The following is a 72,089-nucleotide window of genomic DNA, read 5'->3' on the forward strand; positions in this document are numbered from 1 at the left end:
GCTGGACACCATGTATTTGATTTTTGAAGCACAGAAACATGTATTAAAACGCGATATCAGAACGTGATAAACTGTGTGAAAATCATGAAATAAAAACATTTTTAAAGCCAATAATGCCGTTTTATCACATTTTCTCATACTCTAATACTAGTTGTTACTCAATTCATGGAGATAATATGAAAAAAAAACAAAACTTTTTGATTAAGAAAACTGTTAATTACAGTCTAATAACAATTAGCAATTGATTTACACTAAAACATATTACTGCAGATCAGGTTTATCAAGAACAGCAAAGGTTGTTTTTCCCATTTTATTTATTTATTTAGACAAGGACAATGCAAAATATACATTAACCTTAAAAAGGACAGATGTATTGTACCAGGTTCTAACACTAGTGCTCATTTCCACCAGTAGTCCCTGAACAGGCTGACGTTCTCATTAAAAAAAACAGACATTAATAAAAACTAAAACATTAAAAAACAGTAAAAAAAAAAAAAATAATAATAATAAAAATGCATTTCTATAACTCCATCTATATAAAATACTCACTGACATCCAACCATTCACTCTTATTTGTCCCACTGCAGTCCGTCACACACATTAATGGTCTGAATGTCAGTGTATTATGGGATGGTGCTTAAGTGTCCAATGTGTCGGCTGATATGGAACTAAAACAACAAAACCCAGGAATATACAAGAGAACAGATGTAAAATTACTGTCCACTGGAGTGACCACTGTGCATGAAAGGGTTAATGTAGCCCTATCAGCCTGCCCACGGGTTGAAAAAATTATAATATTCATCTGCTATGAAAATATAATAAATCAGGACAATGGATGTTTTTTTCAACTTTTGCTCAAAGTTTAGACACTAACGTTACTAAAAGTACATCAAAAGTGTATTTTAGTGCAAACTTTAATGTTCAAACATGATTTTTAATCTTTGTGGAGTGAAATATACGCTATTAAAAATCTCCGACACAAACAATTAATTTATGCATATCATCGTCAATCCAGCCGAAAAAAAACAGGCGAGGATAAAAAATTCTAATTTCTCTTTTAGTTTGTTACAGTTTACTCAGGCATAGTAATAGATACAATATTTTAGACAATGGGAATAGATTCTGTGAGGTCTGTAAATGTCCATAGACACCAAGAACATCCATATGAACCTTATTATTGTGGAGTAATTCTTCATTTACTTTGGGTATGTCTTTTTAGGCGTTTTTCCCCTGAAAATATGGTCAGGGTTAAACAGGTTAAGGGAAAGTGAACATGCGCTAATGCTAATGGTTTTACCCCTGACAAAGATATTGAACCAGTAAATATTAAGTATGTGTTCAGCACCAACACCAGCACCATGTGAATGTGCTGCAGAAATTAAAATGTTTAAATGTGATATTTTGCTTTTTTTCCCTTTTTTTTTTTTTTTTTTTAATGGAATTACACATTTTAAAACATTTTCCTGTGGTCTACATAAACTGTAAATGCTCTGCTTGGGTCTGAATTCTTCATTAATTCAATTCCACAGGTTGTTTTTAGCTTAGTTTTAGCTGCTTTTAATTGTTTTTAGCTAACCCTATTTGATTATAGTATATGTTTTCTTTTATGTCAAGTTTGGTTGCACCGATCTGAAGAGCACCTTGAATTTCATCATGCTGATGCCTTGCGCTAACATGATGACAATAAAGCTTCTATCTAGTGTATTAAGTTGATTTTGTATGATTACAGAAGTGATATGGAGCTTTTTTTTTTTAATCAAAAATATCACTTTCACACTTAGAGGCTGATTTGACAGATAGTAGTCCACAAATAACAAGAGCATTCCATTTGTTTTACTTACTATTAACAGCTAAAATGTAAGACTGTGAAACAATGAGGATGTTTATTAAGAATTTCATTGGTTTATTTACTCGCACAAAGGTTTTATGGTTATACCACACTAACTTTTCTGCTGCCATTCCAGACATTCATTCAAAGTTGGTTGAAACACAAATGTTAGATGAAATCCTCAAAAAATGAATGTTTGAAAGTAATCTATAAGAGTATTTTCACAGTTTAAACTTTTTAAATTGAGCTAAACCTTGGCCAAAATATATCCATCATACAAAAAGGTGCTTTTAAAGGAGTGATATTTTGCTTTTTTTTTTAATGGAATTATGCATTTTAAGACATTCCCCTGTGGTCTACATAAACTAAATGCTCTGCTTGGGTCTGAATTCTTCATTAATTCAACTCCACAGGTCCATCTTCAACCCTATTTCTGAGTAATGACACCAGAAAGGTTGTTTTGAGCGCTGGCCCTTTAAATGCACATGCCCCATCCCCTCCAGACTGTTGACCGTGCTTTCTGTCCCGTTCAGCCACTTGTGTTCGTTAATACAACCAACAACTGAACATTTTAGGTAATCAGCTCGAAATTTGGGCATATTTTCAGTTTTCACTAAAACCGCTGCTGCTTATAAACAATTATGTCGTACTTGGAGAAATATTCGTCGGAAGTCTTGACCTTATACACTACGAACAAAAAGTTGAGGATAATTTTTTTTTTTTTGGTCATTTGTTTTGTTATTTTTGCCATTTGTAAATAAAACTGTCTGGTCACTGAAAAAAAAAAAAGTTTCAATTCACACACAAAAAAGTAAAACGCACTGTGCAAGAATCCCAACTGATTAATTAAAAATATCCTTTACTTTTTGATCGTGGTGTATGTGCAAATGCCGTGACATAACTGGTTATAGATGTAATAAATTTTGAAGGAATTAAAACTGGTTGTAGAAATCCACTCAGTTTTTGCCAAAGTGAATATAAAGATAACTTTGCAGCACCTGGAGGGTTCAAATTCAAACTGTATGAACTATTAGGGTTCAAATACACAAATAAATGAACCAAAGACTAATAAAAGTGGGTTTAGCAAAATATGACCCCTTTAAAGGTTAAAATCATGAGAATGAACATCAACAATTAAAAAACAAAACAAAACTGTGAGCCAATCACATGCTGTATGATAAACATTTGAAACATGAACTATAGTTGGAAGCTTGTTGCTTTATTACTGTAAATTGTTTATTATTTTGGCAAAATTATGACCAAAGTATATTTGTTATTGTTATATTTACTTTTTATATATAATAAATAAAAGTGATCAAGGATTTGGGAATTTTTATTCAGTAGTTAGGTCCTCCATTAAATGTTGGCTATAAGGCCTCCAACTACATAAGTTTTTTTGCTCCAATTCATTAAGCAATCAATATTTTGCAACAAAAATTGGCAGTCTTGTAGATAAACAGAGTATCTAAAACACCAACATCTGTTTAGAACAATAGTTTAAACAGGAACAGCACATTATCCACTTTTGCGCAAACCCTAAAAAGCAGATGTACTTTTTCAGCGGCTACGTGACTGAGCATGTTTTGCAATTTCCACATCATAAAGCCAACTCAGGCAAATTATCATACATACCATTTTAAAGCACTTTTTAATACCTACATGGAAATAGAAAATAAACATATTCATGTCATTTAGTTAAAAAAGTTACAGGTCATTCAACAGCAACATTGTTCCTACATGACCGTTTGATCTGACCCATTTATCTCCCTGTAAACACACATTTCTTCTAATTATCAGCTGTGAAACTGAATGCCAGTATAGCATTTGATCAAGTACGTTCACATCCATAAATAAAAGAGCTGATCTTGATGTGGGAAACACACCAATCAACATCACAGTCACCTAAATGGAGAGAATTTAATTGGAAAAATCTAATTCGTTATTTCATCACACCTAAAATTAAAAGTAAACAAATGAATACTCAACAGCCATGTTGGAGACTATGTAATCGCATGGATTCAGATCACGTTTTGAAAATGCTCAAATATCCAACGGTTCACTCAGCTCTTTGCGAGGTGTTGGGATATGCAATCCCAAATTCTTGTCTTGTTCTGTACCTTGGGCATTTGGAAGAATCAGTGCATAAAGAACACCGATATCTTGTCAAGATCCTTCTGGCGGCCAGAAAGAAGGCCATAACAAAGAACTGGATTAAGACTGATGCTCTGTCTTATAAACAATGGATTTCAATCATAGATGATATACTTGTCATGGAACATCTTACATATAAACTGAAGTTGAAAGAAAATCTCTGTGAAAAACTAGGGAAAATGGCTAACATTCAGAGACAAATGCGTCTATTAAGGGACCTTAATATTCTGACACCATCACAGGCTGTTCTTTTGATCGGTTTTTTTTTTCCCTACTCTCCAACCTGAGGAGACTGTTTTGTACTGTTAAAAATTGAAAAATAAAGATTGTTAAAAAAAAAAAAAAAAAAAAAAGAGCTGATCTTGAAAGAACACACTGTACACGTTTATTTACATCACTCATACATTTTCTGCAGACAGAGCAGGGTCTTGCATTCAAGGCACAGGTTAACCCTTCCAAACCATCTTCCTTTCACTTATATCGCATACATATTTAATCTGACAGTCAACTAAATCTGGAATGTAATTAAACTTTTATCAAAATGGCAGATCATGTAAACATACACCGAATAAACAAAATACTGTACAATGTCACGGTGTGGTCTATGCACTTCTGTGTTGTAAAATCTCTTTCATTTCGTTAAGCTATGTTGCACTAGTTCACTTTAACTCTACCAAGAACATGACCTAAACCAGTTCACACACTTCTTCCATATATTTTCCACTCGAATACGGTTAATGTCTCTTGTAGAAGTCTTCAAATATTGCACAAACTGTATCTGTAAATAAACACATCCAACTTCAATCCGGTAATGCTGGCAAAAAAGTGGAAATTAATAAGTTGACTAATGAAACAATACTCCACTTGACTGTTCAAATACATTAAAAAAAAAAAAAGGTTTTAGCTCCTTCCAAAACAAAGTTAAATCACAATATTTGGCAGTTACAGTATGAAGAAAATAAGCTACAGTCTAGCAAGGTAAACAAGTAAACATTTTATCTTTTAATCTCTTCACAAAAATAATTCCTATACTAAAGAGTGACTAAATTAAATTTTCCACAGATATTCAGCTAGGTCTCAAAATGGAAATAATGGGCATCAAAACATTTTTACTCCTCTTCAGCCCACCAGCACAAAAACTCAAAGCTCTTAAATTACAAAGTGCTCCAGTTGAACGGCTCATTTGTTCTAAGCTTTGGTAAAGTGGCAACGATAAAGGAAGCGCTATTATCCCCCCCCCCCCCCCCATCTCAAATGTTTGGTAGCGGATAAACATGTTAGTTACATTCATGGGGAAACTAAAGAAAATGTATTCTGACTGAAGGAAACAAAATCACAGGTGAGAATTGTGGGTAATGGTCTTCAGGCAACAAACTTGTTCTTGGTCGAGGAGCCGCTCTTTGTGGCCGTGTCTGCGTGTGACTGGTATCCGATGATTACTCTTGGCGGTACACCTAATCTCTCCTTATACACACGCCTAAAAATGGCAAAACACACACATATTGTACTGCACGTTAGGAGACAATCTGGACAAAAGGTATGGAAATATGTCGTATTCCTACAGCCATGCTAATGTTGACTGTTGTTGCAGTTTAAAGCTACGCAAGACTCTCGTCACCATTTTTTCCTAAAAATCTGTAAAACCCGAGTCATAGACTAAGTATCATGAATCCGTCAGTCTTTCCGTGATTACTCACCTGAATCTCTTCCCTCTCGAAGGACAATAACTAAGTGTACTCCACTGTAAACAAACCAATTGTTTACAGAGCCAGTAGGTCTGTTAAAGGGAAATTTCTGCCTGTTAAAGGGAAGTTTTTCCTCGCCACTGTCACCAATCACAAGTGTTTGTCCCTGGAGGATTCTGTTGGGTTTCTGTAAATTGGCTTAGTCTGGTTTTGACCAACTCTATATGTAAAGTGTCATGAGACAACTTTTGTTATGATTTGGCACAACATAAATAAAATTTCATTGATTGATAAGTCAGTCGGGCATTCTTGGAAATTTGTCGCAACATGCATTGCGGGAAGCGGAGCTTCACGCAGCCGCATTATGGCCGCAGCTAGAACAAAAATGGAAATGGCTTCATTCCCTCTTACTACTGTGGCTGCATGAAGCGCCACTTCCCACAATGCACGTCGCGACAAATTTCCAAAAATGCCTGACTGACCTACTGGCGCCATTTGTAAACAAATGGTTTGTTTATGGTGGAGTACACTTCAAAATTGTTCACCGTGACAGAAGAGATTCAGGTGAGTAATCACAGAAATACTTAGGGATTTATGAAACTTGGGCTGTGACTCGGCTTTTACAGATCTGATGAAAAATTGGTGACGAAAGTCTTACGCAGCTTTACAGGTGTGTCAGAATATATTTTCAATGCATTTAGCCCTGAAGCATTCACTGACTTCAGAGACACAGCTCTAATGTCCGACTGTCCAGGTTAACAAGCAGTTACAAACTCAGATCTGTCACATCAACTACTGGTCTTTCTCCAGTACACGTGTAAAAATGTGCTTAAACTACTAACAGAAGTTCTCATCAGTACATTAAATGAGGTGTCCCTAAACTTTGACCACCACAGCCCACCCAAATGCTCCACTGAATAACACAGGAAATCATTCCTGCCTGTGGACATCAGACTGTTTAATTCCTCATTATAACCCAAGGGTCACCTATCCTGGTCCTCGAGGGCTGGTCCCTCTTCCAACACACCCGATTCAAATCATAAGCCTGTAATCAAGTTCTGCAGAAGCCTGATAACGACCGTCAGGTTTGCTGAAGAGGGAAACATCTAAAACATGCAGGACAGTAGCTCTCAAGGACCAGGGTTGTGACCCCTGCTCTAGAGCTTTATATACACATTTATTTTTTCTTTTTTGTTTTATTAATCATTTCTTACTATTTTTCATTTCACTTAAATGAAGCAACTGTGATACAATAATTCTCCCCTGAGATTAATAAAGTATTCTGATTATGCTTTTAAAAAAAAAAAAGGGTCTTTAGCTCACCCTATGTGTGTAATGGCCTCTTTGTTCTCATAGTCTGTGGTCCATATTGCTATTTTATCTCCTTTGGCTCGGACATTAATGACGGCCCCGCACACGTCATCGCTGTAGTCGTCAAAAGCTTCGCCCACAAGACACAAGAGCTGCGGGAAAATAAGACGGATTATAACTTTGTTTTGTTCAGTTCTAAGTCTATGTAACAACTGGGAAAAGGTTCAAGGTTGAAGGCTAAAGAACCAAAACTTGGGCTGAACGTACGGTCTCTAACCAGAACCGGTCCAGGTCACATTTTCGCTGCTGCTTGGACAGAGTTATCAGCCAGCGGCCGCCTCGTCGGTTTCGTTCATCCTCCCACATGGGCTCAATGCCATCCTGGGTGGAAACACACGTCGAGCCCAACAAAATTAACAAGTTCATTCAAGATAGAAGAGAAACACATGGTTAGCAGCTGAAAATGTAAAGCAAGATTAAAAACCTCCTAACTCCTTTTTGGATTATACACCTATACTTATGAAATCATGAGCTCATCGTCTGCTCTATGTTCAGGCTTGAATGCAACACTGTAATAATCTGGGTGTGGTTATTTACTGTCTGCTCTGCAACAATGTGTTCACGCCAAACACGTCAGGTGAGTTTAGTAAAGCCAGATCCATTTGTTTTAGCAAGGAGCCAACAACTGGAGAAAGGCCCGACTCAACTCCGTCATTTTAGGAATAGTTGAATGCCAAATGGAAAAGCCTTGGCATGAAAACGGCTGCACGTCAAAAGAAAAAACACTAGTCAAGCAGGTGACTCAATGCAAGCTCCAAATGTTTCATGGCTCAGATGACGTTTCATGCAACGTCAATAGTAAAACCCAAATTGAAGCAAGAGAGAAAACTACTGAGTGAAACAGCCAACCAACAGTAGTCTCCAAAGAACTACTTCCTGTTAGTCAGAATGAAATTTCAACAAATGATGATGCATTTGGCTGTTTGGTTGCCAGTAAAGCTCAACATGCCAACAGCACTGAATACTAACTATTTTTTTCCTCACTTCTTTGCCAGGATAGCAGTTTACATGCACAAAATACTGTGGCTTTTGCGCCGATTCTGAAGCAGTCATGAACAGCTGTCTCCGTGGCAAATGGAAACAAATATCCTATTATGATTCCTTGCACGCAGCTGTGCAAGCCCTGATTAAAAAGTTGTTCCACTTGTGAACACTGTCAACACAGCCTCCATCTTTCATGCCATCAAACACGTCATTGAAAAAGGTCAGATTTTTAATGTTTGGTCATATCAAAAAAACCTAAGGAGATCCAGAATTACAAGAACATGTGATCCTCCTTCTGGACAAATATGTAGACCTTTATTTGGAGCAGAAGAGATCTTCAACTCTGCCTCAGCTGACTTAAATGTAGGCTTTTTTTTTTTTTTAAACATGGTCAGCTAATTTTTATGTTGCAGTGGGAGGAGATTTCTGTTTATGGCAGCTTTTATGTGTGATTACCACATATTGTAAGTCTGAAAAAGTACAAAAATTGTTTAAAAAAAACAAAAAAAAACAAACACACTTGTGGTTAACCCAATCCTTAGTTTTTTTTTTATTTCTTACTTTGGGTTGGGTGAAGAACACACATTACTAGTGATGTTGATGAACTAGTCAACCTAAATTGCTTGATTAATTGACGTAATGAAGAGTCAAAATGTCCATGCCTAGTCTCAACCTGTGATAAAAGCCACAATAGATACGTTTTCTGAAAGTGCTGTATACATGTCAACAGAACCTTCGCAAAACTAGAATATCAGCATATACCACGTGTCATGAGAAAATGTTCCATTTGGAACAATTCAACATATTCAAACAGATTTTTTTTTTTTTTTACATTAAACCTACAAATTCAGAATATTGTCATTCGGATACTAGTGAGGCATTAGTGTACATGTTAACATGCGACACATTACAAGAAACTTACAAATACATGTAGACTTGTGAGCAGCATGCTCCTTCCTCTGATGTTTAACTGCAGACAGTAACTCATTAAAATAAGTGTTTTTGTCTGTGAGCACAACACAGAACAGTGTAGATGTGCCGCTAGTAAGAATTAGAACAACCAATTCTGTCTCCGTAAACTCCTTCATAAACTCTTTGTGACCCCCACGTAAGATTAAAGCAGTGCAGTGAACTGAAGCAAGATTTGCCCCAAGTCAGTGGGATGAATTGTATTTTGGTTTCCTTTAAAGATCCAAGTATGACTGATCAAGCAACATAACAAATCACCAGAACTGTCCAATGAATGGATAATCAGGCCGTGGCACTGTGTAAAATGATACTGGCTTACAACATTTGTACAGATGTTTATGTGTAAACTGTGCGTTTGAAATGGACTGGCCCTATAAGGCACCAAAAATCGTGTTTTTTTTTAACCCCTTTTCATCTGAGAAATCGGATAATATGACACAGCCCTGACTGCAACTGCATTCTGGAGTTGCATCTAAGGGCTCATTTATGCTCTACTTTAAAGTCACAGGCGGATAAGGACAAAGCGTTCAGTTCGTCCCCTGCGTACATTACATACATTATTCTGTCCGTTTTCCGGGAGCTTGCAGATGCATACCTGGACAGTGAATACGGAGCGATGCCACCGGGAATTGTGGAGGTAGTCTTGAGATTTGAACAGAATAATTTCCATAAATAGCGGAACCTTTCAAAGAGCGACTGTGTGAGTTAGTGAAAAACTACCGACATATTTATGACAACTACCCTTCTGGATATCAACATTAGTAAAATTCTTTCGTTGTCACCATGTTTGTCATTATTGACTTTTTTCTTCTTAAAAAAACCTTACTCTTCTTCGTGGTATTCGGCCAGTACAGTACTTAAGAACAGCGCCCTCTGGTGAATTGATTGAGAAACGCTCATTCCAATGTACAGGACTCATGAAAGTATGAAGGCAGTGACGCATGACAATGTTAGAAATGGACGAACCTGTTTACATATATAAAGCAAATATAAATGAGCCTTTAATCCTCCTAATCAACATGAAACACCTAACAAGCAAAGCTACAACAATTCACTGACTTAGGTTTTAATGTTCAATATTGGAAGTAACAACATGGTGATGATGGAACTCTTACCTTAAACAATGAGTAGTCGCAACCGGACATCAAATTACTTGACAGCTGAATGTGATTGTATAATCTATAAGGAAGACAAAAACCACATCAACATAAATCCTTCTTTAAACATGAGATTCAGCATCAGGGAGTTTGTTATTTCAACTGCCATATGACACCGTCTTGTTGACAGAGGCTCATAAAGAAAGTGATGACTGTTCCACAATTTTACTGTGTAAGCACTGGCACAGGTGTATTTATCACAGCAGAAGATGAGGTCAGGACACCAAATTAAAAAGGTTGAGAATTAATTTCCAAACTATACATCACTTTTGAAATAATCTGTGCATATTTGTTTTTCTCTAGAACTTCTCAGGTACTAGTATTTTCAGTTTAAGAATTTAAAATTACTTTTCCACCACTGGTATCGACATGACACACTTCTTGTTGGCATGGCCTTTCTGTAGTGTCCACTGGATGAAAGCAGTGAGCATCAGATCCTATTTGAACCTCTTTCTGGTACACTTTGGCTAAGGTTCAAAGTGAGCCAAAGCCATACTACAGGAGGTGACAAAGTCATCCAAATCACAGACTGGTCGATACAGTCGTGGAAAAAATTATTAGACCACCCCTTGTTTTCTTCAACTTCTTCAATTTAATGCCTGGTACTACTAAAGGTACATGTGTTTGGACCAATATAATGACAACAACAAAAACAGGTCATATGAGTTTAAGAGCTGATATCAACCCATTTTCCATGGTTTTCTTGATAATAACCAAAATCACTTTAGTTCTAACATCAGTAGCTACGGCATTGTACTACCAAAAACAGTGCTTTTAGGCATTCCATGTTTTCTTTTCTGTCTGTTTTAGTCACATGATGCACACAAGAGTTACTGCTTGATTATATAACCATTGTTTTTGATGGCTTTTGATGGTTTAATAATTTTTTCCGCAGCTGTATTTGTATTAAGTTGCAGCATGGGATTTCTTTTTGCCCTCATTAAAAATCAACAATAGGTTTCAAGTCTACACAACTATATTTCACTTGAAGACACATCACTTGCACATCATACATTAAAGGTACTTCCTCTTCCACTGTTGCATAACTTGTAGCTGCAGTCATGCATAAAACATCACAAAAGTCACATTGTGCAGCTGTAACAAACCACAGTAAAGGAGTACTGTACCAGCAGATAAAATGCAATGTGGTCAAGGCTATCCTGAGCTAAGCTGTGCCATGATTTATGATTAGTCATGTTAATGCCAGCAGTGGAAGAGTTACAAAATTTTGCATTCTCTAGGATCAAATCATTTGGGCAACTCCTTTCTTAACTAGGTGCAGGACACAGCATGATTAAACAGCTTTGTTCCTGTCACTGTCACTGAGCTCGATAAGAAATAGTGATATTGCACTTTATTAACTTATTTTAGTTATTTATTCTATTTCTTTGCTCTATTTATTATTATTGTGACTTCAAATTGTTAAATTTTATGTTCTTATCCTGGTTTTTATCCCAGACAGTTTTCATCTTCTCTGGGTTTTTAATTGTGTTTTATTGCATCTTGTTTTGTTTTTTTTTTAATTTATTTGATATTATTTATTCATTTTATTCTTTTACTTATCCATGCAGCTATACTGATGAATGGTGGAACACTGACCACTTTTTGTCCTGTCTGGAAGCTCGATCAAGTACCTGCCTAACAGGTTCAATGTATGTCTTGCTGTAACGCCAAAAGCAATCACCTTGTCTGCAAAACAAATCTACCCACGGGTATAAATAAAGTAATTTTGAACCTTTAACTAATACATCTAGTTTCATTGAATTCTACAAAATGACACAGCAAACACCATAAAAAAAAAAAAACATGCTTACGCCCAGAAGTCTTCCACTGTGTCAAACTTGGAAATGAGACGAAGATTTGCCTGCCATGTCTTGCTTTTGTCATTCTTGAAAAACCAAAGAGCCCACCTGCAAATGAGAAAGGAGTTGTGCTTTTTCTGCGGCTCACAGACAATAACTTTGATTGGAAGGAATGCAAAAACGTTGTGATCTTACTTGTTTTGCAGTGGATGCTTGATGTATACATTGGGACTCACAACTTTCTGAGTTGCTTTTTCAGATTTTTCCTTTTCAGGATTTCCAGCAACTGCCACCTAAAAATACCACAAGAAACACAAAACAAAGCATGTCTGCCTATTTGCATTTGAAGAGAGAGACTGTCAGGCAAAAAATAAACATGTCTGCTGAGATGAGCCAACACCTCATTCCGAGAGATTTTTCCACACGAGTGAGGTTAGAGATAAAACAAAGGGAGTATTCTTAGTTAGCATCGAACACCTCATACCTCCCTTTAAATGTGCATGTCTTCATAAGTATTTTTATTGATAAGCAGTCACGTTACGCTACCTGGCGACGTTCCCACTTGCTTTAATGTCTGTAAACTTAACCAGCAGGGGTTTAAATGTCTAGTAGAGGGTTGACAGGTTATAACTTGGCACCATCTGCTTGTTCTCATTCATTCAAAGTTCATCTCAGGGCAACGTTAGCTAATGTTAGTAACTGACACACGTCCACATGCAAACCAAATACTGACCGCTACCATGTTTGAACAGACCATGCATTGACGCCAATTTAGGGACAATTTTATTAGAAGTAAAGCTCTCAAACAACCATAACATTAATGGTCAATCAGTGACTACAATGCTAAATTGTTTGCTAGCTGTTTGGCTAGCGAGTAGCATCAGTTATAGCTAGCAGTAAGTTTCATGCTAATGCTAACCGTCACTGGCTTTGGTTTTTCATCGTTTCACTGAAAATGAGTTCGCATTCTGTGGCTGAAGCTCCTACCTAGTGGTTTAGTTAACAGTGTGTTGCAGTACACTCACCACCACCACCAGAGCGGTCGCCATCTTCTGAAAATCACTTTTAGTTTTTTAACGTGTGTTTAAATAGCTGATTGAGCCATCTGGAACAAACTACCACGCATGCGCACGGCGGATAGCTATTGATCAACTGTTTTATTTATTTTCATTTTTTTTTTATTTTCAACTTTTTTTCCTCTGTTCTGTACAAAATAAATATTTTAAAAAAAACTTTAAATAATTAAAATTAAAAATAGATGTTTTTGTTTTGTTTTTTTTTTCCCCCAATGCTTTTATTCATACTTTTTCCCCCATTCATTCACGTATTTGCAAACTGCTTAACCCAGGGGTGTCAAACTCATTTTAGTTCAGGGGCCACATTCAGCTAAATTTGATCTGAAGTGGGCCGGACCAGTAAAATAATAACATAATAATATATAAATGATGTCAACTCCAAACTTTTCTCTATGTTTAAGAGCGGAAAAAGTAAATTTGCATTATGAAAAGGTTTACATCTACAAACTATCCTTTCAAAAGATGTGAATAACATGAACATACGGAAAAAATGACTGTAATTTTAACAATATTCTGCCTCAGTTGATCATTTTACGTATGTACATTATAACGTACAGATCACAGTGGATCAACAAAGACACAAAACATTTAAAATAACAGACAGAATCTTGTTAAAATTGTACTTCTCTTAAGACATTTCAGGTTGTTTGTGTTTGTTCAGGTTATTCACATTTTCTGCGAAATTATTCTTTGTTTTAGTGGAAATACATGAAAATATTTACCTTTACAAAGAGAAACATTTGGAGTTGTCATTATTTATGTTATTATGATAGTGCTTTACTGGTCCTGCTCACTTGAGATTGAAATGTTCTGAATGTGGAGCCCGAACTAAAAGGATTGTTAATATCTTCAGTGTAATTTTTGCATTTCACAAATTCATCCCAAGGGATGGACTGGACCCTTTGGCAGGCCAGATTTGGCCACATGTTTGAGACCCCGGGCTTAACCCTTCTCCAGTGGGTTGCAGGTCTTATCATGTCTTACTTGGAATTATGCTTTTTCCTCTAATCAAATCAGATCCACATGCAACTAAAACCATACATGTCAGAAAATGTGCTATGTTTATTAGATGATAGTGGCATATTTGCAGACAACATATAAGATGTGTCAGTCTCAGGTACTTGAGGTAGTACTTCTGATGCTCAATTCAGTCATCACACACTAAATTAAGGTGATTGAAGGGTCAGTTCATCTCAGGTGTGTGTAAGATGTTAATTCAGTCCTTCTCCCATTCTAACATCCAGACTCAGCCTCAGTGGGAAGGTTTAGGGGTTCCATCATAGCCCACAGATTGAGGCACTGCATTATTAAATCTGTCAGATTCAGAATTATACATATGAAGATCCTTCATAGAGTATGTATCCCTTGACCCGTCAGGATGACACAAGACTCAGGCTCCTCTGACTTCTGCTGATATGACTGTGTTGGAACTTCCTTTTATATGTTATTCCACTGTCCTGTACTTAAGTCCTTTTCCTTTCAAATTCAACAACTAGACATAGATGTTTCTCTTTGTCCTGATGTTTGTTGGGAACGGGGCTGGACAGTTGGGGTCAAAAAAAAAGGTAGGAAAACAGCCAACCTTGCATTTTTGGCAGCTAAAAATGACATTAAATTGGAATATTAGGACGCCAAAGTGTTAGAAATATAGAAATGTGAGTTTTTGGAACTTTTGTTAAGGAACATTTAACTGATATTAGTGATGAATATGATATAAGTGGTATTAACAGGGGTAAAGTTTAGAAGAGTGTTTCTATACTGTAACTTAGCAGACATAAATAAATGCAAGACTGCCCTGTGAAAGTATGCTGGGAATTAGTTTTTTTTTTTAAGGTTAAGAATTATTGAAATGAAATGCTAATGTATTTGTGTTGATAATGTGTTATATGTGCCCCTCCTCTGGGGTACTGAATTGTTGGCACATCATGTTGTAAAAAACACATTATTGCATTTGATGTTAAGTAATTTGTTGGTGCTATACTTTGTGCTTGATATCAGTTGTAGTTGTCTAGGTTGTCAGCTGATTTCCAAGGATGTATTCTAAATTCCCCAAAACATAAGACAAATTTCATCCTGTTATCGTAAATTTAACTGTAGAAAACCATTGAACTCAAGTATCATTAGCAAATATTAACCACTCTTACTGAAATATGGGCTTATTTTATTCACCAGTGTTTATGCATACAGAGTATTTTATAATCTGCAAGCTATAGATATCTGATCTGATAAAAATGCTGTTCTCGGTGATTAACAGGAAGTTGTGTCAGCGGATGATAGTGAATGTAAATGCACAGCACTGTTCTAAGGTGAGGCCTCTGATCGTATCAGGGTTTGGCGTGCTCTACGAAAGCCTGTGTCCTTATCATAATTAGATTAAAGCACAAAATAACACTATGGATTTCCATTTACTGCGAATATTCACTTCATGAGACATCCATTAAATACAAATGTAGTGAATGTCTTCGTACATTAAACTAAGCATTTGTTGCTTTGTAAAAGGAGGCTTGGAGTTGAATGTTCTTAAGTTTTCCAAATCCATAAAATCTCTCAGTATGAGCCACAAAATTAATCACACACTAACGCACACTTTGAAAAACATTTATCAGATTCTTTAGCTTCCAACATAGATTCCTGATGTTAATTACAAAATATCTAATACTGAAAGGGTGTTATCACAGAGATAAGTACTACAGCTAAAGACGAATCTTGGTTAAAGGCTGGATGTGAAGGACGGAACAGCTTTAGGCACATCAGAAAGTCAGCACTGTGCGGATACTGCAATGGAAAAAAAAAAAAAATTACATGAGAAGATGAAATCATCGAAATAGCAGCAACAGGAAAATGTAAAGATATAAATCACAAATGTCACAAACTGTTTTTCTCACCTCTTTCCTGCATGCATGAGGTCAAACCCTTCGTTAATCTTGTCAAAAGGCAGAGTGTGGGTAACAAACTCGTCCACCTTCAGCTTCTTATTCATGTAGTCTTCCACCAGTTTAGGGACACTCTCCACACTCTTCCAGCCTGAATACGAGCATCAAACACAATTCAAGACATTTCTGTGAAATGAAAAATACATAAGTAGCAAATACCAATTTCCATCTCTATAGTAGTGATTGTCTCGAATAAAACACTACATCATATTCACTGTTATTATCCAAGAGTTAAATTAACATTAGGTTTTATTTCACTCTGAAAGTTTCCAGTTTTGGGTGAATAAGTACAAAGGGTGTCGAGTTCTCAGAAACTGCATGTGGTTCACATAATAATGAGCACTGACCTCCAAAGGCTGTGCCTCTCCACACTCGGCCTGTGACCAGCTGGAATGGTCTTGTTGAGATCTCCTGCCCAGCTCCGGCTACACCGATGATAACCGACTCACCCCAACCTTTGTGGCATGCCTCCAGAGCAGCTCTCTGAAATCACACGCCGACAGTTACTTTTAATGAAGAATGTTTCCTGACCTGCTGTGTGATCTGAAAAAACCAGCAATATGAATAGAATAATCTAATATAAGAATATCTAATATAAGAATCTATATTATAGAAGGCAAGTGGACTCTATGTGTGTCTCGGTTATTCTTTCTCGGTTCATTTAACTGCTTGTGGGTAAAAACTGTATTTGAGTGTGTTTTTGATTTATGTTTCTAATACAGGGTGGGGAAGCAAAATTTACAATGAACATTTAGTTGTTTTTTCTCAGCAGGCACTACGTCAATTGTTTTGAAACCAAACATATATTGATGTCATAATCATACCTATGAGGGCCGTTCAATAAGTTCATGGCCTCACCCAGAACAGAACAACACAGACTGATAATTTATATTTTATTTTTCAACATAATCTCCATTTACAGCAATGCACTTGGTCCATCGATGTTCAAGCATCACTATCCCATCACGAAAGAATGTAACATCCTGTATTATAACAACCAGTATTTCTGGGTGAGGCCATGAACTTATTGAACAGCCCTCGTAACACTATTATCCATACCTTTTCAGAAACTTTTGCCCATATGAGTAATCAGGAAAGCAAACGTCAAAGAGTGTGTGATTTGCTGAATGCACTCGTCACACCAAAGGAGATTTCACAAATAGTTGGAGTGTCCATAAAGACTGTTTATAATGGAAAGAAGAGAACGACTATGAGCAAAACTATTACGAGAAAGTCTGGAAGTGGAGGAAGCAACAAAAAACATACCAAAGCTTTTATTAAAGCTCTCAAATCCAAAATCCTAAAGGATCCAACCAAACCCATGAGAAAAATGGCAATTGAACTTGAGGTAGACAACAAGACCGTTAGAAATGCAGTAAAATATGATTTGAAGATTTAAAATCTCATGACTTTCAATAAATTAATTGGTCATACACTGTCTTTCAATCCCTGCCTCAAAATATTGTAAATTTTGCTTCCCCACCCTGTATGTTCTTAAAATCTGCTCTGAATCCTCTCTGTGCACCAACACCCTAACCAATAAACTAAATACGAAACTAAAAGAACACTACTGACTTGTTACTTCACCTTAAAAACATGCAAAACCACAAAGTAAATCTTACCATGACATGCACATTTCCGATACACTCAAAGGAGTAATCCACTCCCCCGTCGGTCATCTCCACCAGCACTTCCTGAATGGGCTTGTTGTGCTCCTTGGAATTCACACACTCAGTGGCTCCAAACTCCTTGGCTTTCTCAAACTTCTCAGGGTTGATGTCGACACCAATAATCCTGGTTGCCCCGGCAGCTTTGCAGCCCATGATAACAGCCAAGCCAACAGCTCCAAGGCCAAATATGGCACATGTGGAGCCAGGCTCAACCTGAACAGAATTCACAATAGAAAACTTAAAATTGTTATGCACGAACCTTATTCCAAAGAATACCACAACAACAAAATCTTCCCACTAAACTGTTTCCATCCAACACTCCACTAATATTCTTATTTCCATGCAACCATGTATACACAGTTTTCCATCACGTGTGAACTTCTCTGACTGTGCAAACACATCCTATTTCTACCCATCATATCTATCCACAGCTTTAATTTTTAATTCTAATTCTTTATTTCTATAAATATTTATACAAATACCAAATTTCTTATATTTCACTTCTCACTTGTCTGTGGTTTTTTGTCTATTTCTCTGCAATTGTTTGTATGTTGCTGCTGTTAACTGAAATTTCCCCACTGTGGGATAAATAAAGTCAATGAAGTTACGTCTCTTTCAAAATGCTGGAAAGTGTGTTTCTTTTTCTTGTGCGATAGCTGGTTTGTGTACAATGCACTGAGGCTGACTACAACCATGAACTTGCACTGTATTGCAAACTGCATTAAAAACCCTGTAAAACCTGAACAATATTAGCATATCCCACATATTTAAATTGAAAATGTACCATTCAAATTCAGAGTAAACAAAACAGAATTTGCTGTGTACATAACTCACATCGAACTCTGAATATTCTGTCACATTGGGCATAACAGAATAATATTACATGCAAGTATACTTGTAGGTGCTACAATTACAGTGACTGGTTTGCAGGAAGAGATTTGCCCTGGAGTCTCCATCACCCACCTTGGCAGTGTTAATAGCAGCTCCGTAACCTGTGGAAATACCACATCCAAGAAGGCACACCTTATCCAGAGCTGCCTTATCATTCACTTTGGCCAGAGAGATGTCAGCAACGACAGTGTACTCTGAAAAAGTGCTGGTCCCCATGAAGTGAAACACTTGCTTTCCCTTGCAAGTGAAACGTGATGTCTTATCAGGGAGCAGACCTTGGCCCTGGGTTACCCTGCAGGGCGAAGCACAGGGGAAAAGGGGATTTCTTTTCATGTGTGGATGATGAAATTCAGTTGCTCAAATTAATCATGACTGAGCTTTGATTTGGATGCCCTGAAGTCTGGCTCCTGAGGCTGTGAGTTGAAGTACTGGGGCTTCGACTTCTGCCACAGAGGCATTTTAAACTTTCACTTTTAATGACAGGATCTGACATTCTCACTAATTAAACACAGCATAAAGTAATCTGACAACATTACCTAATTTTCTGGCATAGGTTGGTCTTAGGATTTTTGCAAAATTTGCATTCACCACACTGAGGCACATACAACGGGATAACGGTATCACCTTGAAGAGAATCAAAAATAGCAAAACATGGAGAGGACATTAATAGTAATGCATAGACATTGCATATTACATCTTGTATTGCATACTTCTGGCTAATCTTTACCTGGCTTGAACTTGGTGACACCCTCACCGACACTCTCCACTGTTCCAGCACCTTCGTGACCCAAGATGACTGGGAAAAGTCCCTCGGGGTCACTTCCGCTCAGGGTGTATGCATCTGTGTGACACACACCTGTAGCAAAGAGCTGAGAAAAAACAGTGTGGATTCAGAGTGACGTTCACAGCCCTAGGCCAGATTATTGTCCTCATTAACATCATGTTAGTCTACTTTTAGTTCCATGGGAAGGTGCAGAGTAAAAGGAAATGCAATGAGTGTACTGGCCTTAACCCATAAAGACCCAAACAGCCACTGGGAACCAAATTATCTACTGATCTAAAACATTTAACACCAGCTGATCCACTTATTCTATAATACATGTAAATTATTGGTATAAAATGCAGTTTGTCATCTTTTCATGTCCAACCCATGGAGTTGGACAAATGACACTGGATGGAGACACATGCTTTTATGTTCAGTTAATGATATATTTTTCTGAAAAAGTCACATTTTCTCCAGTATTCTCTGTTTTTTATATAATAACCTTTTAATTTACCCTGAGCTTTAATGAACATCTACATCAGGGGTGTCCAATCCTGGTCCTCGAGCGCTACTATCCTGCATGTTTTAGATGTTTCCCTCTCCCAGTGCACCTGACGGTCGTTATCAGGCTTATGCGGAGCTAGCTGATAGGCTTATCATTTGAATCAAGTGTGTTGAAATAGGGAGACATCTAAAAAATGCAGGGTAGTAGCTCACAAGAACCAGGATTTGGACATCTCTGATCTACATGATCAGTAAACAGGGTTCATACACATTTTTCAAGTTCAAATTCAAGTACTTTTCAAGCATTTTTAAGGGTCATTTTCAAATTTTTCCAGTACAGCACCTTATCACTGGAGTAAAACACATATCTATAGGAATACATATACTCATGATTATTTTTGTCACTTTTTTATCACATTGATGTTCATCGTATGATGCTATAAACATCTAAAATTATCCTTCATAATAGTAAGTTTAGAAATTAAAGGAGAACACAAAGGTTCATCCAAAAAAAAAGGGAGGCCACTTGGCGTTCTTCAGACACAAACGCACTGAGTCAAAAATTAAGATAAAAATGTACCTGAAGTCAACCTGTGAATTTTCTTTTTGACATAAAATTGTATTTTTCCAAATGTATCACCTCTATGTAAGTAGCTTTGGCTTGGCATCTAACCTGGCAGAGTTAATATTGTAAATAAATAAACAAATCACATCACAGAGCTATAATTGCAAGCACTTTAACTAAAATTCAAGCACTTTCCAGACCTTGAAAACAACATTGAAATGCAAGCATTTTCAAGGATTTCAAGCCCCCATATGAACCCTGAGTGAATTAAATATACAAAAATACATGATTTATACTGAAAAATGCAAAAATACAGATGATAATATTGCAATAAATGGTGATAAAGTACTTAAGAAAGGTTAAACAGACAGAAAAATTCATTGGGAACTGCTACAAAAGTAGTACTGGGTTTTTATGGGTTAAGGTGAGGTTTTACCAGCTGAAATTATCTTAGGCATTTCCTTTTTTTCCACAATATTTTTTTTATTGGTATTCAAGTTTCATAATGAAATGTAAACGAAATAAATAATAATATGCATAAAAAAGATGAATCAAAACAACACAAACACCCATACACACACCCATTCACACCAGGTAAACTTGCACTAAAATATATATATACATTTATAAATAACACACGTACATATATTCTTATAAACACATATACATAAAAACAAAATTAAAATATAGCAGTCATAATAATAAAAAATAAAACAGTAATAATTTGGATATCCAGATACCATAATGTTAATATAAGGTTCCCGTAATTGTACAAATTCCTTCATTTTTCCGTTGATAACATAAGTCAGTCTTTCCAGTACGATGATGCATTCTGATAGTTCTTTTATCCATTGCTTTATAGAAGGAGCTTATCTTAGGTATTTCTAATTTGGAGGACACTGGTTTACCTTGATGCGAACTTCATGGGCCTTCGGTGGGGCCACCTCCACCTCTTCAATGGACAGAGGTTTCCCAGGTTCCCAGGCGACAGCAGCCTTACACTTGATCACCTTCCGCAAAAAACAGTTTAATTATCAACACAATGTAAAAATGTGCTTCAACTGCAGCCACGGGTTTAATATTAAAACTCTTACTGGAGCTTGAATGGTACATTGTTCTTTGGTTCTGCTCTACTTAACATATTGCGCAGAAATATGGGGAAATGCAGGAAAAACTAGCAGGCTACAGATACATTAGTAAAATTACAAAAAAAGAGCTATCAGAATAATTAATAAAGTAGAATATTTTTAAGCAACTTATAATTTATTTATTCAACGTAAAACCTTAAAATTGCAGGAAATTGTATATATTAACCCTTTCATGCACAAATTATGAGAACCTTAATCAAAATTTTTTCCTGAGTGTTTTTATTCCTCTTTAGGCATGAAAAAACAATGCGAGAGAAAATTTTCTTCTGAAAAATTAAAAAAAAAAAAAAAAAACATTAAAAAAATAATAATATATATATTAAAAAAAAATTCTTATGAACCTATTTTTCTTGAAATTGCAAAAAATGTCCACTCAGCTGACACCACACATTTAATTTTTGATGCACAGAAACATGTATTTACTAATAAATTGTGTGAAAACTATGGGGAGGGCTTGTGATTCTGGGGGTTTATGCTCAGGAGAGATCTACATAATGTTATCAATTCATGTCAGAAAAGATATGTAATGTCTTAAAACTTTAATAAAGATATGTGTTAAAAAAAAAAAAAAAAAAAAAGAACAACAGAATCCATGAATATACAAGGGAACAGCTGTAGAATAGCTGTCCACTGCAGTGACCACTGTGCATGAAAGGGTTAAAATATTAGAGATGATTTATGAAGTAAAAAATAATATTGTTCCACATACATTTCAAGATTTCTTTGAATTAAGAGAGAGTAACTATGATTTAAGAGGTCTTCATATATTTGAATGGACTAAAGTGAGGACAAAAGTGAAGTCCAGATGTATTTGGGTTGTAGGTGTGAAATTATGGACTGGACTTGATGATGAAATTAAGTTGTTCACTTCTCTGATAAAGTTTTAAAAATGCCTTAAGTATAAAATCAATCAGGAATATTAAATTGAGATGGTACATGTGTTTTTGTTGTTACTGATTCTTTTATTATAATGAGAATGTTCAATGGTGTACACGTTTAATTTAATGTAAACAGTGTATCAGGTGACAAGGATAGACAAAAAATATGCTATTTCTTCTAGCCTATTCCTTTTTTTATTTTTTTGTTAATTGTGGTTGTTGTACTGTGTGCAGCAATTAATGTACAAACCAAAAATAACCACTCATTCAAATCTGCTGAATGATGATGACCTTTGAACTGCTGATGCTTGTGCAAGGCCATCTGGTCGTCTGATTTGTTAGCATAAAATATCGCTAATAATAGAGCATTTTACTGTTTCTGAAGCTAAATGGCGCTTTAAGGCCCCCCCAGGTGCAGTTTTTATCTTCTGTGCGTGTATCAAAGCATGCACACACACACAGAATGTGCAGGATTTGCTTTGCACAAAGTTTTAAAGGTATTTGCGCCTGACTGAACACTGGCTCTTTGTACTTTTCCGTTAGTCGCCGGTGCACACATGCGACTTGTCAGACACTTTATTTTACGTTACATGACGGATTACAAACCCCTAAACGGAATAAACAGCAATGCACGAACGCTAAAGTGATATTTTATGTGCGTTTTCCAGAAAAGCACTTACTTTCCCAGCTGTCTCCATGTTCGTCACTTCACCACGACAGGAGGAGGTGGCAGTCCGCGACCGGAAAGGAGTAACCGTCTGGACCAATCAGGAGTGAGAACGAGACGCTTACGTATGACGTAAGACGCACAGCAAAAATCTAAACCGCTTCACTGGAGCTTGACAATAAATTCGTTTCCAATTCCAAATAAAGAATATAACTACGTATTCAAAGCGATCCCTAATGGTATTGTCTTACTCATGAAAAATCATCTTCGTTATCTAACATCACAGACAAATAAACCTTGTTTACTGATTAACGGCATTAATATTTTTAGCTCGAGCTGGAATAACAAACATATACGTAATGCATTGAATGAAAAGAAGAAAATCTCCTCCAGAGGTAAAGAAGTATGGAATTCAACTTTTTCTAACACTGAGTGGTCAAAAGCATGGTCATAACCATATAAATACTGTATTACAAACAAAATTAGAATTTTACATTTCAAAATTTTACATAACATATTTCCTTCCAACGCTATTTTGTGTCGATTTTATAATGTGGAAGAAATATGTAACTTTTGTAAATCGGAATCTGAATCTACTTTAGACTTATTCTTTTTATGTGAACATTCTTCTAATTTTTGGTCCAAAATTGAAAATTATATCATATCTAAAATTAACAATAAAATAAATATAACATCCCAAAATGTAATTACTTATTTTGAACATGATACTAACAATCTAGAATTTATTGTAAATTTGTTCATATTATTTGGAAAATTTCATATACATAAAAACAAATATACTAAAACACACCCAAATTATAAAATCTTCCTATTAGAATTTCAAAATTATATTAAATCTTTAGAATTAATTTATAATAATAAAAAAAAGCACTAACACATTGGCAATTTATAAATAATTTTTTTCATACTGACTGAACTCTTTGTTGTATTTATATTTGTCAGATTTATTTACTTTTTTTTTTTTGTATTTTATGCTTTATATTTTTAAATCTATGCACTATTTTCTTAAACTTATATGTTCAAATGCGTTTTTCTCTTTTGACATCTTGACATTTGTTTAAAATTTTGCATTGTATACTCTCATGTTGTTAATAAAGTTGTTAAAAAAAACCAACTCTTCACTTGAGCTTCATACGTCAATCAGAGACAAAACTTGAATATTATCTTTCATACCTTTTGCTGTATTTTCTTTTCTTTATATTTTAAGCTATTATTTTTTTTTGGTAATTTATTTGTTTGGACGATTTTTCTTTTTGACATCTTGTTTGTTCAAAATTTCAATGTTTTGTATGCATATATATTTTCAATTAAGACAAAAAAAGACGGAATTAAAAACAAATCTTTCATAACTACTGAATTAACAGATAAGTAATGAGCTTTCATGGGTGAAATTTGCCCAGTTCTTTCAAATAGAAGAAAAAGAAAAATCCTGCCAAAATCTAGTTAATGGACCCAAAACTGAGATCTGTTTCTCAAGCGTCACCAAAAATATGTAATATGTTTGTCTGACAAGAATGTGAGGCAAATTATACTTGAGATTTAAAACTGGAAAGAAAATCAGTCCTCAGGCATATTCCCAAACCATATTTATATATTAGAGACAGTTGCCCACTTCAACTTCTTATTTTTTTGGTGTGGAAAATACTGATTCAAAGGTTTAACTTTAACACATGCACTTTTTGCAAGACATGAGACCCAGAGTTACAAAGCATCTTTTAATCAATGCATTTTAACAAAAAACATGACAATATTTATTTTACGATTATACAAATTCTGACTATTAAAATGTTTTTCAACTAAGTGAAGCCAGATTTCCACATATTTTTCAATATGTTGGAATATTAACAGAGATTTGTGAATGAAGTCTGTATCTTTGCAATGTTAACTGACGTACATGGCTAATATTACACATTGCAGGATAATGACACGCCTGTGTACAAAGTGACCACCATGAAATTTCGTAAAGTCTCAAAGATCACCATTTTGTTACGTACAAGCTGACACATCATCCTTTAAATAAGAGTTGTGTTCCACTCATCCAACTGGTAAAAAAAAAAAAAAAAAATACAACAAAATGGAAAAAAATCCATTCAAGTACAACAATTAGAGGCAATGTTCATTTTCCTGATCTCCAACATCCCAGGTTGTAGCATAGAAAGCCACCTTCTGCTTCATGTTGCTGTATAAAATGAGACGTCCAGATCAGTCCAGACAACCACCATCAGATCATCTCCCTCCTATAAATGAAGAAACACAGCCATTAGGAGATTACAGTACACGAGTACAGCACCATGGCATTTATAAAACTAGAAAGGTAATACAAAAGGGAAGTACGAAAAGTGTGCTAACCTCTGAATCCACGTCCGCCTCCTCCACCTCCTCTTCCTCCTCTGAAACCACCTCCACCTCGTCCACCTCCAAATCCTCCACCACGGCCGCCTCCGCCCCTGCCGCCTCGGAATCCACCTGAAACACAAATTGAGTTTTTCGTAAGTCTTGACTATTTACTACACACAAGGTTCATATGAACGTTCTACAAGCTGTTTGTGTTGGTCTTAAGAGCATTTTCATTTCAACGACTGATACTGTATTTTTTTTTCAAAGCTACTAATTAACTGGCATCTTCAAACATTCGCCCCAGAAAACCGACTCTGAAAAGCATCATACATGTCTTAAATTAACCCAAGAATACACACATTTTTCATTTTATCAGAAACAAGAAAACTGTTGGATTATATCTTTAAGTCAAAGTAATAAATATCTTTAAAAAAAAATGCCTAAAAATGGATCAACCTATGTGGATGCGAACATCAGATAAACTGTAGATAAAGTTTTCTCTTTGAGCTACTATCTTTCCTCTAAGTACTTCCTGTTTTGAAGCCCAACATTAATTATCAGCCACTGAATATCTGCTGATACCAATTAATCTATAGTTGATATATGTTAGTATACAAGTCCATTTGAAATGAATCACCTCCACGACCACCACCTCTTCCGCCGCCTCTACCCCCGCCTCGACCTCCTCTTGGAGGACCCTTCTCTCCTGGAGGCCTGGGGAGAAATCTCTGCAGTGGCAGGAGCTTCATTGGATCTATATAAAACTGAAGCACCAAATTAAAAATGATTTTAGAATTATAATGAAGCAGCTGATTATAAACAAAACTTACTGATTAAGTACGTTAAAAAAGGTTATTTAATACCTTCTGCAGTTTTTTGAATGATGATGCCTTCATATTATCAGAAAGTTTGACTGAAAAATACTGCAAAAATGAGTTAAGGAATGTATAGATATATATATACAGCAGCAATTAATTACATCAGACCTTTACAGTAATCATTTTCATCACTGACTGTTGCTAAGGTTCAGAGACAGAAAGGATACAAAGTCCCGCAGCTGGCCGAATATCTCATCCACCTTTCCTATCTGCTCCTTGTTTTCCAGGTAAACTGGGGCGTTGAAGTAGGGAACTTTGTTCTCCTCTGTCGTACATTTACACACAATGTCATCTTCACAGGGATGCATGAACTCTCCCAGTGCTGTAGAGTGAAAATACAAAGGGTTTTACACTAATTTCATGACATAGTATCATCAAGGCCTAGTTAAGTGCATGCCCCCATGATGAGAACAATTCAGCAGCAGCTCAAGGGCTCTTTAATTAACTTTCTATGTGTATATTATGTATGCATGTATGTGAATTATACATATGCAAGTCAGCCACAAGTCAAAACCCTGGCACGTTAAAATAGACAGAAGTTATTAAAAGAATTGACAACATGGTACGAGACTAATGACCATCTCAATAAACACTTGTTTCCTGTGATAAAGGTCTGACATGACTGGTTAACACAATAACTTGCTTACATTCACAAAAGACACCATGAACCAACTGACTCATTAAAGTAAACAGAACCCTCACCATCCACAGAAATTCCTCTGCTCATCTGTTCCACATGTTTTTCCATTCCTCAATCAACATTTTGTGCTATGAAACCACATTTCAAGCTGTGTTTAGATCATTGTGAACTAAGCAAGACCAAGATTATTCAAATGAATTATCACATGATAGTAAAAATTTTCTCTTTTAGGTTTATCTTATTTACATTGTCGGCCAAAACACTTTAGAATCTTTCAGTGGTTTGTTCTACTTCATTTCCTGCATAGTTTATAGCAGAATAGAAAAATATCACTAATTATTTAGAGCATTCTTGCTCTTGTTTGACTGAATTTTCATGCAAAACACAAAACCAGCTTTTAAGGTCAAAGAGATAATTATTCACTATTTATCATTATAATCACAGATAATGACTGATCTGAAAATTTCTTCCTGTATTGGTCAACCCTACACCACAACACCCAACACACAATTTTGTGATCATAGAACTGAGGTGGATAAGTAAAGATTAGACACACGGACATTGAACATTAAGAGTATATCCACTACACTGGTGATTCATGAGCTTTAGCAATGACTTTTTGACTATACGCGTTTATTATCTGTCCCCCTCAAAGACTAAAGTTCACTAAACTTCTGCTTTATCTTGTCCATTTCCATTAACCCATAAAGACCCAAACATCTACTGGTGACCAAAATCAATCACAGATATAACATCTTTATTACTTGTTGATCCACTAATCCTATCAATACATGTAAAAAAAAATGGTGTAAAACAGTTTGTCATCTTTTCATGGTCATCAAATATGATCCACTTGGACATTCAAAGGCTCCTTAGTAACGGTGGAAACACAGTCATCCTCTACAATATTGATTCACCAGTAAAACCCATGGAGTTGGATCAATGACAGTGGATGGGGATGCTTATTTTATGTTAAGTTAAAGATAGATTTGCGGAAAAATTATCTTTGTTCAGTTTCTCTTTCTTGGATATAATAACCCTGAACATTAATCTGAGCTTTAATAAACATCTACATAATCAGTAAGTTAAATATAGGAAAATACAGTATTTTCACTTCAAAATGCAAAATACAGAGAATAATATTAGAGTAAATAGTGATAAATCACTTAAGAAAGGTTAAAAATAGAGAAAAAAAATAATTTAGGAAGTGCCACAAAGGCAGCACTGGGCTTTTATGGCTTAAATAACACTGGTCAACAACAAATTTATTGTTTAAGTTTTTTGAGCTGATTTAGGATAATTTTGGTGTGCTGAATCCAAAAATCACATTAATTTTGCTCAATCAAGTCAACTTTCTGAACTACGCTACATATTGGCTTTTTAACATTTTTGCTTACATTTATAGGCATTTTCACATCATATGATACAAAATTCTTTCATATTTCTTGCAATAAAGAGTTCTGAAGATTTTACTTTTGCCAATTTATGATTAGTGTTTTTTTTTTAATATTACAGGTGAATGAAATGGCTTCGACTAGAAGCTCTTGCAAAAATAAGCCTGACGTATTCTGCTACATCTGCGGTGAATACATCATTGTACCTAACAGGAATCCTGTTAGAAAATTATTTTTTTTTCTCTAAAAACCTATTTTGGGTGAGAACTATATAAAAAAAATCAACTGATAAAGTCACAAAAATGTAATCAATTTTGTGAGAAGATCAAATTTTTCAAAATCAAATTAGCAAAAAAACCTGACCTGATTGAGAAAAACAGATGTCATTTTTGGATTTAGCAGTGCAAACTGGTCCTAATTCAGTTGTAAAAACACCTAGACAACTTGCAAAAAACATTTTTTTGTAACCCAGTGTAATGAATACAAGTTTCTCCCGCAACTTCTGAAACATATATTCCACCATCGTGTTTATTTATCTGATGACCTTACCAACAACATATTCTGGAGGTCCGTAGTCTTGCTGTCTGTTAAAACCGCCTCTCCCTCCACCCCGTCCAAAACCTCCTCCACCACCTCTGCCTCCACCGAATCCTCCGCCTCTGCCTCCTCGGTTAAATCCTCCACCACCACCTCTGTTAAATCCTCCTCCACCTCCTCGTCCACCTCCTCCTCTGTAGGACATTTTCTTCAAACGCTCTGAAAGAAAGCAGGAGGAAGAGGGGACATGTGTAGTGTTGTGACCACACCACAAGTGTAAATACTCCTCAAATAACACTATGCACACGTATGTTTCCAGTGAACTGTGTTCTGAGATTTGCAACTTACAAAGTTAGTTAACTACAGTAAAAACATTTAAAGTTATTTCATTACAGTTAGTCAGTTAACTTCGTGGATTCAGCCAGTGTTCAACTTCTAGCTAGCATTAGCATGCTAGCTCGATTCAGTCATTCAGACTCCAGAGTTCACCCATTTAACCGAGAACAAATCAACACAGTACAGCGAAACGTTAAAGTATAAACGCTGGTAAGTTTGCAACAGTTTTCACACACATTTGAAAGACATTACTTACATAAACTGGGCTTCACGCAGCGGACACGAACCCGATGTGCTTACATGCAACTACACGTGTGGCCAAGGGTGCCGTAAAGAAGTGTCGTGTTCTGTCGTAAGCAAACTAAACACAACTGTTTCCTGTTTTCCTCCACAACAGAAGATGATAATAATAATAATAATAATAATAATAATAATAATAATAATAATAATAATACTTTTCTATTTTATTCTTTTTTATTCTATTCTATTATTCTACAATTCTACTCTATTCCATTGTTTTCTGTTCGATTCCACAATACTAAATAATAGCAATGACATTAAAATTCATATATAAAATGTTCACAACAAAACTCCGACCCTGATCAGTTCCTTTCCCATCATTCTCCTTTTTGTGATGTCTTGTGTGCTTTTGAAATTACTCCAGTCCTGCGCTGGTATCTGTAAAACTACTATTGTAGTTCATCATTTCAATCTATTCAGTGCTCGCTGCATTTCTAACAATATGCCTGTTCTGCTGTCTGAATGACTGTGGTGTAAACTGCCTAACCACACTCCTGAAAGTACTGTATCTATTTCCTCTCCATTTACTGGCAGTACTGCAATAAACATCTGACTGTGAAAAAAGTGAAATAGCAGGCACGTGTTCTGGGTCACTCTGTGCAAGAAACCAGTGGAAAATTTTTACTGAACGTTTTAGAGGAAATTATTATTTGAAAATTAATTGAGTTTGGATTTTCACAAGATGCCCTTAATTTAACCTCTCAGTGCAATTATTTTTGTGTCTATCTGAATAAAATGCACATATCAGAAGTAAATTAGCTTCTAAATTACCCTGAAAGGACTTGGGGCATCATTTTTTTTGTAAAGATTAAACAACTGTAGCTCAGTTTCTTTCTTTGCCTTTGACATGTTTTAGTTTTTTCACTTCTTTTCTAGTACTTGGTCAGCTGCTCTTTCTTATATCTAGTGTGGTTTCTTGTCTACAACAACTATGACATTTGGCAACTTCACTCTGGCATTTTTCAGCTGTCTGTCTGTGCAGCCAAGGGCATTAGTATGTCTGTAAACAACTGAGCAGTGTACTGTTAATTCAACCGCTTATGCTCCCTGTTCCTCATTTTATGTGGGGTTTTATGACAGAACATAATTAGTTTAAACAAATGTCAGAGCTGAGTTGACGTCACTGGCCTTTATTACCCGTCTTGTCCCAATTAGTTTACAAAGACTAGCTATGTTAGTTTAGCTTCACTCCACTGGCTGCCCATACGTTTTAGGATCCATTTTAAAATTCTTTTATTTACTTTTAAATCCCTAAATGGCCTCACCCCACCCTACCTCTCTGAGCTGCAGCTTTATATAACCCCCCCCTCAGCTCAGCTGACCAACTGCTCCTGAGTGTACCAAAAACTGTGCACAAGTTCAGGAGTGAGTGTGCCTTTGCTGCAGCAGCTCCTAAACCAGCTCCATATCAGACGGTCCTCCTCTCTGTCTGTTTTTAAATCCCTTCTTAAAACCCATTTTTTCTCCTTGGCTTTTGAAACCATGTGAGATGTTTGAAGGTCTTATCTTTATTCTATATTTTTTTTAATTTGGTAGTGGTTAGTTGTTCTTATTCATCTATTCTATTTATTTATTTTATTTATATTGTTGTTTTTAATTGTATGGCTTTTAATCTATTCTTGCATTTTATTCTTTTTATTTGGGTTTTATTTATTCTTCTGTATAGCACTTTTTTTTTGTTTGTTTTTGTACAGTTTCTATGTCTTTAAATCTATTCTGTATTTTATACTTCTATTTTGGTTTTAATTACACTGGTCAACAACAAATTTATTGTTTAAGTTTTTTGAGCTGATTTAGGATAATTTTGGTGTGTTGAATCCAAAAATCACATTAATTTTGCTCAATCAGGTCAACTTTCTGAACTATGCTACATATTGGCTTTTTAACATTTTTGCTTCCATTTATGGGCATTTTCACATCATATGATACAAAATTCTTTCATATTTCTTGCAATAAACGAGTTCTGAAGATTTTACTTTTGCCAATTTATGATTAATGGTTTTTTTTAAATATTACAGGTGAATGAAATGGCTTCGACGAGAAGATGTTGCAAAAATAAGCCTGACGTATTCTGCTACATCTGCGGTGAATACACCATTGTACCTAACAGGAATCAAGTCACAAGTTCCATAAGGTGTGCTTACCAATCTTATTTTGGTATTAATTATTATATTTTGTGAGAAGATCAAATTTTTCAAACTCAAATTAGCAAAAAAAACAAGCAAACCCTGACCTGATTGAGAAAAACAGATGTCATTTTTGGATTTAGCGGTGCAAAATGGTCCTAATTCAGTTGAAAAAACCTAGACAACTTGCAAAAAAACATTTTTTTGTAACCCAGTGTTATTCTTCTGTACAGCACTTTGGTCCACTGCGGTTGTTTTAAAATGCTTTACAAATAAATTTGGATTGGATATGTTAAGAAGCAGGGGGCGGAGTCTTGACGTAGCAAAGACTCCGCCCTCTCCACCGTCCTGCCCCACTCATCATGATGCGTTCAAGTGTCAACGCCTCCGATACAAAAACCTCGCAGGAGCAAGAAACGCCGTCTGTTTGTCGTACAGACAGGATATCGCAGAAGGTAACTATCAGGGTAAGTTTACAGCGTGTAGTGATGATCAAAATGTGGCGTAAAAGATGGATTTTTTTGCGGTTTTAGTCATGTAAACAGGTGTATTTATTCCGTCTGTGTCATCCTTTTCGGTTAAATGCATGATCCCAGCGGCCGCAGCTTAACCATGTCAACAGCCGGTCAGGTAAGACAGACTTTCATTTGAGTTTTAACACGTATTCTGGTTTGTTTTTCAATGCATATGTGGCTGTAACGTTAGTCATGCTCGGTGTGGATTACCCTTTGGCACACAGTCCCATTCATTGCAGTCAGCACTCTGTCAGATTCACACTTTCCATTTCATTAGGTGATCACATGCAAAGCAGCTGTTGCATGGGAGCCGGGGAAACCTGTGTCCATCGAGGATGTAGAGGTGGCCCCACCCAAGGCGCATGAAGTCCGGATCAAGGTCAGCAGCTCGTCCAAATATCATCAAACTGCAACACGAGAACATCAGCAGATTTATAGCATTCCTGGTGGATGGAACTGTGAGCACTTTAGAAACTATGCAGGGGCACATCCAATGTAAACAGAAGGCACTTTGCTTTAAGAAAACAAAAATAAAAACCCAGCTGAGACTTTTCTGTACATGTTTATGGAAAGGGTTTCACAGTTTTATAAAAAACAAACAAACAAACAGGCCACCGCAAAGGACATACCATAAAAAATAAACAAAAAAGCATCTGAAAAAAAAAACTGTCTCATCATGATGTTTCCAATACAGGCAATTATTAATTTTTTTTTTTAAAAAAGCCAAAACTTGTACTTTATTGCTATTTCCTGGGTCTCAGAAGGTTAACCCATAAAGACCCAAACATCCACCGGCAACCAAAACTGTCTACTGATATAAAATGTTAACCCTTTCATGCATGAATTGTGAGAACCTTAGTCAAGATTTTTTTTTTCCCTCAGTGTTTTTATTCCTCCTTAGGCATGAAAAAAAACAATGCGATCGAGTTTTTTTTTTCTATGGAGTTTCAAAAATATCCATGCATTTAATTTTTGAAGTAAAGAAACGTGTTTAAAACCTAATATCAGAAAGTGATATGAAAATAATGAAATAAAAACATTTTTAATGCTGCTAATCTGATTTCTTCTCACATTTTAACATATTCTAATGCTAGTAATTACTCACTTCATGGAGATAATATGCAAAAAAAAACCTTCTTGTCTAACAAATAACAATTGATTTACACTTAAACATGTTAGTGCAGATCAGGTTTATCAAGAACAGCAAAGTTACAGTAATGGCATGAATGTCAGTGTATGGGATGATGCATAAGCGTCCATTGTGTTGGCTGATATGGAACTAAAACAACAAAACCCATGAATATACAAGAGAACAGCTGGAGAAGAACTGTCCACTGGAGTGACCACTGTGCATGAAAGGGTTAAATACCTGCTGATCCATTAATCCTATCAATACATGTAAATAATTGGTGTGAAATACAGTTTGTCATCTGTAGCAGCCTTTGGCATCAATGAAACGGCGTAGAGTTCAACTGGTACAAATCTTTATTTCATCATCGAGCACTGTGAAACTAAAACACAAACATTTGTACGCAAGTTATTTGCAAAGTTTACTTAGGTTACATTCTCTTTAAAAGCACAGACGTTATTACAATCAAACGAAACATACTTACTCATACTTACTTACGCACTCGTAATTCAAATTTTAATTTAATACACACATATTTCAAAGAACAAAACATGCCACTACAATTAACTACCATGTACATTGCTCCACCTACCAATGGTGCAAACTCCTCATTCGTCCAGTGAATAGCAATAGGTATGCAAACCAAACTAAGCTTTGGCAAAAAAAAAAAAAAAAAAACCCAACCCGTTGCACATGAATATCAAGCTTGATATTTGTTCAAATAATATGTCAAACAAATCAAACTTACATATTCTTTCTGCTCCCCTCACGTCTCTGTTCAGCACAACCCTGTTTTGCTCTGTGTGGCAAACCAAATACATGTGGCAATCAGCCTCATTTATCCCAAAAGGGGATGTGGCCACAATTGTCATTTAATTTAATTTAATTTATTTCGTTCATGGTTGTGCATTTCATCAGCAGACATTCAATAATCATCCAGTGAACAAACATCTACACACCCATGCTGAAAAAGGAGCAGGATGAAGAAAATCTTCATCTTTCCCCTTCTAAATAATAATAGCCTTAATGGTTAGCGATACACAACTAGCTATAAAATCATACTGTATAAAGTCAGACAAACCAAACAGAATATATCCAAAGATAATACAAAATGAATACAAAACCAAGTGCAAAACTACATGTCCAGGAAGTACAAAACATAGATAAATATATACCTGACAAAATGATGCAAAACCATCATGGTACCAGACCAAAATAAGTAAATAAATATGTCACAAGATGCAAAACAAATATGAAGCAAAATGTACAAACTTATAACTGTTCATATAATCTCATTGTTCTGTCTTTATACACTTTTTTTCAGTTTGAATATGTTTTTACAGTCCTTCAGCTCAATAAAACAAAATGGAAAGAAAACCCAGCAGAAACCAAAATAAAAAAATAAAAAAAATCCAAAATAATAAACCTGCCAGCCGGCCACTAACATCATCTTTTCATGGTCATCAGATATGACTCATTTGGACGTTCAGAGGCTGCGTAGTGAACGTGGAAACACCGTCATCTTCTACAACACTGATTCACCAGTAAAACCAGCAGAGTTTGAATAATGACAGTGGATGGAGACACTGGGTTTTATGTTCAGATAGTGATATATTTACTGAAAAAGTCACTTTATCCTCCAGATTTTCTCTGTTTTGATATCATAACCTTTGAAAACACTGAGTTTTCATGAACATCTATATTAAATACTGTAAATAAAACATCAGAAAATGCATGATTTACAGTGAAAAATGTAAAATACAGATTCAGATTATATAATAATTGGTCATAAATCATTTAAGAACGGTTAAACAGAGAGGAACATGAATTTGGGAACTAACACAAAAGTAGCACTGGGCCTTTATCAGTTAAAGGTACAGGAGACTTTCGTGACAAATTTTTCATCAGATCTATCAAACCTCAGTCATATCCTCAGTATCACGAATCTGTAAGTCTTTCTGTGATTACTCACCTGAATCTCTTGCATTACGGTGAACAATTTTGAAGTGGCATCCACCATAAACAAACCCATGTGTTTACATTCAGAGCCGGGAGGGAACTCAGGCATTTTTGGAATTTTTTTGTCGCGACGTTCATTGTGGGACACAGAGGTCCACGTTGCTGCTGCAGGCGGCTGCGCGAACCTCCCTGAAGATGCCTGAGTTACTTCGAAATTGTTCACCGTAATGCAAGAGATTCAGGTGAGTAATCACAGAAAGACTTACAGATTCGTGATACTTAGGCTATGACTGAGGTTTGACAGATCTGATGAAAAATTCGTCACGAAAGTCTCCCGCACCTTTAATGAAAGAGGACAAAAAAACTTGTAAACGTGCCAAGTCAGAGCCCATTAAAAAGCAGACATATGAAATGATGCAGGCTTTAATCTTTTTTTATTACCAGCCCTCGCCTGTGTGACACAATCACATCCAGATGAACTAACCGGTGACTGATTTGAAGTTGGGTTTCAGACCTTAACTTACACATCTCAGACCATGAAAGTTCAAGGTTTGTCATGTATTTGTGTTTGCAAATGTTAAGTCACGGTGAGTCTTCTGGGGAATAATTAAACCTGCCACGCCCCAGTAGTTGATGATTTGCTATATATGTCTAAAACACGAGGCTTAGTTATTCGGAGTTTCACAACTGAAGCTTGTTCCTCCTAGCCGACACATGCAGACTGTCAGAAGGTGGAATACATGACAGACACAAATGTTTGGCAACAACTATGAATATCAGATTACTCTTCGATGTAAACACAGAGAAGTCTGAAAACAGATGGCAGTGGCCTAGGAAACCAGGATTACCGAGAAAACAGTCCTGTGTAAAAGTCCTGATCCAACATTAGGTTTGTTGGTTTATTAAAGTTCTAATGATCACACATATGCATTTGCCTCTGTATTTAGATCCAATCTGGATGTACATCAAGTATGTCCAGCAGGAAAAACAAGTTTCAGGGTAAAAAACAGCGTCTATAAACCAAAGTGAAGTATTTAGTGAAACCTCCTTCATGTCTTTAACCCTGTTGTTCAGACAATATGAGATTTATTGCATTCATTTTCTGATGTTTTACACCAGGTTTCATTCAACATGTCAGATGCTTGTAATTGTTTGTGCTGTTTTTGTCATGGGGTCAGAGGTCACACTAAGTAGTTACTATTACTACTATAGTTACTTACAGTCGTGGAAAAAATGATTAGACCACCCTTGTTTTCTTCAGTTTCTTGTTCATTTTAATGCCTGGTACAACTAAAGGTGCATTTGTTTGGACAAATATAATGACCACAACAAAAATAGCTCATAAGAGTTTAATTTCAGAGCTGATATCTATCCGTTTTCCATGTTTTCTTGGTAATAACCAAAATCACTTAAGTTAAATCAATAGCTATGGCATTGTACTGACAAAATAGAATAGAATAGAACACAATAGAATAGAATAGAATGCCTTTATTGTCATTATACATTTGTACAACGAAATTAAAAGAGAACACTCTCTAGTGGTGCATAGTGTAAAACACTTTTCTTTTTGCTTTCGTTCAGACAAGGTATAGTTTTTAGATGATACCTGCTTGACAGTTTCGACTGTGACTCCAGTCTTCCTCAGAAGCATCATCCGACGTGCTGCTGACGTGTAATTTATCAGCTGGTTGGCTCGACGGACCAATCAGAGCCCGTCGAGCCGACCGCGCCTCCTCCACCTTGGGTGGTCTCTGGAGGAGGGAATTCCAGGTGTGCAAGAGGGTGTACCTTGTCTGAACAAAAGAAAAAAGAAAAGTATAACTACATGAACAGAAGACAAAATGAATGACATTAACCTTATAGTGTAAAACAGTTTAAATGAAAAAACAGTGCTTTTAGGCTTTCCATGTTTTCTTTTATGTCTGTTTTAGTCACATGATACACACAGGAGGTAGTACTTGATTGCAAAACCATTGTTTTTGATGACTCTTGATGGTCAAATAATGTTTATTTTTATTTTATTTATTTTATTTTATTTTTTTTTAACTTTTTTTGCTTAGTTTACTCAGTTCTTGTTCTAGTTATTGTTATTATAATTATCACCATGATTGTTATTGTTACTATTGTTAATATTTTCTTGTGAGGGTCTTTGCCACCTTCTTTTTCTTTTCTTTTTTCTTCCCCCTTTCCTCTCCTTCCCCCTGTTTTTTCCTATCAGGTCTGGCATCAAAATGTGGTTCAACAAAACCCAAAATAAAGACAGTGAGATATCAAGGGCAACCTCAAACACTTTATGAAGTTCCTGTGGGCAAAGCAAATAAAAAAAAAAAAAAAAAAGTTACTTTAACATTTACAACACATTCAGTTCAGTTTTTTGTGTGTGTTTTAAGGCTGTGCACATATTTACTCTATTTTCTTGTGGTAAAGAGAACAAGGAACAAATATGTATGTTCATTTTAACCCTACAGAAACAACCAAAGCTAAAGGTGGAATAAGACTTTAACACAGGACTGTATGTAGGAAGTTGATGGATCTTTATGGATCCGATTGTTTTCTAAATCTGCAGGTTTGGTAATGTTAATGTGAAATATAAAAATGAACAGTGAAGACATCCTATAAGAGCAAACAAAGAAACCCGTCTGATCTGTTCGACAGGAATGTTTAATTTTCCAGCTCTGACTGTGTGTCCGTGTGATCACCATCTGTGCCCAGAGATCAGCTTCTCCATTCCAGTCACATGAGCCTCTTTATTTCCTGTTTATTTCCAGTGCAGTTCAATTATTAAGTAGCCATGTACATCCCTTTAAAGTTTTTAATTCTTCCCCTTTGGTGAGAATGCTAATGTATTTATTGCCCATGTTTAATTTTTTATTTACCCCATAACTGCATTTTGTTGTTGTTCCTGTTTCTCACATGTTTATCTGTGTGAAATCAGCATGAAGCAAAGAATTATAGATGCCAAAATGTGAAACTGGTGCTTTTTTGGCCACAGTTTTCAGCTCAACAGGGTGGAAATGAGACTCACCGTTAGTTTATTAATACACTGTTCCCCATAAAGTTGGAATAGTTTCATTTCCAGACACGTTCCTCTTTTTATTCCTATTGCTCATTTCATTTCATGTTTTTTTTGCTCATCACCAAATACATGGTATGGAGCACAAACACTGTCATGAGAGGAAAAAAAACAAAACAAATAAAAAAACTCAATATACATTCAACAGTAACAAAAATCATTGAAAAAGAGGTAAAAGCCTTTTCAGAAAGGCGCCCAATTTATGTATTGTTTTTGATTATTCTGACTGAAGAATTATAAGTTTCCACACATGAGTAATCACCTTTGACCAGGTACAATGATTACATACTGAGTCCCACTTACCTTTTATCTGTCAACCATAAATCACATTGTCATTGACATTTCATGAGAAAAAGTACAAATATTTTATTCCAACTTTATGGGCAACAGTGCATATATTGTATATGCTTTGACAGCAGGAAAGAATACACTGGAAAAAAATCTAAATCTTACCAAGTGTATTTTTCTCATTTCTAGTGAAAATATCTCATCACACTTTAAATAAGACATAATCACCTAAAGAGTATATTTCCAGTGAGATATAAGAACTTATTTTTAGACAATAGTTCTTGAAAATCTTTTTTCAAGAAATCTTACCAGGAAAATTTTCGCTTGTTCCATTGGCAGATTTTTTTAGCTTGAATTAACAAAAAAATCTTGAATTAAGCAAAAAAAAAAAATCTGCCAATGAAACAAGTGACAATCATCTTGGTAAGACTTCTTTAAATAAGATTTTCAGGATCTATTGTCTAAAAATAAGTTCTTATATCTCATCGAAAAGTCACTCTTTCGGTGATTATGTCTTATTTTAAGTGTGATGAGATATTTGGACTAGAAATGAGAAAAATACACTTGGTAAGATTTAGATTTTTTTTTCCAAGTGTACAGACAAAGAGAAGAAAAGATGAAGAGAAAAAAATGGTGCTTTTTGAGAATTGCTTTCAGTCGTGGATGAAAAGTAGCTTTGTTGTTGTAAGGGGATGAGTTTATCAGCTTTTGGTTTTTATCTTGACCTAAAATGACATTATTAGAACTAAGAACATTGCAACCATAAGATCAATCGCAGTATCCAGCAGCACCACCTGACAAAAAGGAGGTGCTGAGATCTCTTTAGTTCAAGGGCCATATTCAGTTCAATATGAGTGAGACCAGTAAAATAATAGCACAATAACCTATAAATAATGTCAACCCCAAACTTGTTTTAGAGTGCAAACTGATCTCATGAAATCACGCTGTATGTCATGCCAGTTCTTATGGCATTTGGTGTGCTATACGTATGCATTTTCATCCTTTCCAATGTTATTCAACACCATTTGATCTCGTATCAATGTACGACAAGATCTCCGGTTTACATATCCATAACCCCTAACACTAACCGGTAATCCTAACCCTAACCACTAAGTGTGTGGTATTTGATGTGGCGTGAACATACACATGGAAAGCTTATAATGCGTACAGATAACACGCCAAGTAAAAATGGCGTGTTATCTGTACACAATTCAGGATATCACGTTGTAGAGTGAAAAAAAGTTAAATTACATTATGAAAATCTCACATTTACAAACTATCATTTAAAAAATGTGAACAACCATGAAAAACTTGAAATTTCTTAAGAAAAATAAGTGCAATGTTAACGATATTATGCCTTTTCTTATCATATACACATCTATATTACAACGTACAGATCACAGTGGATCTAAAAATACACAAAACATTTAGTAACAGGCAGAATATTGTTAAAATTGCACTTGCTTCTCTTGGGACACTTCAGGTTGTTCATATTTGTTCAGATTATTCCCATTTTTTGTGAAAGGATAGTTTGCAAATGTAAATGTTTCTATGTCATTTTCCTTCTTTACACAAAAATCAAAGAGAATAATTAGGAGTTGTCATTATTTATAGGGTATTATGATCTTATTTTAGTGGTCTGACCCTCTGAACTAAAATAATTTTGACACCTTTAATTGTTAATATCTTCAGTGTAATTTTTGCATTTCACTAATTCATCCCATGGTCTGGATTGGACCCTTTGATGAGCCAGTTTTGGCCCACGGGCTGTATATCTGACACCCCTGGTCTAGTTAATAATACTTTAATGACGTGATTCGTGACAGAATTACAAAGATCATATTCTTTACCCTACATTGGCCAAAGAATAAAACTCACTATCATCATGAGTGAGTCGTGTGAGGTTACTTCCTCATTGTCACTGACAGAACAAATGACTATGTTTGACATTTGACATGATATTAAAATAATGACTCACTTCTTCTTTCTAAAGCTGGAATTCCATCTTTTTCCATCTATTTGTGCAGATTATTGCATCAGGTGTGTGCCACACAGACTGGGAATTCTTGTATGAAGGTGGAATAGGGGTGAAACCCAGACCCTTCCCTTTAGTTCTGGGTCATGAAGGAGCTGGAGAGGTTGAAAGTGTCGGACCAGAAGTGACTGGTTTCTCTCCAGGTAAATGACCGTGTATATATAAGTATATCTGGGTTTGTTTGTTTCTTTTTTTATTCAAATTTTTATTCAGAAAAGTCTCATAAGATATTACACAAGACATCAATGGTACACAGTACACTGTTCTCTTTTTTTTTTTTTTTTTGCAAAGACAAAAAGGGTATCAATAATGCTGACTGAAAGGAAAAGAAAGTAATATAAATAAAGTAAATAAGTAAAAAATGGATAATAATAATGATTTGAACAAGTTTGTATACATAGCCAATCACACTTTTAGGAAATAAGACAAAGAAAAGTACGCGTATATATATATATATATATATATATATATATATATATATATATATATATATATATATATATATATGTATACACACAAAGTAGTATTTATAATCATAGCACAAAGAAGAAAAAAAAGGAGCCTAACAGTGCACATGTGCATTCAGTATTTGGGTAATCATGTATAAAAGGTAACTAAGAAGATTAAAAAAAAAACCCTTGAGGGAAGACAGTTAGTACCATCTGCTGTGTTCAAAGTTTGCTAAAGTTATATATGTACACCAAGGTGCCCAACAATTTTTACATTTCTCTTGTTCAGGTTGGATAGAAAATGTGCCTTTATGGGTTGTTTTAACTGTAGCTCTGACTAAAGTAGTTTCTCTTCTTGTTTGCACAGGAGATAAAGTCATTCCTCTTTTTCTGCCGCAGTGTGGGGAATGTGACCGATGTCGCAGTCCGAAAACAAATCAGTGCAGGAAGAACTGGTGATGTCACTTTCATGCTTATGCATAGACTCGCTGTTATGTAACGTCCACGGTTTTCAATTGAGCTCTTTGTTGTGACCTTTAGGGAGAATGCTCAAAATGGTGTTTTAGCTGACGGTACCAGCAGAATATCCCACAGGGGGCAGCAGGTGTACCAGTTCCTTGGCGTGGGTTCTTTCAGCCAGTACACTGTCGTCTCTGATACGTCACTCTCTAAAATAAGACCTGATGCACCGCTGGAGAAAGTGTGTCTTCTGGGCTGTGGTGTCTCCACCGGCTACGGTGCTGCCATTAATACAGCAAAGGCAAGACAATGAAACTAGTGTCTTAGAGTTGGAATCTATTTCCATCTGTAGTCATCATTATTGGACTGTCCCAGATGGGATGTTTACAGCAGCAGCCTGTAGTTAGTTATTTCCCCACTAGATGGCAGTAAAATGTCTGAGCAGTACATTCTAATTATAGTGGGTTAAATATAAGTGGGGAGTTCCCTACTCCAGTGTTTTGTTTCTGTTTCGTATTTGTGTTGTGCAAAATAAGATGAATACAAAACAGCAAATTACATGAAAATAATGTATAGAAGGTGGGATGGGAAAAAGAAGATGGGAAAAAGAATATTGTAAATAACCTTTAAATACACAAAAACAAAGTAGATATCCTGTTTTGAAAATGTATAGAGTAGAAAGTACTCTATACCGTATATCCCCCCAAAAAATTACAATCAGACTTTCTGCATTGATAACTTTCAAAACTAGAAGCACTTGGAGAGCACAGACCTCCACCATGGCAGATCAGTGCCCTGGATTTGGATGAAAATTTCAGGAAATGTTGATACTGGCACAAGGAACAAATGATGAAATTTTGGTGGTGATCGGGGGGGGGGGGGGGGGGGGGGGGGCACTGATCTGTCTTTTCTAGAAAAGCACTCGTAGAGCGCAGACCTCTGCCAAGGTAGATCAGTGCCCCCCCCCCCCCCCCCAATCACCACCAAAATTTCATCATTTGTTCCTTGTGCCAGCATCAACATTTCCTGAAATTTTCATCCAAATCCGTCCATAACTTTTTGAGTTATCTTTTCTAGAAAAGCACTCGTAGAGCGCAGACCTCTGCCAAAGCAGATCAGTGCCCCCCCCCCCCCCCCCCCCCCCCCCCAATCACCACCAAAATTTCATCATTTGTTCCTTGTGCCAGCATCAACATTTCCTGAAATTTTCATCCAAATCCGTCCATAACTTTTTGAGTTATCTTGCACACAAACAGACAAACCAACGCCGACAAAAACATAACCTCCTTGGCGGAGGTAATAATTAAACAATTTAAATGCTATTTTAGGCTATGAAACTATAAGTTGTTGCCTACATCTTGCAGAAAACCCCATTTAATTTGTTTCAGTGGTCGCGGAGAAATGTGGATCTTTGTAAAGCAGGTCATGGGTTCGTTTCTTCCAAGTTTGGCACTTGGATGCTCCTGGCCTCCATATGAATGAACATATTTTGCTCCCTACCGACAGGGTAACTAGCAAATGAATTCAGATTCTGTGCATAATATTATATCAATGGTGTGTACTCATGTCAGGTTTTCCATGAGTTAATAATTTAATATCTTTCTTTAATCATTCATTTTCGCACCTTACCAATGTTTGCAAAACTCAGAAATCTGCTTCCTTTTTGATGTAATTCATTGTTCATTTTGTTAGTTGAAAATGAAAAGAAACAAGCACTCACTTTCTGAAAAGAGATATTTTTGTGTGAGAACATAATAAACAACTTCGTATTTGTAAGGCATGAACACAATGAACGTGTCTCCTTACAAAACTTGGAGGGAAGGGACTTCTTTAGAAAGATCCCCATTTCTCCGTGACCACTGAAACAAATCAAATGGGGTTTTCTGCAAAATGTAGGTAATAAGTTATAGTTTTGTGCGCTGAAATTGCATTTTGATTGATTCACTATTTTTAAAGTTATCAATGCAGAAAGTCCGATTGTAATTTTTTTGGGACAAATGGTGCATATACTCTATACTTGTATTTGTGTATTCTATTTATATTTATTGTTTTTATCTCTTCACACTTACTTTCCTTTCTTATTAGCTTTTTGCTCGTGTTTTTGTATGCAACTGTGCAATTTTGACCAAGTAATTTAATTTCTCTTGTGAATCAATAAAGTTTTTCTAAGTCCAAATCACCTTTAAATACATAAAAACAAATTTAATATCCTGGTTTGAAAATGTATAGAGTAGAAAGTACAGATATGTGTTACGTTATAGGGAGTAAAAGTAAGAATTCATTATGAAAACATGTATTCAAGTGAGGTTCAGATACCTGAAAAGTACAGCGACCTCTGATTATACGGTATAAAAGTTATGTGATGTGTTTTTGGAGTTGATCCCTAAATTGTGTCCTCACAGGTTGAAAGAGACTCCGTTTGTGCCGTTTTTGGGCTCGGAGCCGTTGGACTGGCTGCCGTCATGGGTTGCAAAGCTAACGAAGCAAAAAGGATCATCGCAATCGATATCAACCCAGTCAAGTTTGAGAAAGCCAGACTGTTGGGAGCAACCGACTGTGTCAACCCTTCACTCCAGCCGGAAAAGACCATCCAGGAAATCGTAGTGGAGATGACGGATGGAGGCGTGGATTACGCTCTGGAATGTGTTGGAAGTACAAGTATCATGGTGTGTGTTCCTTTTGTTTGTGAAAGTTTGAGAAATATATTTCATGTCTGTGAAAAGGTGTGTTCTCGCTGCAAAAATCTAGATCTTACCAAGTGTATTTTTCTCATTTCTAGTCAAAATATCTCATCACACTTAAAATAAGACATAATCACCTAAAGAGTAAGTTTTCAGTGAGATATAAGAACTTATTTTAGGACAATAAATCTTAAAAATCTTATTTCAAGAAATCTTACCAAGATAATTTTCACTTGTTCCATTGGCAGATTATTTTTGCTTAATTCAAGATTTTTTTTTTTTTTTTTGCTATATTCAAGATTTTTTTTTTTTTTTTTGCTTAATTCAAGCAAAAAAATCTGCCAATGGAACAAGTGAAAATGATCTTGTAAGATTTCTTGAAATAAGATTTTCAAGATCTATTGTCTAAAAATAAGTTCTTATATCTCACTGAAAAGTTACTCTTAAAGTGATTATGTCTTATTTTAAGTGTGATGAGATATTTTGACTAGAAATGAGAAAAATACACTTGGCAAGATTTGGATTTTTGCAGTGTGTTGCATTTCGTCTGGCTTACATCACTGAAATGTCACAGATGTCACAGTTCTGCTTTGGAGGAGGTGGGACCTGGCAAGATCCATATTTACTTCCAGAAACAGTGTGCTGCTTGTGACGGCACGTCTTCTCCTGTGTGTATTGGTCACTTTAGTACCGAAGGCTGTTCACACGTGACTTTGATGGCATCGCGTGTAAATTATGTTAACAATTATGCAAAAAAATTGAATTTCATAAAAAAAAAAAAAAATAAAAAAAAAATGGAACTGAGCATTAAGACCTGTGTGTGAATGTAGAATTAGCTTCTTCAAAGATTCAGCTCAAATGCTTTGCCTCCTGTAATATTTGCCAAATATGACCCTTGTAAGGGCTGTGAAGAGCCTGTTATAACTCCCTATGGGCAAAGGGGAGATACTCATTCTTATATATTCAGTTCATAACAGGGTTAACACCATCTCCTCTCATTTTAAAGGAGAAGTTTACGCCCATTGTGGGGCTCAAACCCACAACCCTGAGATTAAGAGCCTCATGCTCTACCGACTGAGCTAACCAGGTTGAAATGAAATGAAATGAAATCTTTATTTCGAACATGCAGACAATAAAATAAAAACAAAATCAACCAGCAAAATATAAGTACTGGTACATAAATGATTGATAAGCAAACAAACCACAAAAATAAATACATAAATATTATTATTATTATTATTATTATTATTATTATTATTATTATTAATAATAATAATAATAATAATAATAATAATAATAATAATAATAATATGAAGAAAACAAAGGAAATTGAATTATACATGCTCGAAAAGGAGTAGGAAGAAGTAAAAACTTATATACTCCGACCCCAATTACTATTCCCTATGATCACTATATAGCGATTATTATTTTGCATGAATATCAATATAATATTATCAATATAATATAATAATAATACACTGTATCCATATTGGATACAATAATATAACAAACATCACCAACAATAACAATATACAGAATAAGGATGTGTAAGTTCGCATGCACCCAAACCATCTGCTGATCTAAACTGTTAAATACCTGTTGATCCACTAATTCTGTCAATACATGTAAATAATTGGTGTAAAATACAGTTCGCCGTCTTTTCATGGTCGTCAGATATGACCCATTTGGGCGTTCAGAGGCTCTGTAGTTACCATGGAAACAGTCATCTTCTGCAACATTGATTCACCAGTAAAACCCATGGAGATGGATCAATGACAGTAGATGGAGACATTTGTTTTATGTTCAGTTAATGATATATTTTACTGAAAAAGTCACTCTTTCTGAAGTTTTCTGTTTTTCAAATAATAAACCTCAAGTTTAATCTGAGCTTTTATGAACATAAACATGATCAGCAAATTGAATAATGGAAAATACCTGATTTTGACTGAAAAAAAAAAAGCAAAATACAGAGGATAATATTATAATAAATGATGATAAATCACTTAAGAAATGTTAAATAGAGAGAAAAATTAATTTGGTAACTGACACAAAAGTACCACTGGGTCTTTATGGGTTTAACTATTGTAAATAGAACTTTGTGAAGAGGAATGTGACATCATGAAAAGTATTTAGTCCAATATCAACTGTTATTTCCTTAGATGATAGTTTAATATTAAGCCTTTTATACCTATATCTGTAATTATTTTTAGATTTATCATTATATATCATTAGATTATAAAGCTTGTTGCACGCAAAGAAAAGTTACATGTTTGTGTGTGTACAAATAAAATGACTAGTATCAGAGTTTTTTTTTTTTTCAGAGTTTGGAAAATCTAAATGCTGTATGAAGGCAAATGGAATTGATTAAGTTTCTTGAAAACATTCCAAGAAATCCCAGAAATGTGCGTAAGTTTTCACACTGACCATCTCTGGGTGGAGTGTCTGAGATGCCTTTTGGATAAGAGGGGGAACCAAGTCATCCTCGACCAACATTTATCAAGTCTAAATGTCTGTGCAGAGAATCTGACATTTCCATTTGTTTTGATTTTGATATTCAGTTTGGCGTTTGACCTAATTTTAGTTGTAGCTACATTTAAGAGCACATAAGTAGTTTTACACTGAAGACTTGACTAGTTTTATTTTAGTTTTTATCGAGTTTAGTTTGAGTTTTTCAGTATTATTAGCACAAAAAAAAACAACTTGACTTATACAAGGTGAAAAAGTAGTTACGTAGTTGTCCTGGTAGTTTGAATTGTATTTTATCTTTTTTATTCACGTGATTACAGTTAAATGCATTACTTACTAGTTTTGGTTTTCCTTTCCTGGTTTTATAATTTGTGTCCTATTATTTTATGATCCTTTTCGCTGCTGCTTCATGTTGTCTTAGACTTCTGCCCTGGAGTCTACGATCGATGCTTGGGGCGTCTGCGTCATTGCCGGATGGACAGAAACACAAGCAATTAGCATTGAGGTTGAACAGATGCTGCTGGGACGTACACTGAAGGGAACATATTTTGGAGGTGACTGTTGAAGCCTGTAACTTCAGGATGTAATAAAAGCAGCGTCTTTAATGCTTTAGCGACAACCTGAAAGACTGGGTGATGGCTGTGAATGGAGCTTTTACATCTATAGTACAAATTTCGATTATTTTTGAGATAAAAATGAAATAAACATAAAAATAGTGACTTTATGTATGCATGTGTTATCTAAATGTGTACTTTAGATGTAAAAGCTCCATTCACAGCCATCACCCAGTCTTTCAGTCTTTTTTTTTTTTTTTTTTAAATCAAGGCAGTGGTCGTATTTTTGTGGTTTAATAATTCTAACTGTCTGATCTTCTACAGGATGGAAGAGTGTGGAATCTATGCCTATGCTTGTCGACAAATACATGAACCATCAGCTGAACCTGGATGACTTCATCACACACAACCTCCCACTGGATCAAATCAATACGGCCTTTGACCTTTTGAGAAATGGGCAAAGGTAATCCATCTGTCCGTCCGTCCACCCATCCATTTAAAACCTGTATACTACACGCCACAATAATAACAAATATCTTCATTCTAAAAAACAAACAACTTGCAAATCCCATGTCTGATTTGATTAATAGTGTCTGAGGCAGCCTTTTAGCTTTTGCAGGGTTGTGATGGACATATGTCTTTATTATTATTATTATTATTATTATTAGTATTATTATTATTATTTTTATTTATTTATTTATTTATTTTTCACTTAAGTTTTTATTGAAATTTTATAAACGCATAGTCAACAAAAACAAACCTTGCTTGGGTAGCAACAGTGCATTCATATTATTCAGTCTTTCCATTCTGGGTTCTGTAATCCATCCATTTATTCCGTTTTTTTGTCCATTTGTGCTTCTTGTAGTTGCAGTTTGTGAGTTATTTTTTCCATTGTATCCATTCCTTCAATAATTGCGATCCATTGGTCCTTTGTTGGTAGTTCTATATTTCCCCAGTTCCTTGTAATAACTTTTTTACAAGCCACTAAAAGTATATTAACCAAGTATATGTCGTTTCCCACTACACTTTCATCAGACAAGTTACACGAATACAGTCCATCACAGCACATTGGAATCTCATACCCCATTATTTGTCGAAGCACTCCACACACCATCTCCTAAAACACAGTTATTTTATCACATTTCCAAAAGACGTGTGTGTGTGTGATCTACATCAAATTCTCCACATTCCCTCCCACATTTCTGCCGTCGTGTCTTTATTTTTAACAAGAAACATGTGCACAGTATTGAAACACACACACAATATTCACTTTTTACAGAAATACATATATATTTCTCAGTCTCTGTTGTAAAATATGTACGACTGGAATATACAAAAAATATGTGAACAGTATTGAAACAAAAATGACTTTGTAGAAGTGATATGTGATCATCTGGACAGAGAAAAAGATAGAAGACCGTGAAAACCTCTGGGACATTCTGAAGGCGTTTATTATAACAAAAGATTATTTAAGAAAACATCCAGACAGTCGACCCAAGAGAGAGGAGGATACTGAGTCCAAATGGAGGTCACATGAAATACTGACTTTACCAGGAGAAACTGTTTAGTTCTGATTTTTTTGTGTGTGTCTGTGCACACAATGCACATATTCCCTACATATTTCTTGTTAGAAATAAAGAAACACAGCCATTACAGTCCAGCAAAAACAATAAAGCTAAAGGCTACCCAATACTTCTGCATAGAACTGTATATCCTTTATTTAACCAAGTGAAATCCTCCTTGAGATCAAAATCTCTTTTCAAAGAGTGACCTAATCAAAACAGCAGCACAGACACACTTACAACAAATAAACCCAGAACAAACTCATAACTTTCATACACTACAAATAAATAAAATACAATATTTAGTTATATACAATAAAAGACCAACAGAAATACTGTTAGGGCGAAGACACACCAACCCGACTGCCAATCATCACCAGAAAAGGTAGCCCGACTGATCAGTCATCTCCCGTCTCCCCAACACGGTCAAAAAAGTGTGAAGAACACACCAAATGGACTATCAACTTAAGCATACTTTCTGCGCTTGTACAAGACGTAAAACCAGAATATGACGGAACATCTCTCTAGACCAAAACACATAGCTCGCTGTCGTCAGTCATTGTTTTCAACAGAGAGTGTTGAGTAGTCAAGAAGGGATGTTGTGTTTTGTTGTTGTACTTGTTGAACGGATGGATAGTAATAAGAAGATACTGGCGTTGTCAGCTCTCAGGCTTCTTCTTGTGGAAAAAGAAAGATGTCGCAGGGCGAAAACTAAGGAGAAATTGCACTATGCTAACAATGCTAACAGTGTTCACTTCATGGAATGAATGAAGCCTTAGAAAACACTGACTGGCACTCATTCAGATACGATATGAGCAGTTCATGTCCAATTATAGAAGACAATAATCGTGTGAAGTACCTTGTCATAGCTGTGTTCACATGGAAACTTCTTCACTGATTCACTAGTCAAGGGCTATCCCTCCACCAATCAGATTGGTCCGACTGAACGACTGGTAGTGGCCGATTACACATGTTGAATCGGCCGAAAAGACTGGCGACGGTATTAACGACAGCCGATCGTAGAGAACACACCAACCAGACTCATGTCACCAACCTCGCCAGACTGCCCGACAACGTCCAACCACCGAAAATCGGGTTTGTGTGTCTTTGCCTTAAGAGTTCAAGAATGGTTTCAGTCCAAAACTTAGAAGCAGTTACATTAACCAAGAGTATTATCTTACTGATACTTTAACATAGATGTAAATTCCCCCAAATTGACTAATTGCGTTAAAATTTTTAGTCATATTAATCATGATGATGGATTAATCCACTTTAATGCGTTAATTTTGACAGCCCTAATAATTTCATTTGAAGTCATTAATCATACGGACTGATGCAAACTGTTCCTGTATTTTTTTTCTTGCTGAGACTAAACATTTCCCTTTAGAATACTTTGACTTGTTTCTGGTAATAACTTATATTTAATTTGGGTGATCTCAGTATTTGTTGATGTGTCTACAATGAGAAGCAGTTCTGTTCAGTTTTCACATGATTTCACCCTTAAAGAATGTAAGATTTTCTAACTTAAATAATGGAGACAAAGCCTTGGTTTAGGCTGCAGTCATGAGAACAGAATCAGTTTTTGTCCTTTCAATAGAAACAAACAGCCTCTTGTACAGTAAATATGAACATATACCGTAGCTCTGTCAGACTCTTAACATTAGGTCACATTAAAATATGGACATGCAGCAACAATTTAACCCATGAAGACTGAAGTTCGTGTTTGTAAATTAACATCACAGTAGCTATGCAGACTTCTGGACTGTTTCTAACATTTGTGAATCTGAAACAAAAGGATGAGGGATGGAAATATTTGTGCAGTGCAAGAAAAATGGAAACCAGAAAAGATAATTCAGCCACTGAGATAAAATAACACCAACACAAAACTAACCTTTTAAATGGATGATATTATAGCTCCTGCGTTCGCTGTTGGTTTATGACAAAATCAAAATTTGACCAATCTGACTGATTTATACACCCTATTTTTTCTATAAAACATATATTTCCAGTCATCATTTTGACCTTTCACCTTCATAGACTGATCCAAATGTTATGCATTTGACAAATAAAAAACTCAAGTAGCAAGTAGTCGTCGTTTCAATTATTTTTATGTCATTTTTGGTGATAACTTTTGAGTGATATTCTTAATAGTGGAAGGTAAAAGTCTGATCTTTTTATTAGTTCAGCAACAATGAGGCAAATACAAAGCAATGTGATGATAATTCTCACACGTGTCATTTAACATCACATCACAAAATAAATTGCATATTGTAAAATTAAATGGAATTTTACATGTGGGTCAGGAATGCATGTATTAGTTCAACCACACATACAGAGTGCAGTAACAGTAGCTGAACTCAGACAAACAGATGCAGACACGGAGACCGGATAGATGAGAAAACCTGGCAAATATTGTAAAATAAGCCTTGTTTACACAGTATTCTAATCAGTGCTCCAGTTCCCGGTCTTTATCAACAGACGCCCAGTTCCCAAGAATGTAAACTCAGGTTCAAGTCATTTTATTTTTATGTGTAGGTGTAACTGGTTTACAGGCATCAACGATAGAATAATATGAGCCACGTACTCCCACAAACAAGGAAAAATAGAGTAAGATGGAACAAATATTTTGGGTCTTTTTCTTTTACACTTTGGGTCTATAAACCTCTTTCTTTGTATCTACTGTAACCATCTGGTGCACACGGATCAGTGAGCATCTGGATTTTAAGGATGTATTTTGCAAACCGTGATGCCAAACAGTAAGATACGACCATGGGACAGTTTTCAGAAACGGCGGTTGTCCGTTTTGCAAACAGCATCAAAATTCAGCTGTGAAATGTTAACTGTAAGCACATCTCCAACATGATCAGTCAGGAAAAGGGCTAAAACACTGAACACCATGGTCAAACACAGTCCTGGAAAAACAAACATTAAAAGAATCAGATGGGCGCTTACCAGATTGATGACATCACCCTGACTGGATTTCTTTTGCGGGAAACATTTAATGATGATTCAAGGTCTGGGAACACACAATAAAAGCAGAATACTGTAAATTGTGGATGTACACACCTTAAATCATTGGTCCGAAATGGAAGAGGAAGCAAATACTGTAGATCTACAATATTTAACCAGTTTATAAGACACATTCACCATGCTGCAACAATTTAACCCATGAAGACTGAAGCTTGTGTTCTTAAATTAACGTTACTAGCTATGCGGACTTCTGGACTGTTTTGATTTGATTCGATTTCGTGATTTATTCCCACCATGCAATGAAATTTAACAATATATATGAAAAAGCGAAACATAAATAATAATACAAAAATCAACAATCGAGACAATCTTAGATAGAAGAACAGCACAATAGTTTAATTTACATGTCCAAAAAGGGGTGGGAAGAAGTGCAACTTAACATTGGTTTCATCATTTGTGAGTGTGAAAGAAAAGGATCAGGAATGGAAATGTTTGTGCAGCGCAAGAAAATCTCAGAACGACCACAAGGTTACACTGACCACTAGCATTAAATTAACGTCTTCACACATAATACACTTAAAATGTAAATGCAATGGAATCACAGCTTAAGTCACTAGAATAGCATGATTACAAGACATGGAAACCAGAAAATTAAATAACACCAATACAAGACCAGCCACATAAACCAGATATTAACAGAAATATCTAAGGTTTTCTCTTATTGCTCTGTATTTCCCATGAACTGTATCTGTACAGTTCATGGGAAAACATAGAAGCAGATGCGGAAATAGTTTGGATGAATATGTGTCTGCCGTCCTTGGAGATGTTTTGTCTGAGGGAATAAGACAGAACAGACTGACAACACAACACAACATAGCAGCTAACAGCAGTGAAGGCCAGAAACAAAAGGAAGAGCAAGAAAAACAAGACATGCAGCTGGAAAAATGTGATTCACAAAATATAATACAAGCAGTGACAACCAGCGTGCAAACTCACCTCACAATGAGTGTAAAACTGTACATTTTAACCCTTTCATGCATGACTTGTGAGAACCTTAGTCAAGGTTTTTTTCTTCAGTGTTTTTATTCCTCCTTAGGCATGAAAAAAACAATGTGATCGAGTTTTTTTTCTATGGAGTTACAAAAATATCCATGCATTTAATTTTTGAAGTAAAGAAACGTGTTAAAACCAAATATCAGAAAGTGATATGAAAACAATAAAATAAAAACATTTTTAATGCTGCTAATCTGATGTCTTCTCACATTTTAACATATTCTAAGGCTAGTAATTACTCACTTCATGGAGATAATATGCAAAAAAAAACCTTCTTGTCTAACAAATAACAATTGATTTACACTTACACATGTTACTGCAGATCAGGTTTATCAAGAACAGCAAAGTTACAGTAATGGTCTGAATGTCAGTGTATGGGATGGTGCGTAAGTGTTCACTGTGTTGGCTGATATGGAACTAAAACATGAAAACCCATGAATATACAAGAGAACAGCTGGAGAATAACTGTCCACTGTAGTGACCTATGCATGAAAGGGTTAATACATAGCATGTACTGCTTTAACTCTGCTAGCATTAGTTTGTAGTTTGATCAAGCGGAAGGACCTTTGTTGGGCTCAAAGAACATCAACTTGACCCATCCATTAATCTCCCTACCACGAACCCAGGTCAGAACCCCCCAGGAGGATGGAAAACAAGGTGTGTGGTCATCTTGAGGCTTGACTCAGGGAAGAGGACGCCCCTCCCTTGCATAGTCCCAGGAGTGACGCCATTCAAACACCCAGGCATTTCCCTCAATTGGGCATGGGACACAAGTTCAGGCTTGATCACCCTGTAGCAGGCCACCTTTGACGAGGGCGTCTCGTGTTGAAAGGCCGAAACACCCTGTGAGTCAAAGGTACACTACTGATGATGTGTCCCGAAATTTACATCCTTCCCACGTTGGAGATACAGCTCCCATCCCCCTCTCAATGTCTACATTTTACATTTATGCATTTGGCAGACACTTTTTTTCCAAAGCGACTTACAGGGGAAAACCAATCAAATCAATCAATCAATCAAATTTTATTTATATAGCGCCAAATCATAAGAAAAGTTATCTCATGACACTTTACATATACAGTTGGTCAAAACCAGACTCTAAGCCAATTTACAGAAACGCAACCCAGGAGCAAACACTTGTGACTGCTGACAGTGGCGAGGAAAAACTTCCCTTTAACAGCCGAACCCTGGAGCAGACCCAGACTCGTGGAGGATGGCCGTCTGCCTTGACCAGTTGGGGTTAAAGAGAGAGAGTAAAGGAGGAGAAAAAGAGAGAGTGATAGAGATAGAGACTGGAGGAGAAGGGGGGAAGTAGGGGGAGACACATGGATGCAGTTGAGGTTAAGTGGGTGTCATCTCCCTGGAATTTTCATCCACAACTGTAGTCGAGGGTAAGACTGAACCTCAGAGTGGGCTAACTACAACAAACCTGAGGTCCAGTGACTTGGTCTAAGTATTGTGGACTGCTGATTCCAACATCCATATTGGCGACACTACTGATGATGTGTCCCGAATTTTACATCCTTCCCATCAGAGCTGCACAATATATCGTTTTAGCATCGTCATCGTAATGTACGTGTGCGCAATAGTCCCATCTCAGGTCCTGCAATGTAGGAGGCAAATGAACTCAACATGTCCTCATCTAATTTCAAGGGTATGTGACACACACTGCGTACAGCGATCCACTAATCACAATCGTTCTTAATCAGTTCGGAGTGAGTCGCTGGTAACAACACTGAAAAACGAGCAACGAACAAGAGAAAATCACCGTAAACGAAGACCTGGTGCCAAAAAGAAAAGCACAGTCAGTTATCTGGAATTATTTCGGTTACAACAAGGATGATACTGAAACACATGTTCTGTGTCAGCAGTGCCTTGCACCTGTCACCACAACAAGAGGAAACGCAACTAATTTGTTTGACTATTTGCATCCGCACCACACAGCTATTATATCCTCCGAAGTTGTTTTTCATATCGCACTATATATCGCAGGGTTAAAAAAAATTACAATGTCCGTTTTTTCCAATATCGTGCAGCCCTACATCCCATGTATGAGGTACAGCTCCCATCCCCCTCCCAACATCATGGCAAACCTCATGTGCAGACCATCTATTGGCACAATGAACACTTTATATCACTGTTTCACTTCATGTCACTGCCCTGAAATGTGTAAATACAACCAGAAGTCTTTATTTACAGTATTTTACTGGAAGCTCTTTTAAAGGTAGTTCTTTAGTTCTTTAGCAAGTGTCTTTTAGAGTATATATACTAACCTTAATGTCAACCTGGCTACTAACCCACTGTCGTGTTGTGCTTTGGTCTGTTTGTTTGTTTTTTGTCTTTTTGTGCTGTATGTAAAGCTGCTGAATACTTGAATTTCCCTTGGGATTAATAAAGTATCTATCTATCTATCTATCTATCTATCTATCTATCTATCTATCTATCTATCTATCTATCTATCTATCTATCTATCTATCTATCTATCTATCTATCTATCTATCTATCTATCATGTCCTGTGTTTCATGATTCTATAACAGGGTTACATTACTTGTAAGCAACTGAAAACTGACTAAGAAGTAGCAAGGTGGTAATGATAAAGTCCGCATCAGCATGTTTCATGAGGAAAAAAGGTCAATATTTTCACATTTGCCAAGTGTTTTGGCCACCGTTGCATATTAATGCTTAATTCAGTAACTTTTTAAAACAAGTGATTCATTTTAGTGAATGTATTCCCACAAGCCAGGAACATAAAAATTACTCTTTTCATCCTCACACAACAGTGAGGCTAATGTAAAACAATGTGATATTTCTCACGTCATTTAATATCACATCACAAAATAAATTATATTTTGTAAAATTAAAGGCATTTTACAAGTGTGTCAGGAATGCATGTGGGAGATATTTAAGCCTTTAAATAACAAGTTGTGTTTTTGTTTCTTTTCAGCATCCGAACTGTTATCAGTCTGTGGTGAGAGAAGAGTAAACCTGAAGACGCTGAAGCAGTGGAAAAGGTGTTCTCGCCGTTATTTTGTGTGTTTACACATCGAATCTTCTTTCTTAACCCGTAAAGACCCAGTACTACTTTTGTGTCAGTTCTCAAATGATTTTTTTCTCTATATTTAACCTATCTGAAGTGTTTTATCACCATTGATTGTAATAGTATCCTCTTTATTTTGAGTTTTTTCAGTGTAAATTGTATTTTCCTTGTTTTAAATCACCAATCATGTAGACGATGTTCATTAAAGCTCAGAGTAAAACCAAAGGTTATTATATCAGAAACAGAGAAATATGAAGAAAAAGTGACTTTTTTTGTAAAATACATCATAAACTAAACATAAAAACTAGTGTCTCCATCCACTGTCATTGATCCAACTCCATAGGTTTTACTGGTGAATCAATGTTGTAGAAGATGACGGTGTTTTCACGTTCACTATGGAGCCTATGAACGTCCAAATGGGTTATATCTGACGACCATGAAAAGATGATAAACTGTATTTTACACCAGTTATTTCAAAGGATTGATAGGTTTAGTACAGTGGTTCCCAGCCTTGTTTGACTCGTGATCCCATTTTAACATCACAAATTTCTGGTGACCCCAGACATTCAAAATGGAGACATTTTTGCACAAATTAATTTGTTTTTGATCATATAATAGTTTGCTATACTATGTTGCAAATAAACGTTAATTTTAGACAACATTTAGGTTATATAATGTTTATAATGCACCTTCTTGGTGTCTGCTTCTTAGTTTCTCTTGCAGACGTCTTAGCGGGGTCAGGTGAGAGAACAAATCTTTCCATTCTTTGTTCGGTCCAGTTTTCTGACTGCGACTGTGATTGGGTCAATCGAGATATGCCCTCTCAGATATTATATCCTGCATTATCTTTGAACTAGATTTTTACTAGGAAAAGTGTGTTTTGTATGTCTGAATATATATATTCATTGAAAAATTATATTAGTAATTTTTTTTTTGTATCAATTACTAGAAATTTCATGGGACCCCATTTGAATTCCAGGCGACCCCACATGGGCTCGCGACCCCAAAGTTGAAAAACACTGGATAAGTGGATCAGCTGGTATTAAACATTTTAGATCAGTAGATGATTTGGTTCCTTTGGCTGTTTGGGTCCTTATGAGTTAAAATTCTGTAATAGAAATCCTTTATTTTCGACTTCATAGCAAGTGAGCGTAGTGGCCACTAGATGGCAGTACAGTACCATGTGAAAACTCCTTTTGTATCCATGAATATTAACTCTTTCTAAAAACACTTGCACATACTTTTGCATATTAAAGATAATAAAATGAAACAGATTATTTTGTTATTCTTGTTTGTCTGATTCAACTTTTCAAAAAGAAGAAGCATCACATGTTTGATACGTTTATGTAAAGTGATACAGAATGTAATTCGTAGATATTTCGAGCATCTGCAGTAACATCTACACAAATTCTCTGTACATCTGTCATACTTGGCAACTGCAGTGACAGACATTTCGGTGTCAGTCTGATATCGACCTGAAGCCATGAATGCAATGAAATATCCTTGTATAAAACATGGAGTAAACGGGAGAGGAGGCAAATGGCTGAATCTGTCATCAGCCACAGGGAAGGATCTGCTTCATGTGGTCAGCCTTACCAAATTTCGTCCTTGGTAATATTATATATTGATTTAATAGGGAGTTGGTGAGAAGGGCTAAAATAACAGTTGTGGGCTGTCACAGCAGAAGACAAAAGGTTGTTGGGGGAATGCCTTTTGGTGAGGACCTGAAATAGCTGTCGAAGGAATTTGTTTTATTGAACTTTCCATTCAGATCAAATGAATCCTGCTGGCAGTTTCCCCTGCTTTTCCATCTTTATTTAAAATGGAAAATAGATTGGTGCTCTTCCTCCTCATGTTGCTCTCCGGTGTCTGCGTGCAATTAATCAAACATTATACAGCCTCCACCTCCACTAAAGGATCCCAAAGCAAGGAAGAGACGTGGAGAAACAAAGCAGAATAATGCAAAGAACGGAGCAGATGAGACGAACAGATCAAAAGACGGAGGAAGACGACTTTTGACAGGTGGTTATGACTGGACGCTCTCATCTATAAATGTTGGACATGCTTACAGATTTATAAGGCTTTCCAGGGGACATATGTCTGAATGTCTGCCTCATCTGTGGGAAAACTATCCAAAGGGACAACCATAAGTCTCCTACCTTTTTTTTTCTCCTTGTGTTTGAACTCTCCAACCTCTGGAATTGTCACAGCATTGTGCAACTGATACAAGGAGGACATGCTCTCTGAACTATCCTCCCATCCCCTTCCACATGTCTAAAAGTCCTCACTGTACATCTTAGGTTTCACATTTATGCATCTTCTGCACAAATATCTCTGCAGGAGGAAGTTTTAGCATTACGTACCAATGACTGGGATCGTAACTCTATCATCTGAAAAGGGAAAATAAAACTGATTTTTACTTATCTCCGTCTTTTTTTTTTTCCTTTTTTACTTTTAGCTGTCATCTTTTTACTGCAATAACTCCTGAGATCCATGAAAATAATTGACAAACAAGAGAAATGCCAGATGAGGTAAATGCCATCGCACAAATAAAGGCTTGTCTGGGGAAAAAATGTCAAAAAGTCCTGCCATGTCTTTCACAATATTTACATTAGAATTAAGAGATTTCCCCTTATTTATTAAGCTATATTCCTGCGTGACAGACAGATGATTGCACATTAACTATAATTAGAAAGTAAATATAGTTTAGGGAAAATCCTGTTATAAAAAAAAAAAAAAAAAAAGCTCAATGATCATTGTTAAAAACTGAAAACACAATTTAACACCTATGTAAAATAAAATAAGGATATAAAAACCTGGTCCAAGTACAGATATTTTACATGGATCACTCAGATCATGACACTTCAGGCAGAAATGAGTAACTGCTGGTGGTGAACGGTTTGTACGGATGTTTTGAGTCATTGTAAAAATAAAAAAGTGTGTTAACAAAGCAAAGGAAGCAGAATTAATTATTAGTTTGTAAAAAGGGAGTGGGAGTCTATAAGTTATACTAGGTCAAAACACAGTAATGTCCTGTCAGAGAGTGAACTTTAATTGATTGCTATTCCAACATTTATTTCAAAATAAAGTAGCTCCTTGTTTTGGATAATCCCTTATGGTCCAAACTAAAGCAAAAATGAATTTAAAAATAAAAATGTAGGCCATTTAGTAACACTAATCTGTCAGATTGTCTCTAAAATGTCCCGTCAGAGAGATTTCAATCACTGTGTTTTAACCCTACTTCTTCCCACTCCTTTTCAAGCGCCGAATATTTTGTTTGACCGTCTTATATGGTTCTTTGTTATCTGATGATTTTATATGCTCGAAATAAAACTAAACTACCTAACTAACTATTTCTGCATGCCACAGGTATCATTACATATTACACAACTCCGCTACAACAGCCTATCCAGCTCCATCCACGTGTCATTACTGCTAAAATATGGGACCGTTTGTTATTTCAATTGGGCATTATTTTTGTCTTTTCCAGTCCAAATCGACAGGACTTGGCATTGCGTGAACTTTCTTCACCCCTGCTGGTTCCAAACACTTCACAACATCCCAACCATGAACAGACGTGTTTGTTCCACAGTCATAGAAACATAACATTAATGAGTCCAAAAGACAACTGTATCAGCATCTTTGAGAAATAAGCCAGAGGGGAAGGCATGTCTGACAGAGCCGCGGTGGGTTAAACAGAGAGTCGAGGGATGGATATACTGTATAGCCCCAACGGCTATGGAAGAACGGCCCACTTAAGTCACTAAAGACTGCCAATGTGAGGCCCCTGTTTTATCAGCAAATCCTGGCCATTATACGGCTAATGCCTGGCATTGCCTGTGACATCCCCGGTCTTTCTCTGACACGGTTAGCTTTAGCTTCTGTGTCAGTAGAATATACTGAGCTTCACTGAGACATTGAAGTAAAGCACTACTGTATGTGTCAGAGAAAGACAAGTATTTATCCCAAGGATTAGTGAACGCACCGTATGCTCTGAGCGGATGCAACGTATTGGTTTCACAGAGCGTATACACTCTGCAAATTAGTAAAGAATAAAGTTAGATTGAAGTCAGGAAAATGTATTTGCACCGGGATGTGTCCTCACTCCAAACACTCGAGTAACACACATTATTTAGAGGGTTTGTGTCATAGGTGTTGCATAAAAAAATGAGACCTTTCAGCCAGTTCAGTAAATACAATGACAAAATGCGAATGCACTTTACACTAGTTCCAGTTTCAGTTAAAAATTGACTTTTATCTTAATGTTTGTTTGCAAAAAAGAGTCTAATTCAACCATAACGTCACATTTTATTTGACTGTAACTAAAATTCGCCATTTAGTCACATTTTGAGTCTTCCTTCTGTACAAAAGTGACTGAAAGGTCCCATTTTTACACAGGAAACACCTGAGATGCATACCTACTCTATCATGCATGCTGGCGTATTTCTTACTCTACACTATTCCTTAAAAAAAGAAGGAAAGAAAAATGAATACTCTTATGTACTACTTTTGAAATATCAAGAAAATCACAAAGCAGGAAATTGAGTAACATGTATGATTTAGAAGGTATGTACTATAGGTGCAGTCGATACAGCGTCAAAATTGCAGTTTTGCAAATATATTATCATATATTTCCTTTTATCATAATAGTAATATTCTCCAATGATACATAAACTGTATTTTACAGGTAAATAAAACATGCTCATTCAACTGTAACATTGGCCAGACTTTAATGTCCCCTTCTGTAAATATCCCATTTTTTTGTAGGAAGCCCTTTCTTTATCATGTATGTTATCATAATTCTTATTCTGTGGTATTCCTGGAATATGAAAAATTAGTATTTCATTTTTTTTTCATAGATAGGAAGTCTGCCTTTTTTTTAATCCTAAGAAACGTAAACAGCCACTGGCGACCAAAAGCATCTACTGATCTTAAGCGCTAAATAACATTTGAACGACTAATCCTATCATTGCATTGAAATAATTCAAGTATAATTATGTTTCTCTGCTTCAGATCAGCGGCTCACCCTCATGCGACGTGGATTCACCAATAAAACTCATGAGATCTGACAAATGACCAATTGTAGACGCTTGTTTTAATGTTCATTTAAAGACCATGAACTATTTACAGACCATCTAGAGAAAACTGTGAGAAAAAATGGCTTTTTCAGCAAAATATATCATATCATGATAAGTCATGCTCGTGTAGTTTGCCTTATTTTGATTCTATACAGTCTGTCAATCTACATCCATTCATAATGATGACATTAGACTGAGTAAAACTTGCATTTAAGCTAAATTTGACGCCTTTATTAGCAAATTCTCAAGCAAGTTAGCAAGTTCTCAATGCCTGTATTTATTTGCAATAAACCTTCAAATATGTTCTAAAAATTATTTTTATGATTATTAGTAATCATAGTATTACTGCTATGTCTTTTAAAACAGTAAAAACACAAGAATTACAATTAAAAAAATAAACCATGAATGAAAACTAGAATGAAAAAAGAAAAGTTAAATCTGCTCTGGTGCAACATGTTACCCATACATTTAACTAAAACACATTCTTGCTTCAGTATTACAATCAAAAACTTAAAATGGTTGTAAAATATGACCTCGACATCATTAGTACTGTCTCTTTTCACGGAGCAACAGTTGTTTACTTTAACCACAAATGTCTAGATGTCTGTCGGTATTTGTTGCCAAACCCAAACTCTTTCTCGTTACGTCAAACTTGTGCAATAGAGAACATAGAAACGCAGACACATTTATATCTATGTATTAAAGTTCGCATACGATATCAAAGCGTCTCCACTGTGATGCAAACCCTTAACCCTGATAATAACTGTACCATGCTCTTCTCACTGAGCCATAGAAAACCATATGTTGCGCATTTTGTAACTTGTCAATCACATTGTGTCAGCGTTTTATAGTTAAGTTGCAACAGAAATAGACAACAAAGGGCAGGATTAGATGGACCACACATGACTATTACCAAAGAGACACACAAACACACACTCACACAGCGCTGCATGCGTGACAGCTCTAAGCTTTTGTTGTGTTTTGTCTGACAGCGGCAGTAAAGTAGTAATTGAGAGATTAGCTCTAAGGTGCTATCATGGCACTCCTTTGTTTGGTCCCTCCCTTATTGGTCATACAGGATGCTTATAGCATGCGTGGGAAGAAGTCAAACTGGTGTAGTTTGCCTTATTCTGATTCTATTCAGCCTGTCAGTCTACATTCATTCATAATGATGACAATAGACTGAGTAATACTTGCATTTAAGCTAAATCTGACGCCTGTATTAGCAAATCTGTGCAGTGCAGAATGAGTGTCGTATTGAATATGCTCATAATGCCTGAATTTATTTGCAATAAGCCTTAAAAGTACTATTAGTAGTAGTAGTAGTATTACTGTTATATCTTTTAAAACAGTAAAAACAAAAGAATTACAATAAAAAAATAAATAGATCATGAAAAGAAGAGACTATAAAGAGTTAAAAAGCAGATCTGGCGCAACATGTTACCCAAACACTTAACTAAAACATGTTCTTGCTTCAGTATTACAATGAAAACCTTAAAATGGTTGTAAAATATGACCTAGACATTATTAATACTGACTCATTTCACCGAGCAGCAGTTGTTTACTTAACTGCAATCTCACAACAAACAACAGACAATAGCATTTAAGCTAAATTTATCGCCTGTATTAGCAAATCTGTGCAGTGCAGAATGAGTGTCCTATTTTATATGCACATAATGCCTGTATTTATTTGCAATAAACCTTAAAATTTATTGTAAAACGTATCATTATTAGTGGTAGTATTATTACTGTTATATCTTTTAAAACAGTAAAAACAAAAGAATTACAATTTAAAAAAAAAAACATGAAAAGAGACTTAAGAGTGAAAAAGCAGATCTGGTGCAACATGCTACCCAAACCTTTAACTAAAACATGTTCTTGCCTCAATATTACAATGAAAACCTTAAAATTTATTGTAAAACGTATTATTATTAGTAGTAGTATTATTACTGTTATATCTTTTAAAACAGTAAAAACAAAAACATAAAAAAAATAAACTATGAAAAGAAGAGACTACAAAAAGTTAAAAGCAGATCTGATGCAACAAAACAAACATTTACCGAACTAAAACACGTTCTTGCCTCAATATTACAATCAAAACCTTAAAATAGTAGTAAAATATGACCTTGAAGTTATTAGTACTGACTCGTTTCACTGAGTAACAGTTGTTTACTTTGACCACAATGTCATAATAAACAATAGACGATAGCATTTAAGCTAAATTTGACGCCTGTATTAGCAAATGTGTGCAGTGCAGAATGAGTGTCGTATTGAATATGCTCATACAGTTCCCAATTAATCTGCAATAAACCTTAAAATGTGTTCTAAAAAGTATTATTATTACTGTTACATCTGTTGCTGCTCTCATTATTCATCTCATTTCATAACCATTTCTGATTGCACTACCGCTGCCATTATAAATAGATTTATACACTTCATATTGTATCATAGTTTTTTCTTTATACCACCTATTTTCATTCTATTTTTACCTCTTTTTTTAAAAAAATTACATGGCTTTTTGATTACAAAAAGAGAGAGAAACAATATCTCAGTTCTCTGTACCTCCTATGTATCTAGTGAATTGACTAATTAAAAATAAATAAATAACTAAAAATCTTTGAATCTATTAAAACTTCATCATCAGAATAGAAGATCTGACCTTGAGGGCTTGATGGAACTTATCCTCGACAGACTCGTACCCAGCCCTGTTCCCTCTGCCACATACTTTTTTTTTTCTTTTTTTCTCCTCTGTGCCAACACTGAGTCAACAGAGACATTTCATGTGGTTATGGGATGGAGGTAGGGGGAGATATTTCTCTCAAACCCTGCATGTTTACCCCCTAATCCCTGAGAAGAAGTTCACAAGCGTGAGAGAAGTACTGGGAGATTTAACTGCCTCCCAAACCTGTTCAGTTTACCGCTCCCCTTCTCAGCTCAGCCACATGGGGGTTGACTTATTCCGGGGAATTTTCTTTGCATTTGTAAGAATATAAATAGTATTCCATCTTGACCTCGAGAATATCTAATATACTTTAAAATATTTGCATGTTGTTTGCAGTTTTTAATCCTAAAGATCTCTCTTAAAAAGCCGGAAATACAGTTCAGAGCCAGTACTGTATATTACAATATAATAATCGTGTGTAAATACATGTTGTCCATAAAGTTGGAATAATTTTGCTTTTATTCCTATTTATTCTCATTGATAATCACTTTTGAGTCCCAGTTACACTTTATCTATCAAGAATAAATCACATTGTCACAATCATTTCATGACAAGAAGTAGAATATAAATTTTATTCCAACTTTGTGTGCAACAGTATAATTGTTGATTGATAAGGATATTAAGTATTATTTGGTAATAACTTGTATTAACTCGAATAGCTACAGGTAAAGTAACTGGAATTACATTTGTTTTTACTGAGAATTCATCCGTTGGTTATTTTCTTGATCTTTTCTACTATTTTTACTCACTTGTTTGGTTCATAAAGTATCAGAAAATGAGGAAAAATACCCATCAGTTATTCTCAGACATTCAGTTTACTTCATCGAGAAGCATGGAATCCCAGAAATACTCTCTTTTAATGCCTACTTTCATAAAAACACGACTGAAGGTGATTGGTCTGATTCTCAGATTACCCAGGGATGAATTTAACAGATAAAAGAATAATTACAGTGTTAAAAAAAAGAGGATAATTTAGATTAATACTACTATTACTGCTATATTTCACATCTCATCACTTTACATTAGCCTCATTGTTGTGCTAGGATGAGAAAAATAAAAGTGGCTTTGTGATGAGTAATGGTTACCTGTTTTTTTTTTTACAGCCTCAGTAAAGTACATCATTGTGTTTTTCTCTTACTTTTTACCACAACTCACTGTTGTCCAAAGATGAGGCTCGCAAATCATCGCTCCTTGGCTCGATTCCCAGCCGCAAAACGACCGGGCCAATCCTTAAAATACTCTCAGAAGTGAACACGGTTGAAATACTTTGACTGGTAATTATGGTAAAAGAAAAGGAACCTGAAATGATCCATTATAGGTGTCTGGGTCTATTACTCATTCTCATGCATCCAAGCACAGTTTTCAATTACATACTTGCTGGCATGATTGAAATGAGTAATGCTGAATTTCCATTTCTGCTGTGTTTGTAGTATGCAGCCTTTAGCCAGACGAGAATATTTAATGTGCTAATTTGCACATGTATATAACAGGACAAAAAGAAATAAAACATTTTAAACATTGTGCAGTAGGTCGGATGCTATAAATGGCTTAATCAGTTGAATAAAATGCTAAAGAATTAAATGTTAAGATAAAATTTTTACAGAATATTTTATACAATCTTATATTTAAAAGTTGAAGTGCGATACACTCAAAAAAATAATTAAGCCAAAAATCTTGACTTTATGTATTTTAATTACATGTAAATTTTCCATGTAATTTTATTACATAAGTTTAATGTAAAGAGTTGCATTTAATACAAAGTTTTTTCTCATATTGAGTCAATATGAACAAATTAAATACCTTCAGTCAGATTTGCTTTAGTTAATGCAAACTTCTACATAAACTGTGTTTGACTGTGACGCCCAGCCTTTTTATGTGATCTAGTAAATAAAGTTTACTTTATTTGTTTAGATTCACTTTATACAAAGCATATTCACATTATGTTTGACTTTTTTGGATAAATAAACTTTAAATTTCATATATTTCAGTTACATTTTACTTTAAAATATTACTTCATGTTTATTAGAGCCAAGAATCATTTTTTTGAGTGTACAGTGAAATGTGGTTATTCCTTCCCACTGCTTAATACGGGCTCATACACTGTTGTCCATAAAGTTGGAATAATTGTGTTTTCAGACACATTCCTGTTTTTATTCCTATTTATTCACATCAATAATCACCTTTAACCAGGTTCAATGAATACATACTGAGTTCCAGTTACACTTTATTTCTCAAGAATAAATCACAGTGTTACAATCATTTCATGAGAAGCACTAAAAATAGGACCTATATTATTCCATCTTTATGGGCAACAGTGTATACGAGATATAGGGATAAAAGGTCAAATAAGGAAACATTTACTTTGTTTATTAAATTTTGTTGGACACATAAATCGTATATGGTTAAATCAGTGGTTCCCAACCTTTTTTGGCTTGTGACCCCATTTTAATATCACAAATTTCTGGTGACCCCAAATATTCAAGATGGAGACATTTTTTTGCTAAACTTAATTTGTTTTTGATCATGTAATAGTTTGCTATACTATGTTGCGAATAAATGTTAATTTTAGATGACATTTAGTCTACATAATGTATATTATTATGGACGGAGGCAGAAAAGCCAAGTGCACAAAGTGAGAATTTTATTTTCCTTGGTCAGGATATATACAGTCAGTCCAGCTTATATATACAAGTCTGCAAATTAATACTGAACAAACAACAACTCAAACTATGAATTATGAAAGAACTGCAGCATCTGAAACCGACCACAATGAACATTTGAAAGATAAACAGTACCGCAACGCTTCAGTTTCAGCTTCAGAGTTTGTCATGTCTCATGTATTGTGACTGTCTCTCTCAACTCACTAGATATTTTTAATTAGTAAGTTTTTATTTTTATCAATTACTAGAAGTTTCAGGCAACCCCACTTGAATTCCAGGCGACCCCACATTGGGTCCTGACCCCAAGGTTGAAAAACACTGGGTTAAATGGTTCCTTTTGGTCTGATATATACTGTCTTGGTTGACAATGGTTGAAAATAAATATGATTTCCTGCTTATTAATAGTGTTTATGGTGTTGATATTGGTGCAGATATTTTCTTCTTACTCCACCATGCTAATATAGAAGCACTGAAGTCTCACCGCCTCAAAAGTATGACGGTTTTCGAAAACAGTGCGTTTATGTATCTGTTTATTTAGTTGGAGCCCTTTAAGATAATCTTCATTTGCATATGCGTAACAACACACCATGAATGCCTTTGGGAAGTTACTTTGCAAGGTTTACATTGTAAGGTCAACACTAAACTACACTGAAAACAAGAAAAATGCACACACAGATTTATACTTAGCCAAAGATTTAATATCAAATCTTAATCCGAACCTGGGAGGTTTGGGTATGGACGATATTCTCCCAACGTCACACTGAGAAAGCCAACAGTGCGCCGCCGCCGCATAACTACATCACTTTACCAAAAGTCTCTCTGTCGCCCCTGATCTTAGCTGGAGTCTCTGTGTGCTTTATATTTGCCTATACTTCCCAAATCCCTCAGAGCAAACAGGAGCGTGAGCAGATTAGCTTAATATCATCCTTAGCACTAAACACACAAAAATGAAATGTCATCCGTGTCCCGGGGTATCGTCAAAATAAGAAAGTCAAACCAGGTCTGCCCTAGTGGATGTGGTGCAAAGGCCAACGCTTCAATCCAAAAATAATTACATCTATCTATCTCTCTATCTCTCTATCTATCTATCTGTCTGTCTGTCTGTCTGTCGTTTCGTTCTATCTATCTATCTATCTATCTATCTTAGCAACATTTACTTTGAAGGCAGAGGGGGAAACACTCTAATCAATAATCTGGCTACTTCTTTGTGCTTGGCCTGGGAGTCTTGAAAATAGGCAAATGACTAAGAATAAGAGCTAAAGCTAATAAGCAGACCATGGCTAATCTTTTAAACAAACCTCCTTTCTCCCCATGCGGCCTTCTTTCTTGCATTATAAATAATGTATATTTTGCCAGCAACACACCTCCCAAAACCCCCCCAACACACACTTGTATACACACACATCACCCCCCCCCCCCCCAATGTCTCTTTTGACTTCTGAGTTGATGGAAGAGTTCAATCTGGTCTTCAAATACATCTTATTTTCTGCCCTCCCCCAACCTTATTGGTTTACTTTAATTAGTGATATTGAGGGCAGGGGCAAATGAAGAGGAGGGGTGGTGGTGGTGGTGGTGGTGGTGATAAAGGAAGGGGATTGGGGTGGCGTAAATACTGAAAACAAACAAGAGAGCTCAATGGGAGGATGGCGTCGGGTGCAGTCCCAATGCCGCTGCGCAGACGGAAGGGGACACATGGTGTAAGCAAACACTCGTAATTGCATTAGATTCCCCTGGCACACGGGTAATCTAGCCTTCCCCTCTCCCAGAACACAACAGGACACATCTCCCGCTTCCCGCACTCGCTTTATCACTCTCTCAACTTTACAAATTATTAATGTAAAACCTACAGAGCTGTCATTGATCATTCAGCAGGTACGACAGAGGACTAATTATCATTTAGGAAACAGAGGAGTGTCAGGTTCACTCCAAAAGCAGCATTCGTGTGTGTATTTGAGTCTTCCAATGCATGCATAATCGTGAATGTGTATGCACATGAGGCTGTGTGACTGTGCGTGCATCCCATTAAACAGTTGTCCTGTTTGATATTTCATTCCTCAGCCCACATGTCTTGAGAGTATGAGCAAACACATTTGCTTGAATGGGATGTTCCCTGAGCAAACGGGAGAAATCTGGCCCTGATATGAATATCAGTGACAGTCGGTGATAATTGGGATGGGATGTTTTTGCTCCTTATTGAGACATCTACCTTACTCAGACCTTATAAAATGCCCTACACGGATTGACATTATACATAAGACCTATTCTGTGTTGACCTTTTTCTCTAACCCTGCAGTGTGAACATCTGCTGTAGCTGTAAGAAAAACTAGATCCACTAGGTGGTGGTGTGATATTCTCAATAAAAAAAAAAAAAATCCACACATCCCCCATATAAATACTCACAGCTAATACTATCAAATCTTTTAAAACATTTGTTTGCCACTGCAAATACACAGAACTTTTTTTATAGAGTTAGTACAACAAAACTACCAGACTGCTGTGTTTACTTGAATTTAGCGTTTTTAATCAAAACTATACTTTGTCTGTTATTCAAGTGCTTATGTATACTCTATTTTGACAGAACTCTTAGCTTTACATTGATATTTTCAGATACTCGTCTTGTGTCTTTAAGTTATGCTCTTAGACAGGCTGATTTATAGTAATTATATCAGCAAAAAGAGGTTTAAAACTTAAATACACATTAAACATGGAATTGAGGGAGCCGAGTCGGCGTCAGACACAGGTATCCGATCAGAACCGTCCCCGTGGGTTTAACTTTAAGATGTTTAATAAGGGGAGAAAAAAAAACCGCTGCTGATTCACAAAATGGTGTCGGAAGCAGAGTGAGGTCACTAAAACATTAATGAAAGGGACTGTCAGGGAAAAGTAAGATGGTGTTTAGGGGATATGTGAGGATTTGAGGGAAAGCCGCATTGCCAGGGGGTTTACATTTGTGTGGCCTCGAGGCTCGTATAACAGAAAATAAACAATGCTTCCCAGTGATTAGGACTTCTTTAAGGCACTCAAGGTACATAGTCTCAGGTTTATTTTTGAGCACTTTGATCACTCACAACAAGCTACAACATTTGCACTAAAAGACTTGTTTTTGCCCCTTTTTACCGAGGCGTGTTCCGTTTTTTTATTCATGGGAAAATAGCAAAAAAAAGTGCAGCCCGGTATGAGATGACTTCATCGTTTCAATCTGACTGATTACGTTGGTGCACTGCACACAATTAGCTTCTATTGACTGCCCTATAATCACTACCACTGGGATTAACAGCAACGCACACAAAATGCTCCATCTCTAATGACTGACAAACAAATAAGCCAAGAAAAAAAAAAAACAGGCCAAGAGCTCCGGGAACACCCACCAAGTTGCTTTTAAAGTAATATCCCCTAAGCCACGGACACCCCGACAGAGTCTGTCATGTCTAACCTGGCTCCTCACCTGTTTGGAACCAGCCAAATAGTCCAGGGTAATCCCTCATCCCCAGGGCACTGGAGGCAGATTTACCCACCCCAGAGTTCAGTCCTGCCCTGACAAGTTAAAATACAGCAGGGGCCACTGGAACACCCACAGCCGCCTGTCTATTCAATTTTTTTCTTTCTTTTTTAGTATGAGAACCAAGCTTCAAATCCAGCAAAACGGTGAAGTCTGCAAACACTTAAAAAAAAAAACACATAACAACTGAAATATCACACAGGAAAGAATTACCTTGTTGGTAAAAGCTAAGTCGACAGTATAAGTAAACAATCCCGGAGTAGGTATCGCCGACGCTGATTTTATTACACTCAGACTATGAACAATATGGTGCTATATAAATAAAATGGAATGTATTTGAAGACTTTCAGGTACATGTTTCACGGCCAGTGAATGGAAAAGCAAACGGCTGAAGCTTTGTTTTCTCCGAACGTTACTGAGCAAACAAGGAGCTCAAGTCGTACTCAGGTAGTGTCTGGTCCTGGAGTTTTAATTTATGTATTTTTATGTGGCATCTCACAGTGAATCCGTATTATCCTCCAGTTATTATTCATTCACATCCACTCATTCATATCCACGCGTGATGTGTAAAACTGACTGAGATTTTAGATTTTAAGTTTTTTTTTTAATTTTTATTTGCTCTTAAATTATGGAATTACCTACTTTTGCACATTAGGCATGCTTCTTCAGTGTCCTTTTTTTTTGGTTTTTGATCTAGCTCTTGTTTTAGTGCTTTTATTGTTTTATATTATTTATTTGGTAGTTATGCTTTATTTCAGCCATGGTTGTTCTTAAAGTGCTTTATAAATAAAGTTGAGTGGAGAATTTGTTCATTTTTATCTCTCTTATTTTATCTATTTGTTTGCTGTAAGAGCACTTTATTCTCAAAGTGCAACAATAAAAGCATTATCTTATCAATCATATTCTTAATTTTTTTTTTTTTTCATTTTCTTTGTCGTTGCTGTCTGTGTCCTCATGCAGCATTGCACTGTTTTGCCGGTACATGCACTTCTCAATAAACGATACCTAACATGTTAAGGTTGGTGAATTTGGCACTAACATGGTCTGATGCGAAGGAAATGTATGACTCATTACAGAGATGGGGAGGCAAGTCATTTTTACCGCCTCTGTTTGCGTCCCACCTGGTTAGCAAGCGGGCATGGCCTCATCTCTCGGCTCATTAAGAAAGAATAAGAGCAAGACGGATCAGCACTCTAACCTCTAATTGGACTGCTTCAAAGACAATTTCAAGTGGAAAATGTTGCTTAATGACGAGTTGCGGAATCGCATTGTATATTTCAACTTCAGACACTTCATTGTCTGAGATCAAATCTGCTGCTGCAGGAATAAAATATGTTCAGTCGGACACATTTAACACCAGGTCGATGCTGTGCAAAGACATTATCCTGTGCTTTGTTGTGTGACTGTCCTGTAAGTGCAGTGGAGGTTTAGTGACACTAGGGGGAGCAGTGTTATACAAAATAAAGAGTGGCTGAAAGAGTTGCAGAGACAAAGAACATTTCACTTGGTGCAGGATGAGAAGTGAACCCAAACACATATCAAATGGTCGGAAAATAAAGTTTTATAGTCTATATATATGTTCTTTTATCTGTTTTTATGCTGCTTACACCAGCACTTATTTCCGATTTACCTTTATTTATTTGTATTTTTATGGATTTCTTTGGTCTAAATTCTATTTTTTTTACTATAGTTTCTCATCTCGCCATTGCCTTTTTTCTGGGTCCTGAGTAACTAGTTTTGTTCATTTGTCCATGTACTTTTACATAATACTACTACTACTACTACTAATAATAATAAAATCTCCTTGAATCCTTGATTAGTGCTAATGCCACACGTTAGGGAGAATCACTCCAAATAAAAGTTCATGACATTAAACAAGTTTATTTTAGGCTGAGAATGTGGCTTAATGGGATCCACTCCTACAAAATGCAAGAATAGTGCATAAATAACAACCGGTGACATTGATAAAAGTATTAAGCTCACATTAATCACTGTAGATTTAGCCTCAGAAATGACTGTGTTCAACATGTTTGTGATTATGGAATCTATTTAGTACGGAAGAGGATTAGGGCCACTGGAAAAAAAAATTCAATTAAGGTCCAATATATTCTTTTTATTGTTATTATGAGAAGAGAGTCAGAATTCTGAGAAAAAAGTCAGAATTCTAAAAAAAAAAGTCAGAATTCTGACAGTAAAGTCAGAATTCTTTTTGCTTCCTTGAATTTTCATTTCTATATTATGTTGTGCAAAGAAGTCAATTAGCAGCAATCAGGAAGCTTGAACCATTT

The 72,089-nt window shown here is 35.9% G+C and overlaps 4 protein-coding genes across 6 annotated transcripts; 1 reads left to right on the top strand and 3 right to left on the bottom strand.

Moving 5' to 3' along the window:
* Positions 1-4,341: 4,341 nt before the first annotated feature.
* On the bottom strand, positions 4,342-13,074 carry LOC115426874 (eukaryotic translation initiation factor 4E-1A-like). The gene is made up of 7 exons (XM_030145108.1): positions 12,973-13,074; positions 12,143-12,240; positions 11,960-12,055; positions 10,104-10,167; positions 7,243-7,356; positions 6,988-7,127; positions 4,342-5,456 (listed from the first exon to the last, which is right to left on the bottom strand). Exons 1-7 carry the CDS (start codon positions 12,994-12,996, stop codon positions 5,342-5,344), a joined length of 651 nt encoding a protein of 216 aa, XP_030000968.1. The 5' UTR covers positions 12,997-13,074; the 3' UTR covers positions 4,342-5,341.
* Positions 13,075-15,605: 2,531 nt separating this feature from the next.
* LOC115426871 (alcohol dehydrogenase class-3) lies at positions 15,606-23,159 on the bottom strand. The gene is made up of 9 exons (XM_030145103.1): positions 23,056-23,159; positions 21,258-21,359; positions 19,245-19,386; positions 19,054-19,141; positions 18,590-18,809; positions 17,579-17,839; positions 16,304-16,439; positions 15,909-16,047; positions 15,606-15,798 (listed from the first exon to the last, which is right to left on the bottom strand). Exons 1-9 carry the CDS (start codon positions 23,071-23,073, stop codon positions 15,774-15,776), a joined length of 1,131 nt encoding a protein of 376 aa, XP_030000963.1. The 5' UTR covers positions 23,074-23,159; the 3' UTR covers positions 15,606-15,773.
* A 1,598-nt stretch (positions 23,160-24,757) lies between these two features.
* Positions 24,758-29,529, bottom strand: gar1 (GAR1 homolog, ribonucleoprotein). Of its 2 annotated transcripts, XM_030145106.1 has the most exons (7): positions 29,442-29,529; positions 28,862-29,068; positions 26,446-26,600; positions 26,264-26,323; positions 26,038-26,164; positions 25,413-25,529; positions 24,758-25,300 (listed from the first exon to the last, which is right to left on the bottom strand). In XM_030145106.1, exons 2-7 carry the CDS (start codon positions 29,052-29,054, stop codon positions 25,290-25,292), a joined length of 663 nt encoding a protein of 220 aa, XP_030000966.1. In that variant the 5' UTR covers positions 29,055-29,068; positions 29,442-29,529; the 3' UTR covers positions 24,758-25,289. The 2 variants fall into 2 exon arrangements, with proteins under 2 accessions (XP_030000966.1, XP_030000967.1); XM_030145107.1 differs by lacking the exon at positions 24,758-25,300 and having other exon boundaries at positions 25,408-25,529.
* A 2,442-nt stretch (positions 29,530-31,971) lies between these two features.
* LOC115426870 (alcohol dehydrogenase class-3-like) lies at positions 31,972-55,891 on the top strand. 2 transcript variants are annotated; one of them, XM_030145100.1, is made up of 10 exons: positions 31,972-32,078; positions 32,208-32,241; positions 32,404-32,505; positions 40,603-40,753; positions 41,427-41,514; positions 41,600-41,819; positions 43,921-44,184; positions 47,087-47,219; positions 47,544-47,682; positions 55,750-55,891. In XM_030145100.1, the coding sequence occupies exons 2-10, from the start codon at positions 32,224-32,226 to the stop codon at positions 55,775-55,777; spliced, it is 1,143 nt and encodes a 380-aa protein (XP_030000960.1). In that variant the 5' UTR covers positions 31,972-32,078; positions 32,208-32,223; the 3' UTR covers positions 55,778-55,891. The 2 variants fall into 2 exon arrangements, with proteins under 2 accessions (XP_030000960.1, XP_030000961.1); XM_030145101.1 differs by having other exon boundaries at positions 32,009-32,066.
* Positions 55,892-72,089: the final 16,198 nt, after the last annotated feature.

Source organism: Sphaeramia orbicularis, chromosome 10 (assembly GCF_902148855.1).
Source record: "Sphaeramia orbicularis chromosome 10, fSphaOr1.1, whole genome shotgun sequence".
In the NCBI taxonomy this organism is placed as follows: domain Eukaryota; kingdom Metazoa; phylum Chordata; class Actinopteri; order Kurtiformes; family Apogonidae; genus Sphaeramia; species Sphaeramia orbicularis.

Excerpts from the sequence above, each read along its gene's own strand:
- LOC115426874 (XM_030145108.1), bottom strand. The coding sequence starts at position 12,996 with ATGGCGACCGCTCTGGTGGTGGTG. Across the intron at positions 12,241-12,972 it reads CGACCGCTCTGGTGGTGGTG|GTGGCAGTTGCTGGAAATCC; the intron begins GTGAGTGTACTG and ends TGGTATTTTTAG. Across the intron at positions 7,357-10,103 it reads GCGACTACTCATTGTTTAAG|GATGGCATTGAGCCCATGTG; the intron begins GTAAGAGTTCCA and ends GTTTCCACCCAG.
- LOC115426871 (XM_030145103.1), bottom strand. Across the intron at positions 19,142-19,244 it reads TGTCACCAAGTTCAAGCCAG|GTGATACCGTTATCCCGTTG; the intron begins GTAAAGATTAGC and ends ATTCTCTTCAAG. Across the intron at positions 17,840-18,589 it reads CTGCTATTAACACTGCCAAG|GTTGAGCCTGGCTCCACATG; the intron begins GTGGGTGATGGA and ends AATTCTGTTCAG.
- gar1 (XM_030145106.1), bottom strand. The coding sequence starts at position 29,054 with ATGTCCTACAGAGGAGGAGGTGGACGAGGAGGTGGAGGAGGATTTAAC. Across the intron at positions 26,165-26,263 it reads CATTCAAAAAACTGCAGAAG|TTTTATATAGATCCAATGAA; the intron begins GTATTAAATAAC and ends TTGGTGCTTCAG. Across the intron at positions 25,530-26,037 it reads AAGAGGTGGTGGTCGTGGAG|GTGGATTCCGAGGCGGCAGG; the intron begins GTGATTCATTTC and ends TTTGTGTTTCAG.
- LOC115426870 (XM_030145100.1), top strand. Across the intron at positions 41,515-41,599 it reads AATCAGTGCAGGAAGAACTG|GGAGAATGCTCAAAATGGTG; the intron begins GTGATGTCACTT and ends TGTGACCTTTAG. Across the intron at positions 44,185-47,086 it reads TTGGAAGTACAAGTATCATG|ACTTCTGCCCTGGAGTCTAC; the intron begins GTGTGTGTTCCT and ends ATGTTGTCTTAG.